The 52,467-nt window shown below is 34.1% G+C and overlaps 1 protein-coding gene, 1 long non-coding RNA gene and 1 pseudogene across 2 annotated transcripts; all 3 read right to left on the reverse strand.

Moving 5' to 3' along the window:
- Positions 1-3,130: 3,130 nt before the first annotated feature.
- Positions 3,131-14,522, reverse strand: LOC131943529 (uncharacterized). Its single transcript, XR_009386903.1, has 3 exons — positions 13,872-14,522; positions 13,244-13,370; positions 3,131-5,184 (listed from the first exon to the last, which is right to left on the reverse strand). It is a non-coding gene; the product is annotated as an uncharacterized LOC131943529 (long non-coding RNA).
- A 28,400-nt stretch (positions 14,523-42,922) lies between these two features.
- On the reverse strand, positions 42,923-43,739 carry LOC131943531 (chromobox protein homolog 1-like). Its single transcript, XM_059303704.1, has one exon. It carries the CDS (start codon positions 43,641-43,643, stop codon positions 43,074-43,076), a length of 570 nt encoding a protein of 189 aa, XP_059159687.1. The 5' UTR covers positions 43,644-43,739; the 3' UTR covers positions 42,923-43,073.
- A 3,205-nt stretch (positions 43,740-46,944) lies between these two features.
- Positions 46,945-52,467, reverse strand: part of LOC131943530 (cleavage and polyadenylation specificity factor subunit 3-like) — a 6,082-nt pseudogene continuing 559 nt past the window's right edge.

Genomic DNA, 52,467 nt, shown 5'->3' on the forward strand with positions numbered 1-52,467 from the left:
GAAGTATTTTATAAGTGGGCCTACTCAGCATATTAGTTTTCTACCTGATTTATAGATTAGCGTTTTAATAATTGTTTTTTATTTTATATTATTATTTTGTAATATATTTTGTGTATTACTTAGTATATTTATTGATTCATTTAATGTTATTTTATGCTATTAGTCTATTATGTATTCTACAATTGTTTTAATTTACTATTTTTAAATCCTAAAACCTTCACTTTTTATTTTTTATTTCATTTCGTCGGACTATACATTGTTTTAAAGATTTTAAGCTATTAAGCTATTGAGCAACGCTTGTAATATATATATATATATATATATATATATATATATATATATATATATATATATATATATATATATAATATTGAATTTTGTCACGATTAAGCGAGGAAATAAATAAATTAAATATGATTATGTAAAAAACACATTATTCATTAAAGATTTAAAGTTACGCCAGTATATATGATTTCATTAAGAATAAGCGTGGCAAACAATTTAATGTTATATTTTTATTTATAAAGCAAAAATAAAACGGAAATATTTTATAAATACTAATTTAAAATAAAAGATTTTAAATGACTTAAATAATAATTTTAAAAAATAGCATAACAAATTCTGGCTACCAAAATGAATATATCACATCATTTCATTATTACAGTATAAATACAATCAATTTGTTACTCCAAAAAACTCGATATCCTTACATATAAACTTTTTTTAGAGCCTTCAAAACTCGTAAACATGCCAGTAAACATAAATATAACTTGTATTATCGAAAACAAAACATTAGAAATATACAGCTAAAGAAGGGATACAGTGTTCAAGCGATTGAATGTTGGGATACCAAACCACACTATTTTGAATAATGTACGTCGGTTCGATTTCAAAGAGGTCCTTGAGTCCATTCAGCTCTAATGGGTACCTGACTGGGCTGTGCATAGTGCTAACCGCACTATTACTCCACATACCGATAGTAGAGAAACAGACAAACTGTTCTTCAGTTACCTGTGGTTCCTGAATGATTGAATCACACACTTCGTTTTTTTGTTATTGCCATTGATCTTTGCTGTTATCTATGTATTACTAACATTTTTCAAAGTTGATCTTGTCTAATAGTTATCTACATTAAGGTTTGTTGATCTTCCTTGTTATGTGTGTAGTACTGTAGTTTGTAATACTTGATCTTGTCTAATCTTTAATTCCATTAAGATTTGTAACTTTTAAAATTATACATCCCATCACATGCAATTTTTGTGTTTTTGGATATTTGGATAGTTATCATTAGTTATTATTAATAGTAACTTAATTTCATTGGATTATATTTCCTTTTTTGAGATGCTATTAGTTTCCCTTTTGCTACATTTAGTTTTAAACTTATGACGAATAACTTGCAAAATAGCAGATAATAAAAAAAAATATTTAAAAATTAATAGATTTAAAAAAAAAAGTTCTTTATGGTGCTCTACGTGCGTTCGTCGTCACTGGGCTTCATAGTATGTCATCTGATACTATTAGTCGAGGTGTGGTTGGCTAATACAGGTTTTTGTTAACTACCAAAGCAGTAAGAATACATACAATCTAGCATAAAATGATGAGGTATATTAGCATCTAATATTCTATTGTGAAAATAACACAATAATCACAGCTAAACATTAAAAATGTTTTATATTTGAAAGACTTGTTAGCAGAACAAGAGCAAAGTAGATGGAAACATGAACAAGCTAAGATTATATAATTTTTTTTTTCAAAATGCGTAAAAGCATAGCTAATTATTACAATTTAATTTATAATTTATAATGATTGGATTTTCCTGCTTTATGACGCATTTTTGCTTACTATTCGCTTTTTTAAGTTAAAAAGTTATTTTAGAATTCAAAACAAAATAAATAATAAAAAAAGAAAATTATTTCATAACTTAAAGTCATTCAATATTTAGTTGTTACAATGATGTAACCCGATATTACAATTCTAGTAAACTAACCGTTAAACCAAATACATCTGACCTACTAAAATATTTCTTAACTGAAGAAATGGAACCAATTATTTTGTAGGAATAGTTGCTAAAGATATAATAATGAAGAAAAAAACTTTTTCTAAACTAGTAAAAGAATTTGACCCTTGATTTGTTTCAAATTTAAAAAAAAAAGGTAAATTTAAAAAAAAAAAAGTATCAATAAAGAATTTTAGCTGTTGTTGAAAATGAGTGAACATTTATAAGGGGCGTAGGAGATGGCAAATATTTAAACTCTTAACAGTTTAAATAAACCTGCTAATAAGCAACACAAAACATTTTAGTTTAAAAGCCCAAATTCAATAACATAAAAATTCACTCTTAACAAATAAAATATACGTTTTATTATATTGGGCCTACAGTTTACAAAAGAAAGACATGTTATTAACCGAGCGATGGCAAAAATATAAGGAAAAAGTTATGTCATTATTTACTGACACTTTGAAGCTTTCCCACCACAGATAAGAGAGAGGGTGGGCAAATGATTTACATAAGCAATTTAAAAAGTTTTTATAACATTAAAATAAGCGTATAAAAATATTCATTTCATTGATCTGACAGTTCAATTTCTCTATATCTTCTAAAAATTTTGGTTACATATTTATAATTTAAAAAAAATGAATAATACAGATATTTTTAATGCAGTTATTTTAGTGTTTTTATAGAAAATATTTTTTTTTAATGTTTCAATGTTTAACAAAAAATCTATTAAAAGTAGAATGCATTTTTTAAATTAAATGTTTAATTTATACTGGTTCAATTGTTTAGATATGTAAAATTTATATTAGTTGTCAAAAATATTGAATTTAAAAATGTATTTAATTTTAATAGTAGTAACGCTTTAAAAATGATATAACATTAATTGTTACAATGTAAATCTAAAATCACTATAGGGAATCAGTAATTACATTCTCGACATATATACAAATATATATTATGGTAGAAGTTAAGCTGACTTATTTCAATAGAAACATTCTGTCTGCCTCACACGTTATACTTCACATGAAGTGAATATTAAACAATTCAAAGCAAAAGTAACTATACAACTTGTACGTCCGTTCAAAGTATACGCATGATTTGGAGACTCTAAACATGGAGTACATAAAGCTGATAAATATTTCATTTTTATTTGTAAACTAGATGTTAATTTGTATGTTTTAATAAAACGGTTTCAATAAAATATTGAATTTAATATGTTACTCCTTGTTTTTTAATATTGACGCACGAATAAATCAATCAAAGTTGATTGCAACAATATAATGTACATGCATATTTCCAATGAGGTCACCAAAAACTACATTCTGAACATTTATAGCGTATATAAATAGATATATTGATACAAAATAGTTATTAGCTTACCGCGTAACTGACATGTGATACCTCACATGAAGAGAATATTAAAAAAAAAAACATTCAAAGCAAAAGTAATTATTCATATTATGCGCCCATTCAATATACACATATGATGTGGTGACTCTAAGCACGGAGTAGATAAAGCTAAAAATTATGTAATTTTTTTTTGTAAACTAGATGTTAATTTGTATGTTCAAATAAAACGGTTTCAAGAAAGTATTGAATTTAAAATGTTACCCCTTGTTTTTTAATCGTGACGCACGAAAAATAAGTCTAGGTTGATGGCTACAATATAATGTAAGTGTTTATTTCAAATAGGATCATCAAAATCTACATTCTGAATATTTATACCGTATATAAATAGATATATTAATAAAAAAATACTTGTTTATTTATTTACTGCCTGCTAGTTGACATGTGATACCTCACATGAAGAGAATATTAAAAAATAAAGTAACATTAGTTGTTAAAATTTAAATAAAAGCTTACTACAGCGAATCAGTAGGTGCATTCTTTACACATATACTGTATATATAATGTTAGAAGACAAACTGATTCAATAAAATAAACATGCTGCCTGCTTTACACGTGATACCTCACATGAAGAGAATATAAAAAAAAACATTCAAAGCAAAAGTATCTTTTCAAATTATGCGTCCATTAAAATAACACGTATCACGTGGTGACTCTAAACACGGAGTAGATAAAGCTAAAAGTTAGGTAATTTTTATTTGTAAACTAGATGTTAATTTGTATGTTCAAATAAAACGGTTTCAAGAAAATATTGAATTTAAAATTTTACCCCTTGTTTTTTAATCGTGACGGCTACAAAATAATGTAAATGCTTATTTCCAATAAGGTCATCAAAACCTACGTTCTGAACATTTATACCGTATATAAATATATATATATATGTATATTAATTTTAAAAAATACTTGTTTATTTATTTATTGGCTGCGTAATTGACATGTGATATCTCACATGAATAAATAGAGAAAATATGTAAAAAATCGAAGCAAAATATTAGCAAGCGTACTATCTATCACACCCAATTTTCATTCACAAAAAAACAGCAAGCTTTCTGAAAATTAGTTTTTGTGCAAAATAAAAATAATTGACTTTACATTAGAACAAAGCTGTTTAGTAAAATATTTGCCTTTTTAGTAATATTTTAAAAAACGGAAAATGTATTAATACTAAATATTAAATTAACCCATTCTCCAAAATTATAAAACAATAGAATAGGTTTTTAAAAGCAAAGTACAGCTAGCAGCCATTGCGAGTTGGGTGAATACTTCATGTTTAGACATTCGAAGAAATTCACCGCTCGAAATAAGTTTACGGACACGTTAGTTTTGATTCATGTATACCAAATTAGTTTCAGTAAGATGAATCGAGACGGAAATTAGTTATTCTTTTAAAATGTAATATTAAAAAAGTAAAAACGTAATTTGAGAAACTATCTAGATAAAACACAGTTCACAAATTTAAAACACATATCTAACTCCTAGGTTTTACAATTTACTACATTTTTTATAACATAATTAAATAATGTAGATTATATTTATTTTTATTTATTTATTTTAACTGAAATTAAAGCTTCATAATACTCATTCTCTTTAGGTTCCTCAGGCTGAAATTCAGAGTTCAGATGCACTTTAAATCGATCAGTATGTAGCGATCCGTCTTTCAATCAGGGTCATCAAGAAAGCGGGTTGGTTATTACACCTTAGAAAAGTACTGCCAGTCCACTTCTTCTGCTACTCTAAGATTTCCTCTACCGTTGTCAAATTACATATTGATTTTATTGACACTGAAATGGGGAAATATCGCTTTGTAAAAATAAATTGAGCTTGTTGGGAGAATAGATTTATACGTAAATGTTGATTGTAATTTTTGATTCAATTTAAGAAGTGTTTAATTTCTAAAAATGTAAAGGGTAGGTCTAGATATAATCGACATTAAACATAAAATAATACAATGATTTGTAGATGCAGTAAAACGTGTATATGATAGGTTGTGTATGCTATCTTTGATATGAAATGGAAATATAAAAGAAATAATTATTGTTTGGAGCCACTGCTTACTGAAACGAATCATAATTACTATAATAATGTTTACCAATATACGTGACTGTGTATAAGTAGTCTGAAAGTTCAAAATAATTTAATTGCTTGGTTATCAAAACAAGAATTGTAATGATAAAAAAAAAACCTTATTACTCTTAAAAACATGTTCTACTAGTTACTGTGTCCGTCGGTAGCCATAGTTATAACACAAAGAACACACAGTGCTTTGTTAATGTAGCCGCATTTCGAAACTGCGATGACCGCTTACAAAGCACCGAATGTTCTTTACATTATTTTTCTACGTAACGAGACAGGATTTTGTTTTTACCAAAAATGAAAATCAAACTAGAGGAAGACTAACATATGAATTAAAAAAAATATTTTAACAGTCTCAGCTTTGGTGGAGAATTTATCAGTTTACACCAGGGGTCTCCAAACTTTTCAGTCCGAGGGCCACATTAACTATCAAATTTCAGTTCGGGGGCCAGTTTCTTCCAGGCATGTCGTGACTTTCAGAGCAAGTTCCTCAGCCAACTTCAACAAACGTTTTTTTCCGTGGACAAAGAGATCTCCGCGGGCCGGATGAGAGGACCTCGCGGGCCGCATCCGGCCCGGGGGCCGTAGTTTGGAGACCCCTGCTTACACTAATGAACGTAAATAATTTATTAAATATATTCTATGTTTGGGAAACGATTAAAATATAAAAGATGAAATGTTTTCCAAATATTTTTTAACAAACGTAACCAGATTATTTTACTGTGCAAATATAACGTCAATATAGAAAGAGTGCATCGCAATAGCTAACAGTCCACTAATGCAAATAAATATAAGTATTATATATATATATATATATATATATATATATATATATATATATATATATATATATATATATATATATATATATATATGATAAAATGTAAATGTTGCATTACTTTATTTACTGTAATGCAGATTAATTGTGCGAAGATGATTTCTGCAAGGTTGTGAGCAATCGTTTGTGTCCATACCCGCTAGAATATTTGTTACTGGTCAGCTTACAGTAACAACATTTAAACGGGTACTGACACACCGATAACATCGTTACTCGTCTTCCTGTTCAGTCTAGTTTCCGATGTGTGTTCACAGTAGCAACAGTTTTGAAAAACTATAGGTTTCTACTTACTTTTTCTTTGCATTAAAAGCTCAAGGACTTGATTACACACACAATGCAATTTTCTGGCATTATAGTTAGTAGCTTTAGATATTCATATAAAAAGCAATGTTGCTGTCAAAAATTGCTTAGATTAATAGTTATTAATTAAATAATCAGGCTAGTATTTTACAAAAATGAAAATGGAACTTATCAAAAAGTGTAGTATGTAATGCTATTAATTAACGATCTGACGTTTGATTTAGTAAGAGCTTGTGCTAAAGTCCATTCCAAGAGAAATCGATGACATCTTGAAGGTGGAATTCTACACAAACACTTAAAAAACTTTTCGAATTTTTTCAAGGTTTAATACTACGTTTTTCCTATGATTGAAACTCGGAAAATCTAAACACAAATTGTATTTTTGTCAGGTCTATGAATCGAATTTCTACACACTAAATTTAAGTTAATCAACAAAAAATTAAAAATAAACGGTTAGAAATAAATAAACATAAAAGTAGGCATTAACAAAATATCAACACAGATTTTACTGACTCACATGAACACAGACTACTAGCTTTTATTTAATTCATTATTAAATATTTTTTCACCGAAAAATATTTCCTACGCTGCATCAAATAATCATAAAACAGATGATGTACTTTAAAAAGATAAGCAATAACGTGCCTTCCTAACGAATCTATCCACAGTTAACGAAGGCCTGTTAAGCTTTCATTTAAAAAGTAACGGCTCGTAGTCCTACCCTATAAAAGTAATGGTTGCTAGTCCTACGCGATAAAAGTAATGGTTGCTAGTCCTACGCTATAAAAGTAATGGTTGCTAGTCCTACGCTATAAAAGTAATGGTTGCTAGTCCTGCGTTGTTTGCGGTTATTTCAACTGTCATAGTTTTTAAAGTTAAAAAGCATTTAGCTAAAAACAGAGTTTGTGTGGGTTGATAGTAGCTGGTAATGGTGTGTGGGGCGTGGCAGTTGTGTAGAGAAGTGTGGGTGGTTGCAGTTTGGGTGTGGATGTGTTGTGGATGTTGGGGATGATTACGTGTTGTGAAGTGGTTGTACGAACATTTTTAACCAATATTTGTCATACTCGGTTTTGTGAACGTTAGTTTATATTTGACTATATTTGACTGCAAATTTTGCTGGAAAACTACAGAACTGAATTCTATTGTCCCAAATACAGACATAGATTTTTAGTATCTCAACTACAAAAAGGAATTTTACTGTCTCAACTACAGACATGTATTTTAAGTATTTCAATAATAAACATGAATGTAAATATCTCAACTACAAACATGAATTTAAGTATCTCGACTACAAACATAAATTTAAGTAGCTAAACAACAAACATGAATTTTAGTATCTCAACTACGAACATGGATTCAATTGTCTCAACTGCAGCCATGGATTCAAGTGTCTCAACTACAGACATGGATTCAAATGTCTCAACTGTCTAGTTACATCTAAACCCATCGCTATCTGCTCACAGCGACCCTGCTTAGACATAATCAGACATTTGGACGTCTTCTCGTTGGTCTGTTGGCTGTGATAGAATAATCATAAACGTCTAAACTTGTCAATATATACACTGGGGATCTATATCTTTACTACATACATTAGGGTTATAAGATATATACCGGGATTAAATAAAATGGAAGCTTTAATATTTTAGGTAATGCAAGAGTGGCGCGATTCCCCAAAAGACAAATATAACCAAATACTGTAGATTACAGGCAAATTTGGGAAGACAGTAACAGAATAATACTATCAGATGTGTCCTATCCAGGTTTGATGCAGTCCCATACCCTACTGAAGTTACACATAGAATGGTTACGTTGAAAGAATATGTTGGAGTTTTGTTGTTAAATGAGTACTCGAACTTCCACAAGTAGGACACGACAACTCACAAAATCACGCAGGTTATTTACATGTTGAAATGAATCCATTTAGTCAGAAAACAAAAAAAAAAATGATATTAAGAAATAATTTGATCATTTTGCCTACAGAAGAACATTGGTCAGTAGTTTACTGAACTATTTATCAACAGTTAAATTATAAAACTTGTAGTTAATATGAAAGAAAGACTTGGCCAATATGTAAGCTTAAACTACCACACAATTTCTCTAAAAAACAAAACAGGTGAACCTATTAACAAATTGGATGCATAACATGTATTCCATGAACGACAAATAGTATGCCCCAAACAGCATCAAAATATACCACCTTATCAATAACAAACGATAACTTTTAACAACAACTTAAATCCAAACGCAAATCCAAAAACATTTCGCTAGTTAAATCAAGAATGCTTCACTTCTTCACCAAGTTGAAATCTGCCCTCCAGGAACTTGCATAATGCTGCTTCCTTGCTCTTTTTACCACGCTTAAGAAGTCGTACTATGCAAGCCCCGAGAAGGAATTCCATGTCGATGCACGATTCACTTTTTATAGTATTTCGAATGAATGAAACTGCAAGTGTTTGAATTGGCAATACGTGCAGAAGATTGATAAGCTGAATAATAAAAATTTAGCTGCAGAAATTATTTCGAATGTCTTTAAACTGTTAAGGAATATAAACATTCCAATAGCAAACACACTCAAGTAGAATAGTACAAACATTTTAACAAAGTTTAAGAATAAAAATTTACAGCGTATTGTAACTTCAGAGTGCTACTAAATGGAATTTACTTAGACACATGCTATAGAAGAAAACAGCAACCTTACATAAAGTTGTACCAAAGGAAAGCACATACAAAAATCATCTTAACCTATATAAATTGAAGAATTAAAGCTGTCAGATTAACAAAAAACTTTATGCTTGTGAATACTTTGAGATCGACGTTAAATGTGGGATTGTTGTAGCTTCGTAGCCAATCTGTAGCTGCGCAAGGAGTAGGACTCGAATGAAATTTGTGGCACACATTCGCAGGTTGTAGTTGAACGTTTCTAACCGATCAACCTGTAAATCTGCACCACAGATTCCATCACACACCACCTGGTTGTAGACTAGGGTGCTGACAATGTCACGATGAGGCAATGCTAGAAGCCCTAGGCTGGCACAAACTGTTTAAGTAGTTACACCTAAACCGCAGGTCCCAGAAACAGTTCGTAAACTTAACATATACAATGTATATTATCCTATTGCGATAATGACTTAGCTGTCTTTTGTATTATCTGTTAAAACAATGTAATTACCTTACTACACACAGAAAATTGAACTTTATATATATGCTCTGTTGCAAAACATAATACGCCTTAATGACTATCAGTTATGACAACTTACAAATATGACAACTTAACTTGCTACACAATACACTATGAACACGATTTCTAATGCTAATGTTTGATTTGATTGATGGGGATCTTCAGATTTCCCTTATATTGTGATGTTGATTAACTTTGTTTCCACAGTTAAAAACCAACTGCACAATAAAACAGAATCCAGAGATGTTGACGCCGTCGATACGATCTTTGAGGCTGTATTCTGCTGAGGTAGTATTGAGCCACAAGCTTAGCTAGACCCCCGCACAGCTAAGTCACGTAGATCAATAAAACCGCAAAGCAGACAAGTCACCTAAATCAAGACAAGTATCTAATCCAGTTACATAAAAGACAAACATACGGTAAAAAAATGCCACGGAATAAAGACACATTTCTTTTTTGTGAAACCAAGTTGTTAATTCATTAGCATTAATACAATCACAAACTTGTTTACCAACTTAGCTAAAAAAAACAAACTAACAAATAGTTTAATCACCTAGGTTTTAAAACGACCAGTCAGTGAAGTCATACCAATGATAAACAAACAGACAGTAGCCTAAGCTTTACCAATTAACTTGAACTTTAGTTTCTTAACTAAAACAACCTTATGAGCAACAGAAAATTGCAAGTTATGTAGCTTAATATTGAAAACACCACACAAGAAAAGTTCCAATAAAATAAAAACAAAATCCATCTCTCGAGTCGTTTATATTCTAAAGTGTCCATTTTGAAGTGCAGTCAAAGCCCATCCTCATAAAGCTAGAACTTGCATATCAAAACAGACACTGAAGAAATCAAGAGCAGCTTTCAAAGACCCAATGAATAGGGGAATTTTCAGCTGGAGATAATGTAAGAAACAAAGACTTTTTTTTTCAAAATACTTGGTAGGAATTCAGAAAAAAAGGCAAATGTAGGTTAATATTTTAATGATATGCTCTGTGAGAAAACCAAGATGTTTCTCCAAATAATTGAAAAATCAGCATTAAGAAACTACAATTTAGGCTCCAAGTATTTTTAAAAAAAATCAACTTTAGCAAATCGCTTTCTGACTGATAAAATCGGATCAAAAAGTAGAATGCACATAAGCGAGTACTTTTTACAATTAGAAGCATTTTTAGAAAACCTAACGTTAAACAACAACAAACACAATGCAATAGGTGAAACGGTTGAAGTTCTCACGTTTGTCAACATTTTCCAAGTAATTGCATTGTCCTACGGACTATACTTGTGATTTAACAGCAAAGACACGTAGACCAATACAAGTACTGGGAAATACAGCTCGGAACTGAACCATCACATTAACTGGGAAATACAGCTCGGAACTGAACCACCACATGAACTGGGAAATACAGCTCGGAAATGAACCACCACATGAACTGGGAAATACAGCTCGGAACTGAACCATCACAGAAGTTGAGATTGTGGGCCGATGTGTCTCACCAGTACTGATAACATCAAGAGCTGGTAATTTGGGCGATAGGACTAATCATTACCGACTAACACATGAACTGGGATATACGTTATGGAGTAGATTAACACACGTGAGCTATAATCGATGACAACTTACAGGCGCGAGTGTTGAAAAAATTGAACTGACTGACAACAATATTCGAGATTTGCAAGCATATATTATTTTGGCATCTAATGGCAAATGACTGAGTACAAAAATTAGACTCTTGAAAAAGAAAAAATTGCTACAGAATGAATTTCTGCTCTGACGAGTATCGCTCCACAGTGTTTAAATAGTGCTGCAGTCAAGGTTATCCTCATATACACTGTAACATGCAACTCTATTTAAAATACAGTGGGCAGACAGCAGAAATTGCTTCACATTTAATACACAGTGGGCATAAGAGTAGAAATGGTTGAAAATTAACATACAGTGTGGAAGAAAGGTACGCATTGTTTGAACTCTAGATCTGATTACTGCGTTAGATAGTAAACACCTATCTAATATAAAGTGGGCATTGTGCACACAGATCAAAGCATTAGAAACAAACAAAGTGAAGATTGATGTTTTTTTTAAAAACGAAATAGAACTCACTAAAGTAAGATACGAGAAACGGTTACTAGGGTATTATATGACAAGGACACATATTTATGCTTAGAGTTCAATAAGGGAAACATTAAATAGTTCGATTTTTATGTAGGGTTTATACGACAAAACAGAAATCGCATTACTAAGTTCGACCGAAGAATAGTGAAATTATCAAAGAAGCAGAAAGAAATAAACCACATAAAGTAGTACGTTTAATTTAGTTTTTTTTAAGTAAGATCTAGGATTTGATCTTTTTCATATTATTATCTTTTGTTTTAAATGAAAAAAAGTACAATTAAACAATTCTAGCAGGTTTCTTTTTTGATTTTAGCTAAGTGAAAAGCAATGTAGGAGATGATGACTTGTATTAAAGTAAATTGGCAATTAGTGAAACCCCTCACAATAATACACTATCAGCAGTGCTGATGTAGTAGAGGCTGGATGAACCATTGCACCGCAGTTTATAAATAGTGTTACAGTTGTCTGCAGGTCGTTGAACTCAGTAACCTGTAACCCTATTTACAACTAAGGGCAGGCAACTGTGTATGGTGGGTGTAGGGTTCGCTTGTTTGAGAGGGCAGTAGGCCTAATGTTAATAGACATCACCTTATCATCACAGCTACCAAAATAAAGACACATGATAGACTCCGAGAACAAAGCATAACAATGTGTATGTATTAAATCTACATTAGAATGGATGAAAAATAATTTAAAATAAAAGACAAAATGAAAATATTCGTTGAAGCATACCATTTCATTATGTTCTAATTTTGCTAATATAAGTGAACTTGTAAAGTAAATATAACGTTTTTTTTACTAGGGGTATAAGTATGTTCTTAAATGAGCTAACTAAATTAAGCTCTCTGTTATAAAAAAAAAACATACATTATGGCAATCAGACTCTTTGACATACAAAAGACATAACATATAATACCTGGTGTTGACGCTCTCATTGTGATGTAAACACTTCCAAGCATTTAAATAGGGTTGCTGTCAAAATAAGGCAATGTTACAAATTGAACAGTAACTCTATTTTTACGCTCTGGAAGTTACTGTCCACTCAAAGATTGGTTGTTGGTTATCCAGTTCACCGACACCAACATAACATAAACAATACGACACATTATACATAGATCATAAAAACAATACAAACAATAGTTCTAGTAGATTAGCCTCAAGTAGCATATTTTAAAAGACTTGAACAAAATATGTGTTTAGCTTACTCATTAGAAATTAGTATACGTTTGAAGCACAGATGTAACGTTGAGCTGCATAATGTACGTTTTGGGGAAATTTAAATACATTAATGCTGAAGCAGAATACAGAGAAAAAAAGGAAAAATTAAAGGATACTTACAATGTTTTGTAAACAATGGATGCCTTGTGTGCTTTATGTTCCTCAGGGTTCAGTTTGCTCATGAAGATTTATTCAAGAAATTCGCTTCCTTGCATACTAGAAGGCATTGCAATTTTTAAGCTACTATCTACAAATGGAAAAGACTTAGATATAGGCTGATTAGGTAAAGTCCAACAGGGAAATCAATGCAACAGTTCAAATTGAAATGAGATTAATTAAGTTTTTTGTAAATATAAATACTTTTTTGTTTTCATTCATCTATTATAAGCGTTTTTGTTTTTCCTACAAGAGTGTTAAACGGCAAGCGATGAAACTCAATATTTGAATCCACCAACAGTTATATGACTAATATTAATAAAAAATTTCCTTTCCTAAACATGGTGGTCCAGATGTAATAGATTTCACCTATTTTTATTTGACCCTGACACATAAAGGGATATATTGATTAGCAATATACCCAACTACAGATAAGAATTAGGTTACCAAAATATATGAGATATTTAGAAGCAAGAACGGCCCCCACCAATCTAATAGTTTTCGAACTCCGACCATATACATGTTTAGTCATTTTTTTGTTCAAACCTACCTAAAATTCTAGTATATTTGATTTAATATAAACGTTACTCACCCAATAATGACGCCGACCTTTGCTAAATAGGGCGCTATGCTTCACTGGTTAAATGATTAAAGTTCCAACTCAATGGTGTATTGAGTAAAGAGAAAATATGCTGCACATTCGATATATTCGATATATATGTTGATGATAACATGTTGCCACTGTATTTGACTGTTACTCTTAGTGGAAGTAGTTAGGGACGGTTTGGTGTAATAGTAACTGCTCTGTCAGGAAACTTGACTGATTGGTGTAGTGGAGGAAACAGTGACAGCTTGGTCTAGCAGTAACTTTTGCTCTGTCAGTAAACTTCACTGACAATCGTAATGAAAGAAATAGTAACGGCTTGGTCTAGCAGTAACTTTCGCTCTGTCAGTAAACTTCACTGACAATCGTAATGAAAGAAATAGTAACGGCTTGGTCTAGCAGTAACTTTTGCTCTATCAGTAAACTTGACTGACAATCGAAGAAGAAGAAGTAGTGATCTAGCAGTAACTCTTGCTAAGTATAACCAGGACTTGAGACGATTGGTACTCTAGCTCGAAACATCAGATAAACGAGGTACTACATGGTAAGATGGATGCCACACGCTGTTGTCTGTTGAGATCTTGAAGGATTGTGGTTAAAACTTAAGCCAGCGAATAGAAGCCTTGACAAGAATCTCCATTTGGTTTTACATAAGACGAAATCCGACAATGCTAAATCAGAAGACTTCTGATTTAGCCATGGGAATTGTTTTTTACTCCAACAAAATGTTGGCATTTTCGACAAAGATGAGTCTCGAGAAAATGCGTTTTTAAAGACATTTGAAAGATGAAATAAAACTGTAGTATGCAATATGTCTAATTTTTTTTTCTATTTTGTCCTTATCATTAAATTTGTTCTCAAAGATAAAATAAAATAAAAAAAAAAGATAAAAAATATATTGTTTAAGATTGTTACAGAATTCACAGTTGAAGTGGTTGAAAATTCACACGTGTAATTAAAAATAGAATTGTGATCATCTCGTTCTAAAGACTGATTAAAAGGATAGCTCTGACTTGCATCACAATAACTGTCTTGTTTTGTAAAACGTACAGATATGTACACTTTTTCGATTTTATTTTTGGAGTGTGATCTACTTCTCAATTCATTCTCATTTATACCAATAGTTTTCAGTAAACTTTCCATTTCTTCCAGTTCTGCAGACAACTCACACACGTTAGGACAAACAAACAAATGTTCATCGATGGAACTAACACACGTATTGAATTTTATATTATAGGAAGACAGGTATCGAGTTGTTTTTTTTTTTTTAAATTTTGAGTTTCAATAAGTCCAATAAATAATTATCTGCATTTCAAACAAATAAAAGACCTATCAATACCTTGCGTTTTATGAAGACAGACGATTATTTGTTTAAAAAATACATAAGACCTTATTGCATATAGTCCATTAAAAAATTGATTGGCGTATAGTTCCATCGATGATGGTATTCACACAACACTGACAGTTCCTACATGAAACTGTGGAACTGTCGCCAGTTTGGTTCGCGGCTGTTTATTCAATATTCACAGCTGTCCTGCCACAAGGCAGGAGGATCCAATATCCACCACCTTTGGACGCGCTGGGTTGGGGATGGTCGCCCCTGGTTTCCCAGATACAGGGACTACTTGCCCCTGCTGTGAGCTTAGTTAAAAATCATATTCAGATACAGGTACGGACCGCCCATTTTCTGAAGGGATTTTACCAGCTTTCATATGTAATATATCACATTTACACGAGATCTTAGGTAATGAAGTCGTAGAAAATGGTCATCACTATTTATCCCATATAGTAGTTAGTCTCTAGACTGTAACATTTAATAACTCCCCCTAGTCATAAATACGTGTGTTTCCTTGATATACATTTGTTTAGATGTTGTAACAAGAAACATCCAAATGGCCCTGGTTTTACAAGAGTTTTCCCTTAGACATATTTACGCATCTTTGAAAATAATCTACCATCTCCCCATCGTCACCGATTGTCTCAATTAGTCAGACCCTGAGTCTTAAATGAACGTTCAATGTACGCCTCATACCTCACACAAATATATAGCAACTTGGTGCTACGTGAAGCTGTCTAAATACTTTCATGTATATCCAACTTCCGACCTTTCCCCTCCCCACTTTCAGTTAAAAAACTTGAAGGGTAAATGCTGGTAATAAGAAAATCTAGTTCAGATACATTCGAACTTTTTTAGGCCTTAATTATTCTATCGGAATAAATTTAGTTATCGAATTGTATTCACAGAAACAAGTCTGATTTTGCTTCAACTAATTAACGAAAAAATCTGAAAAAATACACTCAATTATAATTTGCTATAAGTATAGTTAGAGTCCCATAATGTGCTAAAATTGCATTATACTCAAATAACTAAGAAAAAATAATTCAGCTATATTGTTAACACTGATAGTCTAAACCTTTTTTCATTTCACCTAAAAGATTGATATTGAAAGAATGCGTGTGGTTACACATTAAAAAATATATTGTACAAAGCAAGGTATATTCATCAATAAGCACGTTTTCTATAGATATATAGGAAGTAGCCGGGAAACAGAACTAAACGTGTGTACTTGATGTGATATGACTAACTCAGACTAACACACTCTCCAATGTTGAGGATTTTTCTCTTATTTCAACTCGATGTGTTGCTGTTGCTAGAAAATTTACAGCAACACCAAATCACCGGGTAGAAATACCAGAAAATGGCTTTTGGGTAACTGTTGAACTTCATGGTTAAATTTAGAATTGTTTTTAAACTGCTAATAACAGTGGCTAAAATACAGACTTATTATTAAACAGCTAATAAACATGGTTAAAATCTGCATTAGTTTTTAAATTACTATAGATAATGGTTAAAATCAAACAGATGAACTTTATGCATAAAGTTGTAATATGAGGAGGGGGGTACTTATTATATTTAGCAGAAGCTTATAGACACGAATATATTTAAGGGCATGCTTGTTTTGAGAAAATATAATACATCTTTAAAAATAGATTATTAAGATAGATGATAAATTAAAAATGTGTAAACTAGGTGTAGAATAACTTTGTAATTGGTGTGTTATCGAATTGTGTGTTAAATGAACGTGTACCATTGAGACGTTAAATTTGTGTTATTTACTAGTTAACCGTTATTTATGTTAACAGTTAAAAACACTTTGTGTTAACTAACGGCTAAATAACATCCTGCCTAAATGTTTGTTAACTTACTGTTAATCAAAGCAAATTTGCAATTACGGTCATTTTACAGTGTGTTAACTAACACTTAACCGTATTAGCTAATTGCATACAATGTTCCTGTTAATAAACTGTGTTACCTAGCTGTGTGTTAGCTAATTGTGTGTTAACAAATTGTGTGTTACCTATGTGTTAACTATCTGTGTGTTAACTGTGTGTTAACAAAGTGCTAACTAACCGTGTATTAACCAGTGCTTCTTCCAGACTTATTTCTCCGGGGGGGGGGGGGGCACTTGAAATTTTCGGGCGGGCGGTAGACTTTCTTCGGGGGGGGGGGGCGGACACTGTTAAAAGTATATATTTTCTATATAAATTATATAAATTTCATTTCGTTCGGAGGGGGGGGGGCGGTGGAATTTTTTCAGAAGAGATGCCTGGAAGAAACTCTTTAAACGTCCATCTCCCTACCAATCAACAAACTGGTGTAAAGCTCAACTTGACGTACCAACCAACAAACTAGTGTAAAATTCTAGACATAAATCTCCCTTCCAATCAACAAACTAGTGTAAAGCTATAGACGTCCATCTCCCACCAAATCAACAAACTAGTGTAAAGCTCAACTTAACGCACCAACAAACAAACAAGTGTAAAGCTCAACTAGACGTAAATCTCCCTACCAATCGCACTGGTTAGCGAGGTGTACTCAGCTTTACAGTCGCAGCTCGCCAGCCAGGATGATGGTAGAGAGAATTGGGAGTCATACACACATTTAGACGCAACTACAACAAACTTTGTAAATCTGAATTGTAAAGCGAATTGGGAGTTTTATTTACGGTCAGGAACAGTCAACTTCAAAATACTTCGTAAATCTGGATGTTAAAGAAAAATGTGAGTCGCTTTTACATTCATGTACACTCTATTACAAAATACTTTGTTAATCTGACTGAAACGAAAATTGTGAGTCATGTTATCAGTAATTTACACTCAACTACAAAATGCCTTTTTAAACCTTAATAATTTAAATATACTTTATAAAATACCTTGCTAAGCTAAATTTCAAACAACAATTAGTTAATATTACAAAAACAGCTGTAAATATGAATGGTTGATACAATTGAGATAAATGTATTCTTATTTACATTCATTTACACAATTCTATGTTCATCTGAATGGTAGAGATAATTAATTAAGAATTGTATTTTACATTTGTTTACACATATTTTTTAAACAAGCTTTAAAGGGAAATGTTAATTTTTTGAGTTTATCTTGTAGCTTTTTTTTTGTTAGTTGTAGGGACGTATCACTGCTGTTGTTGTTGACTATTGCAAATATTTGCAATTTTCAAATGGATGTATCCCCTGATGAATTACTTTCTAAAACGTTCCATTGTTTCACATCCAAGCTGATCTATTCACAGTTTGGTTTATGAAAGTCAATGAACGCATTCAGAAAGGTGCATTTCGAAGACTGAATCAATGTGTGCAGATTTTGAACATAGGTCATCTAAAACATGTGTAATCTCATATATGGGTCATCCCAGACATGGGTAATCTCATACATGGGTTATTTATACGGTTTACGTTAACATTGGTCATCACAATAATGTGTCATTTCAAATATGGATCATCTACAAAACACATAATCTCCGAAATGGGTCATCTTAAACCATAGGTCATCTCAAACATGGGCCATTTCAAACATGGGTCATTTTAAACACGGATCGCTTCAAACAAGCGTCATCACAACCATGGGTCATTTTAAATGTGGATCATCTCCAATACCGATAATCTCAAACACGGGTTATCTCAAGCATGGGTCATCTCAAACATGGGTAATTTCAAACATGGGTCATATCAAACAAGGGTCATTTCAAACATGGGCCATCTCAAACATGGTTCTTCTCAAACATGGGTCATCTTAAACACGGGTAATCTCAAACATGGGTCATATCAAACATGGGTCATATCAAACATGGGCCATCTCAAACATGGTTCTTCTCAAACATGGGTCATCTTAAACACGGGTAATCTCAAACATGGGTCATATCAAACATGGGTCATATCAAACATGGGTCATTTCAAACATGGGTCATATCAAACATGGGTCATATCAAACATGGGTCATTTCAAACATGGGTCATCTCAAACTTGGATCTTCTCAAACATGGGTCACATCAAACATGGGTCATCTCAAACATGGGTCACATCAAACATGGGTCATCTCAAACATGGATCACATCAAACATGGATCATCTCAAACATGGGTCACATGAAACATGGGTCCCATCAAACATGGGTCATCTCAAACATGGGTCACATCAAACCTGGATCATCTCAAACATGGGTCACATCAAACATGGGTCATCTCAAACATGGCTCATATCAAACATGGGTCATAACAAACATGGGTCACATCAAACCTGGATCATCTCAAACATGGGTCACATCAAACATGGGTCATCTCAAACATGGCTCATATCAAACATGGGTCATAACAAACATGGGTCACATCAAACCTGGATCATCTCAAACATGGCTCGTATCAAACATGGGTCATAACAAACATGGATCCTCTCAAACATGGATAATCTCAAACATTTGATTACATGAAGATGGCAATCTTATACTTCGTGTACATGTGCGTATTTTACTAGAACCCTAATGCAGACCTGAAGATTACCAAATGTTGCAGACAATCACATTAGAAACGATTGGAAGATTAGACGTTTTTCAAAGAATCTAATGCGTCTAGCAACAGTTTGATATGTATCGCTTTTTACTCCATCGAATATGTTGTATTTCTACCCATCCAAGATGTATTTCTACCCATCGACGATGTTGTATTTCTACCCATCCGTGTTGTATTTCTACCCATCCAAGATGTATTTCTACCCATCCAAGATGTATTTCTACCCATCCAAGATGTTGCATTGCTACCCGTCCAAGCTAGTCCATTCACAGCTTGGGCTGTAATAGTCAATGCACACACTTAGAGGGTTGTCATGGTAGTCGAGGTTGGTAGTTATCCTCATTGTAGTGGGGGTTGGTAGTTATTCTCGTTATAGTGCTCTGGCTCCAAATAACATTTCATCGCCCGTACTTTTACTTTGTTGTTAAATAACATGAATGTAAGAAAAGTACAATGAGGATGTAGGTTCGTCAAAATAAAAATAAAAATTATATAATAACACAAACATCAATATGTAGGTGTACTGGTTAGTCAGGGGTGCGTAAAAACAAGTTAGAAGATAGTAACAGTTTAGACAAACTTGGGTTATGTGTAGATATGTGACGTTGTAATCTTGACGTAAAATGAGTCAACTTTGAGAGTACGGAGTGGCAGAATGTAGTTTTTACGTTTTAGCTTAAGTCATCATCATCTAGTGTAGTCTTACCTAGACGGATGCCAACTGAGCTAAAAGTCAAAACTACATGAAACTTTGGTCTTGACTGGGCTGGGGTCATTATAGGTAAATGTCTGTTAAAGGTATGGCTAACTAATGCCGTGGGAAAAGTTCAATCACAGGTATATAAATACCAACACCCTCAGAAGCACATTTAAAACAGATTTCCTATCAGACATAACGATCCGTAGAGACAAATGAAGTAATTTATGTTTATTAGCCTCGGCATATAATGGGAGGGTGTGATCAGCACTATGCCCAGCCGCCTCCTTTACTTTCCCCAACTTAAGTCATTTCCCATAAGAGCTGGATGGACCCTGGGACGTCCTGCAGTCATGAAACCGGAGTGATATCCGAACTCGAGACATTCTGGTTTATAACCTAACGCTCTACCATTCGAGCACACCTGCAGAGTTTCTTCCAGGCATCTCTTTTTTACCGCCCCCCCCCCCCCCGAACGAAATGAAATTTATATAATTTATATAGAAAATATATACTTTTAACAGTGTCCGCCCCCCCCCCCGAAGAAAGTCTACCGCCCCCCCCCCCCCCCCCCGAAAATTTCAAGTGCCCCCCCCCCCCCGGAGAAAAAAGTCTGGAAGAAACACTGCACACCTGATCGCTTAAAATAGCAGATTCAACTATTAAATAGAGTTAAAATGATAAAACGATTATTTTCAGAAAGCACACCGTCACTACAATTGACTCAGAGAATATCGAATATATAAACCAAAAAAAAAAAAAAAAAAAACAATACAAAAAAAAACCGCTGGAATTATTTGAAATTTAAAGTGTAGAAATACTTCAATAACTAGTACAATTTATGAGAAGTATAACTAGCTAATACCTGTTTTAGCTTGTCTTTCAGTATATACTAAACGTAGCGAGTAAAAGATCTGTCATACAATGCAACAAACAATGGATAAGAAAACAGGATATCTGATTAAGTATTACGCAATGAAAAAAAATATGCGTAGATAGTAATTTTTGAAAATCAAAACGTCTGCGTAGATCTGAAATTATGTAAACTCAAAAACTCTGCGTAGATAAGAAGTTATGTAAACACAAACATTCTCCGAAGATCTGAAGTAAACTCAAAACGTCTGTATAGTTCTGAAGTTATGAGAAAGCAAAGTGTCTGCTTAAATCTGACGCCCTAGAGATCTCCACACAACTAGGTCCACCCGACTTAGGCAAACACTTCGTTCCCTTGTGCATTAGACAGACTTGATCTCAGTGTAGTGTTCTCTAGACATTTCAACACAACGTATACGTCAACTGGTGTGTGGGCAGAGGAAGACCTATTGCAAAATGAATCTATAATCAAATCTAATAATATAGCTCGATCGCTAAAAATACCCAACTGTCGCAAATGCGTCGATAGCAAGTGTCCATAAATAAGCGTATGTCTATATATCTCTACACACACGTTTCTAATTAAATATATACATCGTTTACTTGCACCACTTTATATTTCATAAATCCATGTTTTGTTAGTAACTCTATACTCATTATATTGCTCACATTGCCCACATTGCCGGATCGATCTCGTGCAATTTTACATATTGTCACCAAACAATGTAATTGCCATCAGTTATTTTAAGATGTTTGCTTAAATGAAGTTTCATTTTAATCAAAAGTATTTCAAGTTCTCTAAAACTAATTATTACTTTGTTTTCAAAGTTGGTCTAAATATAAGCAGGTTATTCTATTTTTGAATCATATGTAATCACTCGTCTTTTGGGGTGCGTCGCAAATGTAAAATAATTGAAAATGTGGATAGTTGAAACTGTTACCAACACCCATACCACAATTACTTCGATAGCGATATAAAAAACATCACTCAGCTTCTTCACCCCCTCCCCCATTCATCCCCCCCCACCAAAAAAAGACAATACCACTATTTAGCAATTTGAAATAGAAACATTTTTTTTTTCAAATATTTCTTTTAGAACAAGCTAATGCAAAATAAATTGTTACTTTTTAAATTCTAAAATCATTAAAAACAAAATACGTTTTTTTTAATTCCGAAACCAAACCACCAATTTTTTTTCACAAATAAATATATCACATTTGTAAAACAACCCTTTACCCCAATTCATATTATGCATTTTACAATTTAAGCACTACATGTAGTGGGTAGGGGTGAATGTTTTAACAGTGAATGTTTTAATAACCGTCAATAAAAATAACTGATGAATAATTACGCTAGTTTTTTTTTTTCATTTAGACTTTATCTTGTGAATAATATTGCAGTTATCTTAGTTAATTATTTGTAAAAAAATACATTAGGTGTAATCAATAAATAGTATTCACTAATTACCTCCCATTTTACAACTAGAAACGAAATAAGGGAAAATACAAACAATAATCTACTATGTTGTCAACATATAGGCTATTTAAATATTGTGCATATAATAAAAAAAATACTGGTTATTTTAAACTGAAAAAAAATATCTACCTTGCTAATTTTGTATCAAATAAACTCCTAACAATAGCTATATTGAAATCATTATAAATATATAATTTGCATTTTGATATTGTGTGGAAACTATATTTTATATATATACATTAAACTGTTATTTTTACTATTGTAACTTATCGAGTGTTCTAAGTACGCAACGTATGGTTTTTGAAAGGAATTTTCCTTTATAATCTTAATTTTCTGTACTCCTAGATTTATTTCAGCTCTCCTAAAAGCTTATACCCCCTCAGCCTACCACGCCAATGGAGAAAAAAAAAATCCCTTGAATCATCATTTAACTACACATTTGCATTTTCAGGTTTTAAAAAAAATGTAATTAGAGGTTTTGTATTAGATCCATGTATAAGTAAACCATCTTAAATGAATGAAAGTAGGCTACACGTAACAAAGAAGTATTACTATTGTAAATCTGAATCAGTCCTCACAAGCCGATGATGAAAACTGTAATACTAAAGCGAATATGCAAGGCAAACTGACGCTGTAAATTGCAAGTCTGAGGCGGAAAAAAAATTGATAGAAACTTAATCTTTAAAGTCTAAATATTTTCCAAAAAAAAAAAACAATCGGGGGGGGGGGGGAGTGATAATTAATGCATAGTGTGGGGGTCTATTGTAGATTATATTTAGATACAGGCAAGACATAACCCCCATAACACCCTGCAGAGGAACGGGGCAACTTTTTTTTTTCTTGATTTCTAGCACCGAATAGGGCATTAGGCTATGTACACGTAGAGTCGGCACAGTAAGATACGAGGCTAACTGATGACGTAATAATAGTGATGCACACGGCGACCAACCAGGGGCTTAACTGATTAGCCGGGGGCCCGTTAACACTAAAACACTAGGAGGGGGGCTTACCCCCGAAACATACGAAGTTTTTTTCCGTTGGGGAAGCGGCAGATATCATAAGTAGGGGAAACGAATGACACTCTTTTTAATACTGTTTTGAAACTATTGTTGTTGTTATAAGGGCTCGATGTATTTACTTAAACAGCTCTGGGGCCCTGGGACCTATGGGTCCCGTGGACTTTATCCACCGTCGTTACATGGTTGTTAGCCACTGCGACCAGCCTTCACCATAGACGATGATTTCCCCTAAATTTGCACGGACTTTCAGTTTTAGCTTGTTGTCTCACAGTTAGAACACGAAGCCTATGCAAGTTTCGAGGAAAATATCCTTCAGTTTAAATTATGACTGGCTGTCATAGAATCCTACAGCTGCCCATAACTAAAATTCAGGACTGAATACAGAGAATGGTATCACAACGTTGCTTTTTTTAAAGATTTTTTTTCTCTCCAAAATTAAATTAACTCGATTTATAATTAGAAAATTAAGTACATTTAACTATTTCTCCTACTGTAGTGCAACTTTGCAATTCTGGAAGTGGTACAGTGAAAAAAGGTAATATTAGATATCGCATTAGCTACAAACACTAGCACAGAGGTGGAGGCGTCGCGAGGCGGGGGCAGGGGGGGGGGGTGACTCCAAGACTATTTGTAGGTCCTAATCTTAGGATGGATTAAGTTGCAGGTTTTAATGTCGAAATAAAACAAGTTGCATGTTCTAATGTCGAAATAAAACAAGTTGCAGGTTCTAATGTCGGGATGGGACAAGTTGTATGTCCTAATGTCGGGATGGGACAAGTTGTATGTCCTAATGTCGGGATGGGATAAGTTGCTTGTCCTAATGTCGGGATAGGACAAGTTTCATGTCCTAATGTCGGGATGGGACAAGTTGTATGTCCTAATGTCGGGATGGGACAAGTTTCATGTCCTAATGTCGGGATGGAATAAGTTGCAGGTCGGGATGGGACAAGTTGTATGACCATAATGTCGGGATGGGATAAGTTGTAGGTTCTAAAGTCGGGGTAGAACAAGTTGCAGGGCCTAAAATCTGGATTGAACAAGTTACAGTTTCTATAAAGTGATGTTACTAGCAGTATGTTCTTAAATCAAGATAGAACAAGGTGCATGTTTGAGACGGAACAAGTTCCAGGTGCTCTTGTCTCGGTACAAGTGCAGGTTGTCGTGTTTGGCACAAGTTGCAGGATGTCGTGTTTGACCTCCGCAGTAAATACACGGAGCTTCTCTTTCAGCAAAGTCGGTTTACAGCTGAAACAAAAAGACCCAGTGTATCTACTAGGAGCTGGTCACGTGACTGGTCAAGTTGGCTGCTGGACTGGACATAGTGAATCGTGGATCTTGACATGTTCAGCTATTGACCACTGAATAGGCGACTGGTCAAGTAAAATAAGTGACCGAAAGCGTTTTATTCAAACATCTTTTCCGAGTAAAATAGCGCACTTAAAATTCCGAGGGGATGGGGGAAGGGGGGCACTAGTTAAATTAAGCTTAGGTATATCTTTTTTATATAAATTATTTATGTTTTCTATTTAATTCAGGGGAAATGGGGGTGGGGGGTGAAGCGAAATATTTAAATATTTGATCGGAAAAGGTGAATTTGAGATAAGTAAAATGAAACTTAAGTGACTGAAAGTTGAATAAGTGATAGGTCAAATTTAAGTAATTGTTCAAGTTTAAATGAAGGTTGGGGAAGTTCAATGTGTTAACTGTCGAGTTGTATTAGGAGCATGTCGAGTTGTTTAAGAGACTTGTCAAATAGAATACGTGGTTGTTACAGTTGAATAAGTGACATTTTTAATGTTACTTGTGATAATCAATAACTGACTGTAGAAGTAAAAAGTTTATTTAAGTAAAATAAATACTTATTCACAGAGATATGAAAATCTACACAAAAGTAGCAGATGTACATACATTGTGAAGTAAGATTGTCGGTTTAAAAAAAATTAAATTGGTGAACTAACTTATATACACGATAGGTTAAGAAATTATGCTACTTTTCTATGAATATGAGCTTTTGTTGCTCAAATATGCTCGTACAATACTAGGAATTATTTTAAAAATGTAAGGCATATTCTAACTGTTAACCAAATTCTAAAAATATTTTTTTCCTGGTATGTTCTGTATACAATATATATTACTTCTAATTTATCGGGGTGGGGGGTGGTGTTGGCGAAAATCAGGGGGTGGGGCAATCGCCTGAAAAAATACTGGTTCCATTGACATATATATTTCCAGCGTTTGAGGGGAAGAAAAAAACAAAATGAAACAACAAGACACAATGGTAAGCTGTAAATTTCATTGAACAATATGGGTCCGGTGGGGGATACAATGTAAAGGGTCAGTTTTCTAAACATAAAATATCCCTGCGATGAAAAATTGTTCTGTTATATATTGTCCCCCTTGTTCTGTGGCTACGACAGCGAATCCAGTATAATGAATGGTTAAAAAAATGTACTTACAGTAAGCCGCCGCATGAAACCGAACATTCTCGATGTTTCCATCGCCTGAAACCGAAAATTCTCGATGCTCCACGAATAATAGAAAAATCCAAACTTTCAGAATTTTAAGAAATATCTTGAACATTTCTTAGGTTATAACTTGTCAAACAACACTCAGAAATTTTACGATTGTCCCACATTCGCGAATTTTCCGAAAATAAACGTAATATCTAACCATGGGTTCTATGATTTCAATATATCTAGCGATAATTTTATTTTTCAGTTTAAAATAATTTGATTGCATTTAAAAAATATGATGCGTTGTAATATCCTAAATTTTTAAATAGTAACGTCTTAAAGTAAATTTGCCGGACATAATATTTTTTAATTAATTATAACACGAAGACTAACTTTATCCAACGCAGAGAAATATTTACTTCGATTTTTTTTTCTTAAGATTTTTAAAAACACGTAGGCTTACACTAACTTTATTTTACCCAAATTTTATAATAGGCCCTCTAAGCTATAAATAAAACTTTAAATTATAAAAAGTACGTAAATCAACTTTATCAATCTGTAAAAAAAAAAAAATTAAACTAAACGTTTACGCATTTAAAAAAAGTAGGATTAATATAAATTAAACTACAATTTCTATAACTCATTGTCGAAATATGAAAAAAATATCAAGACTAAATTTCTAAGTCCTAGAACGAAAAGTACGAAAAAACCAGAAAAATTTCTAAGTCCAAAATATCAGAAATTTTGACAGAGTCTCAACACAATTAAATTTGAACATTATTTCTCTCACATCACAAGCACAGCGCCTTTGGTTAAGAACAGAAAATGATAAAATTTACGATTTGTTAGTCTTTTTATACATTAATTTCTCCAAAACTAACTTCGCATGATAAATCAAGCATCAACTTTCATCCAACTGACCAATCGCAAGTCTCAAATATGTTCAAGACACGCCTCTATATGACGTCAATGGGCGGGACAAAAGACGAACGCGTTTTTCCATTCGCTAACGGCTGAGGCTAGCCCGACCCCCGGGTGAAATTATTCCCAGCTGGCGCGACCCAGAGGCGTGAAAGCGTCAGCCGCTGACGTCTTTCTTTTCTTTATCTACAGGAGGTTCAATAAGAAATTTTCTAATTAGTTCAGTGGACAATGGTATCAGATCCGGGCCGTTAGTGAAATAAGTTAATTAAAATTTTTATTGATGGGGCGGGGTTGTCTTTGTGGGTGGGCGCTAGAGATGGGGAAAGTAAGGTTGGGGCAAGTAGGGGCAGGGGCGAAGTCGGAATTTCCCCACCATTCTAGAAGTTTCGGAAAGTAGTGATTGTTAAGTTAAGACCCTGGTTTTAAAAAAATGAAAAACAATTGAACAATGTGTCTTTTTTTTTTTAAATTAATAAAGCAGGATCTAAATATATACATATATAGGCCGATATATATATATATATATATATATATATATATAAATTTTAATCTATAACATGTTATAGTACCCCTCTGGTGAAAGTACATGTTATTGTACTTAAGAATCTCCACAGGTGACCAGGGAATTTTCATAGGGATCCCAAATTCTAGATTAAAATAAAATGTTTATAGTACGCAGATTTTTCTTCCTTGTGGCCCAGCAATACTTTTTCCAGTGAGCCAACCCACATTTTCCCGTGAGCCAACCCACATTTTTCCCGTGAGCCAACCCACATTTTTCCCGTGAGCCAACCCACATTTTTCCCGTGAGCCAACCCACATTTTTCCCTTGAGCCAACCCACATTTTTCCCGTGAGCCAACCCACATTTTTCCCGTGAACCAATCCACATTTTTCCCGTGAACCAATCCACATTTTCCCCGGGAGCCAACCCACATTTTTCCCGTGAGCCAACCCACATTTTTCCGTGGGCCCACCGAATATTTTCCTGTAAATCCAACGTGACCTATTCATTGGGACCTACCGGAAATTTCCACTGAAGACCGGCGGGCCAGTGCACCCCTAGCTATCTCATATCAAATATACAGTGGTTATCTGTACTTTGTAATTTTTTTCATCTATACATATAACATTGTGACGGTGCAGAAGTGGTGAAAATGTGGTCTAAGAGTAAAATGCAGTAATATTTTCCCATTCTGTTACCTAGAATTGAAAACAGTAGCGAAGATTCTACTTAATTATATATCGTCACGCAAATCATTAGGAATCGTCAATTATTTAACCCCCTCCCCTCAACAAACACACGAAGAAAAAACTATAAGCCAATAATTTATTATGAAAAATATATACTGTAATAATTCAACCCCCCACCCATCCCAATGATTCAAGTATCCCCCCCCCATTTACCCCAAAAATAAAATGACTGAAAGAAACATGGGACATAACGTGTATGTTTTCAATATATGAGAAAAAAAAGTAAACTTTATCATGTAATCAACTCATCGTCAAAGATAAGTGAGATGGTTAATTTTTCACTTTTTATATATTAAAAAAAAAAATTCTAACAGGACTTTGTAAACCTGTGAAAAAAATTGTTACCAATGGAAACATATAGACTCTACTAGACATATAGTGGCTGAGCGAATGGTGCGTTGTGTTCATACCTATACAATTTTAGTCAATCTTTACTATGTTCTACATTGTTTTGTGCCTTTTGTTTCCTTTTTTACTTTCTCGTATATACGAAGTATAGAGAAAGTCTTGTAATCGTGCAAAAAAAAAAATCGAGATTTTTGCAAATCTCGACGTTTTGCATCTCACTGATACGGAAAAACATATTTTTGCAATCTTGTCCGTATGTCTGTGTGTCTGTGTGTGTGTGTGTGTGTGTGTGTGTGTCCGTGTGTAAACACGATAACTTGAGTACCGTTACATCTAGGTTGATGAAATTTCATATATAAGTATTTAATCAAAATCGTAGATCCGTATCAACTTTTGAGCGATTTCCGATAACCGGAAGTGGTACTTTTCCTACTTTGAATTTTTCAAAAGCCTATAACTTGAGTACTATTTCAGATAGATAAATGAAATTTCATACGTAAGTAAAAGATCTAATTCTCTACCTTCTATTAAATTTTGAGTAATTTCCGTTGACTGGAAGTAGTACTTTACGCTACTTCCGATTTCTCAAAAAACTAATGTAAATTTTAAAAGTAATAATAATATTGCGCACTATTATGCGCTTTTTTATTTCGCGTTCACTTGGTGTGCAATTAATTTGTCTACGAGATTTTATTCTATTTTTAAAACTTTAAGTCACGGGTTCCCAACCTGGGGGTCGCGACCCCCAAGGGGGTCGCGAAGGGCTTTCTGGGGGGTCGCCAACTGGTATACTAAACCTAAGCAATGAGAAACAAAACTTAAATATTTAGAAGAATATCTTAAATTTGGCTTTAATAACATCACTAGAAATGGAATACAGAAGAAACAATGCATACTGAGCAAAGTTGTTCTCAGTCAGGAAATCTTCAAAACTAAAACCTCATTTTGCGACGAGTCATTCGGAACACACCAAAAAACGATATGAAGTACTTTAGTCGGCGTGAAGCTAGTGGCAAACGTCGGAGACTTAATCGAACAGGATGTTTTCACCAAGGAAACACAACATCATATAAAGTCGCGATAGAAATTGCCAAGCAAAAAAAAAATATTTGAAAAATCACCAAACCATGCATATTGAAGATGGTGAAAATAATTCTTAGGGATTCCAGTGTAGTAAAGATGCAACAAATATCTCTGTTTTATAATACTATTCAGCGGCGTATAGCAGACATGTCCGTAAATGTAAAAAAACACATTTTGAATTAAATCAAGCTTTCACCATTGTTTGTTTTTCAAGTTGATAAATTAACAGACGATAGCTCGTGTTCGCAGTGCTTTGTCTGTGTGAAATATATTCATTCAGATGATAGCAAAGAAGAGTTGCTATTTGGTAAAATAGCATGGAGAAAATAAATACGTTTTTTGAAACTGGATGATTAAAATGGGTTAAAACGACTGTGGGGTTGTACGGATGGTGCGCCATCCATGTTTAGATCAAAATCGGGCTTTCAGAAAACAATAAAAGATTGAGCTCCCTAACGAAGGGGAATCTACTGCATTCTTCACTGGTACGTCCTCGCCAGCAAGACTCTTCCGACTCCATTGCTAGTAAAAGTCGTAAATTATACTAATTCCGGAGCCCATAAAGAACTGCGCAAAGACATTAATAAAGATCACGAGGTTTTTCTTTTCTACACTGGCAGTCAAACGAAGTGTATTAAATCGTGTTTTTGAATCGAAAGATAAAATCAAGTTATTCTCGTAAGTGCAAACGATATAAGACCTTTTGATATACTTTAACGACAAAGAATGGTTGGAGGGAGCAGAGTTTTTGCAATGCTTCACTCCAACCCCCTCCCAGAAGAAAGTCTACCCCCCCCCAGAACAAAATGGAATTTATGTTGGAAATATATATACTTTTAACAGTGTCCCCCTCCCAAGAAAATTTGTGTCCGCCCCTTCACCAAAAATGTAAAAATTTCAGGTGCCCCCCCCCCCCCCCCGGAGAAAAAAAATCTAGAAGAAACACTGGGAGAGAGTATCATACATAAGCTTAATCTGAAGCTTCTGGGAAAATGAACGAATAGAAAATATTATTTTAGTGCTTATTAATTTCCTTACTAATTTCGACTTTTTAATTCTATGGGGGTCGCGGGTCACTTTCTTTTTATAAAAGGGGGTCGCCACTCGAAAAAGGTTGGGAACCACTGCTTTAAGTATTTAAAATGGATTAAAAATCATGTCTATAGCCCGAGTTCCCATCCCCTGTTATTTTATATAAGAATATTCGAGAAAGTTTAGGGGAGATCACTCCCGGTTTATTATCCCTTGTCGACAATATTAAGCTACATATTTAGGTTTTTAACTGATTGAACTTGTGACTTACTAATAATACTTATGTTTCAATAGCCGTTTGTGTGGTACAATTAATTGTACTAAATGCGTTTTAATGTTCCTTTATGTTATGCATTTAAAGAGGATGTAGACATTGCATTTATTTATATTAAATTGATAAATAATTTTAAAGTTACATGTAGATATATACCTATCATCCCACAATAAGGTTATGTATACAATACATAATGATTAGGGTCCAAATTGTGGGCTTTTGTAGGGGCATGTAAAAAGTTCCAGAAATCCCCCCCCCCCCTTTACATGTTATTCCTATCTAAGAACATCCAAGAAACCCTATTGTGTGTTAAAGACGATTTAGTTGTTTTGTATGTCGGTCGCTCTCAAACTTCTTTCAGACAATTTTTTTTTTCCGAAGGGCTCTTGAAACTTCCGGAGCTTTGGATCTATGGTTAAAATATTGTTTCTATATACACATTTTTTTAAATTCATATGTGTGCTGAGAAGGGTGTTCCAGGGTAGTGTCACTTTATACACTGATCTCACATAACTTGTTGATATTTAACTATTCAACTGACGACCTGCTTCAAATATTGTGATGTTTGTTTTCTTCTAAACGCTTACATAATTTTTATTAAAAAAAAAACAATGAGTTCTCTAATGCATTCCACGCCTGGTGTAGTTACCTAGCCTCCATGAACATAAATCGGCCCTGATTACATCTACGTGAACATCTATTGAAAACCCACACTCTCATTCTGGGGACCCCGACAGCTACCTCTCCTCGCCCGACTTCACTACTTCACCACCAAACTCTGCTACTAAACAGAGACATGAAAGGAACCAGATGGTATTTTAATAATAAAAAGAGATACACGAAGACAGAACTGTTTATGATTTTTTTTTTTTTTTTAATTTTCAATAAAATATCATCAAAAACAAGGATCAAATCAGTCTTTGCTTCTTTTGACAAAAGTTGTTTGAGCAAAATTAATAGAAATGCAATATCGAAATTATAATATGCGCATTTAAGAAGGACTCGAAGAAAAACAGCATCTGTCACTAGATCTAGATAAGAATCTATTGTGAAAGTTTTATGAGGTTTTCTTGATAGAAGTTGGTGGAATTAAAAGTGTAAATGTGGTGTAGGGGTTGGTGGTTTAGAAATGTTGGTGGTGGTGGTGTTTGGAGATGTGCTATAATGGTGGTATTTAAGGTGGTGATACTTGGGTGTTTGTGTTCTAGGTTGTAGTTGAGAGTGCTGTATTGTTAAAGGTTGTAGTGTAATGGTGGTGGAATTGAGGGTTATAGTGTAATGGTGGTGTTGAAAGTTGTAGTGTATTGGTGGTGGTGTTGAAGGTTGCAGTGTAATGGTGGTGGTGTTGAAGGTTGTAGTGTAATGGTGGTGTTGAAGGTTGTAGTGTAATGGTGGTGTTGAAGGTTGTAGTGTATTGGTGGTGGTATTGAGGGTTATAGTGTAATGGTGGTGTAGAAGCTTGTAGTGTAATGGTGGTGTAGAAGGTTGCAGTGTAATGGTGGTGTTGAAGGTTTTAGTGTAATGGTGGTGTTGAAGGTTGTAGTGTAATGGTAGTGTTGAAGGTTGTAGTGTAATGGTAGTGTTGAAGGTTGTAGTGTAATGGTGGTATTGAAGGTTGTAGTGTAATGGTGGTGTAGAAGGTTGTAGTGTAATGGTAGTGTTGAAGGTTGTAGTGTAATGGTAGTGTTGAAGGTTGTAGTGTAATGGTGGTATTGAAGGTTGTAGTGTAATGGTGGTGTTGAAGGTTGTAGTGTAATGGTAGTGTTGAAGGTTGTAGTGTAATGGTGGTATTGAAGGTTGTAGTGTAATGGTGGTGTTAAAGGTTGTAGTGTAATGGTAGTGTTGAAGGTTGTAGTGTAATGGTGGTATTGAAGGTTGTAGTGTAATGGGGGTGTTAAAGGTTGTAGTGTAATTGTGGTGGTGTTGAAGGTTGTAGAGTAATGGCGGTGGTGTTGAAGGTTGTAGTGTAATGGTGGTGGTGTTGAAGTTTGCAGTGTAATTGTGGTGGTGTTGAAGGTTGTAGTGTAATGGCGGTGGTGTTGAAGGTTGTAGTGTAATGGTGGTGGTGTTGAAGTTTGCAGTGTAACGGTGGTGTTGAAGGTTGTAGTGTAATGGTGGTGTTGAAGGTTGTAGTGTAATGGTGGTGTTGAAGGTTGTAGTGTAATGGTGGTGTTGAAGTTTGCAGTGTAATGGTGGTGTTGTTGAAGGTTGTGGTGTGATAGTGGTGTTATTGAAGGTTGTGGGGTAATGATGGAGGTGTTGAGGGTTGCAGTGTTATGGTGGTGGTGTTGAAGATTGTAGTGTATTGGTGGTGGTGTTGAAGTGTGTAATGTAATTGTGGTGTTGAAGGTTGTGGTGTAATGGTATAAGATAGTTCTGTTTAAATTGTAGTAGTGTACAATTGCTGGGTGATTTTGTAATCTAAAAGTGGTGGTGTTAAATGTTGCAGTGTGGGGGTGGCTGTGCTTGAAGTTGTGGTGGTGGTGTATAATATATTGCTGTAGTGGTTTTGCTATATTGGGGGGGGGGGGGCCGATGTTGATATTTTGGTGTAGTGGTGGAGTTGGTGTTAGTGTTTATCGTCGTGTGGGTTTTTTTTTTAAATATTATATATCTTAGTGAGTAGATATGTTGCATTTAATTAAAAACAACCATGGTTGTGCACATGACAAAGCTTCGAGAACTTGTAATGCCAATGTTTCAACCTATTTTTCAGAACTTTTTATACAAATTAGTTTCAATAACCCTTAAATAGCTTCCCATTGTGCGCTATTAAATTAATTTTTCATTATACATTACACAATGTTGGTCATAATCATGGGCATGGTTAAAAAAACACACCATAATACGATTGCACATTGGAAATCAGAGCACACTGCTTTGAAAATCCGGCGCATTATACTCATAATCAGTGGCGTAGCGAGGTCGGGTGTCACCCGGTGCGCCACTTGATGAAAAAAAATATATCGATATATCGATATATATATATATATATATATATATATATATATATATATATATATACATATATATATATATATAAATATATATATAGGCCTATATATATATCGATATATCGATATATCGATATATCGATATATTTTTTCAGAGCACACTGCTTTGAAAATCCGGCGCATTATACTCATAATCAGTGGCGTAGCGAGGTCGGGTGTCACCCGGTGCGCCACTTGATGAAAAAAATATATCGATATATCGATATATCGATATATATATATATATATATATATATATATATATATATATATATATATATATATATATATATATATATATATATATATATATATATATTCTATATACACTTGTAAGTATGTGTATACGCATGTGCATATGTATTAAAAAAAAATTCTGTTGGATTTATTTAACTCCCCCCCCCCCTCCATACGTGGATCAACATATAGCTTATTACGATTCTCAACCAAACCCTTTTCCTCAGGCATATGTATTGCAACGTTGAGTTGATGTAACTCTCCCCTCCCCCCCCCCCCCCCATTCGTCAACCCCACGGTGATTGCATTAAACTGTGCTCAGATAATACTAACGATGTGTACCTATATTCGATTATAAATTCAGCTGAATGTTGCATGTTTTCCTTATCATTACCAGGTTTACGTCATGGTGTCACACCCCCCCCCCCCCCTCTCTACCCGTGTCGGTATTTGTCAACTTTGCTCTTAAAAGACTATTTAATTCACTCTAATTAATCATTTAATTAAGTGAAATTATAATTTTTTTGTATATATTTTGCTTTTTTTTTGCCTTTGACAAATTGAGGTTGGTGGATGTCGGTCGAGAGGGTTAGTCATTGAGACAACACCTAAATACACATGTATATGAATTAGTGACTAATCAGGTAGTCAACAGTATTGTTTACTGGGGGTCAGAAGCTGTTACGTCAAAAGAAACGGTTACTGTGGTCATTGAAGGGCTCGCTTTGATAAAGGGTCTGTTTCCTTTTTAACTCAAGTGAGAGCTGTTTTTTTTTTATATAGATAGAAAAGAGAACACACATAATAAATACAACTAAAATGTGCCAAGAATAAAAACAAAACAAAAAAAACTAAACAGACGTTTTCGTTCTCAATTAAATAGAACAGTTTTATTTTAGGTAAGCAAACAATGTTAACAAATTACTTGAACCTTGAACTTTTTTACTATAGGCAAACGTAAAATATGAGAAGTGGTGGCGTATATATGAGAAGTGGTGGTGTATGTATGAGAAGTGGTTGTGTATAATTATATGAGAAGTGGTGTTGTATGTATGAGAAGCGGTGGTGTATGTACGACAAGTGGTGGTGTGTGTATGAGAAGTGGTGGTGTATGTATGAGAAGTGGTGGTGTATATATGAGAAGTGGTGTTGTATGTATGAGAAGTGGTGGTGTATGTACGACAAGTGGTGGTGTATATATGAGAAGTGCTGGTGTATGTATGAGAAGTGGTGGTGTATATATAAGAAGTGGTGGTGTATATATGAGAAGTGGTGGTGTATATATAAGAAGTGGTGGTGTATGTATGAGAAGTGGTGATGTATGTATGAGAAGTGGTGGTGTATGTATGAGAAGTGGTGGTGTATATATGAGAAGTGGTGGTGTATATATGAGAAGTGGTGGTGTATATATGAGAAGTGGTGGTGTATGTATGAGAAGTGGTGGTGTATATATGAGAAGTGGTGGTGTATACATGAGAAGTGGTGGTGTATATATGATAAGTGGTTTGTGTATGTACGAGAAGTGGTGGTGCGTGTATGAGAAGTGGTGGTCTATGTATGAGAAGTGGTGGTGTATGTATGAGAAGTGGTGGTGTATGTATGAGAAGTGGTGGTGTATGTATGAGAAGTGGTCGTGTATGTATGAGAAGTGGTGGTGTATACATGAGAAGTGGTGGTGTATATATGAGAAGTGGTGGTGTATATATGAGAAGTGGTGGTGTATATATGAGAAGTGGTGGTGAATAAAGAAGGGGAGGAGGGCGTTATCTATTTTTCACGTCTAGTTTTATACTTTTATTCTCACCCCATACGCCCCGTCCACTCCCCCCCCCCCCCTATATTATCCCAAAATAATTAACCCTAACTTTTACCGCCTGTACTATACCGCCGCAAAAATGCAATAGAATATAACCCTCTGTTGACGATATTGGTAGTTTATAGATATATTGATTTGTTTAGCGTAAGTTAGGTGTGGGTGGGGGGGGGGGTAATTATGGGGACAATCATTGGTAGTTAATTGACAGGGGTAATTATTCCGAGCGTAATGATGTAGGATGTATGGAGCAATGTTTCTTCCGGACTTTTTCTCCGGGGGGGGGGGGGGGGGTTAGGGGGGACACTTGAAATTTTTTGCGGACGGACTAAAATTTCCTGGGTGGGGGCGGACAGTGTTAAAAGTATATATTTTCTATATGAATTCCATTTCAGGGGGGGGGGGGCATTCCTAAAATTTCCTGGGTGGGGGCGGACACTGTTAAAAGTATATATTTTCTATATAAATTCCATTTCGGGGGGGGGGGTGCATTCCTAAAAAGAAAATCCTAAAGATTGTTTACCTCTGAATTACGTGTAGGATTCTAATGACCTATACATTCATACACAATTTACGAAACTAAATTCATGACTTACAGATGTGTAGTCTACGGGAAAAATGCCATTGAATCTTACTGATTATTTCTAGATGTGACTGCATATTGTATTTTTAGTGTATATTAAAATAGTTTTATCTTGCTGAAAAATGAACATAGTAATGAAGAAGAAACTAACAACATAAGCTGTACGAAATTGTAAATTACAGTCCTTTAATATAATCGTGTTGCGATTAAACATTCACGTGGACATGTGCAGTAATTAATATATGTTTGAATTAGCGTAAAATAAAAGTGTTTTCATGTTGTTTGTTAAATAATTTAAACATCACATGTTTTCGAATTTAAAGGCGATTTTTAGAACGTTTCTATAGAACGTTTCTAAAAATTATACATTTTTTCGTTAAGAAAATTTAAAAAAATGTTTTAGTTTTTTTTTCAAACCAAGATTAAAGCCTGAATGGATAATTATAGACCTTGACGTATATCAGGCGGTTTAGAATATTTTTTATCGCCATGGTAAATTATTTGCAGTAAGTTATTAATTTTAAATAAAAGTTTAGAGTAAAACTGTTCTTTTAAAAGAGATTTTTATTTGACTGCACTCGCAAAATACAATAAATTTAATTCTTACTATTTTACAAGAAAAGTTATTTTATTTTGGCTGTATTTAATTAACATGGAAAGTATTAAAATGTATTGTAACAAATGGGATATACCTCTAAAAATGAGATACATAATTAGAAAAATTGTGAAATATAGAATACATCTAGGCTACCTAACTGCAGGCTAAACTTGTGTTAACAGGCTATCATTGTTGTCTGTTTTATAGAAGAAGTACTTCTAGTGGAAATGTTGAACTTTGTTAGTAGAGTGAAAACATATGTACATAACCATGAACCTACGATGAACTTCTATCTGAAAAAATACAACATGAGTTAATTGAATTAAGTGAAAATATGCTCTTTACTATATAGATAAACAAACATATATATATATATATGTATATACATATATATATATATATATATATATATATATATATATATATATATACTGCCAATATCATATCACTTTATCGACAATGATGATGTTATTTTTGCAGACGCTGTAATTGCACGTTTACACTAAATACGTTGTTAGCTGGTATTTGAAACAATGATCTATACATGATCTATGTCGGTGCTGACAATTTTTGTTGTAAACTATAGCATCAATCTGAGACTTTAATTTAAGAGGAGCGTTCTTGCAGGCTGAATGATAAAGCTTTTCGTATGATGGCAGGGCAGGTGTATGAGTTAAACCTTTACAGCATTTCACGACGCATGATTAGATAATTTTAGACGCGCATTAAAAGTAGATCGATCTCGACGGTATAATAACAAAAACTCCTTTATTTAATTTTTTATAGTAAAATGTACATAATTTAGTCATGGTATCAATAGTTGGTCCTTTTTTTTACACCAATTATCATAAAGCTATAGTGCTTAAAAATATAACTTTCCAATACTTTATCCTAAGTTATATTTAAATCAGTATTTGAAGCTAAATATGATGTTTGTTAAAATTTAAGACAATTTTTTCTCCACATGGTTTCTTTGAAACACAACTGATAATAGTTTTACAAAGTTATATTTATTGAGAAAATTGTGTGTAGAAAGAAGCCTACTTCTCATTCATTATTTTTTACCTTACATACTATTATGCTATTTTTTCTGTTTATTTACTATATAGGTAAAAGGTATTTGGTTATTTAAGAAAAAAGATCGCAGGTACATTATTGAAATTGTTTTTTCCCTGTAAAAAGTTTAGACTTAATTTTTATTTGGGTACCATGGAAGAGATAAATCAAAGTTTATCTAACTCTGTAACCAAAGAACTCAATTTTCAAGTTCCTGATATTTCTGAGGAAGTTCACTTCATCTTTGACGTTGCCATCAACTGTTTCCTAATCCACATCATGTGTTTTTTTTTTGGAATTCTGGGAAATTCTCTAACGATTATCATCATGATTAAAAACGGGTTCAAGAACCCGACTGACATTGTACTTACAGGGCTGGCGGTGTCTGATTTATTCTATTCAGTCACCCAGTCCTTGTTTCAAGTTTCTTCTTTTTTGTTTAAGTTTGATGTATACACTGCGTACACATACTACGCATATATGTACGTGTATGTCTACTTCTGGAACCAAAACTCTATGTTGATTAGTGTCGAACTTGTGACCATCATCGCCTTAGAACGGATGTTGGCAGTGTGGTTTCCATTTCACGTCTCCAGAATTATCTCCCCGTCTCGTATGAGTTCCCTGGTTGTGTTTGTGTTTGTTTTTATGTCGATTCTTAGTGCACCATTTGTCGCTTCTGTACAGTACGGGGAGACAACGATTGACAACACAAACAGAACAGTTGGCGTTATATTGTATACAGATTACCACGCAAAAAATGAACATCTTGTAAATATTTACCGTAATTATTTCATGCTGTTCGTAATCTGCATTTTCCCTGTTGTAATAATAACGATATCTTCGTTATTAATTATTTTAAAATTATTAACTTCATCAAAAAAGTTTACAAAGCTAATCCGCACTAATTCGTCGAAAAGATTAAGAGATTTAAGATCAGTGAAAATGACCTTACTCATCTGTTTAAGCTTGATGGTTCTGGTCATTGTGCCGGTCAACACTCTGGACATTTACTTGACCATCGTACGCCAATTTCCGTTTGGCGCTAGAGCCCTATCACTAGTAACATACCTTTTAGAGATAATTGAACAGCTCAACGCATCTAGCAATTGTATTATTTATGTTACTGTGAATCCAAAATTTAGAAAAACGTATCATGAGCTTCTCGGTTTAGTCAAAAGAGAACGATCGCTGGAGAAAAAAAAATTAAACATGCATAAGTTCATGGATAAATGTTAAGAAAATGTGGTTGAATATCAAATGTATACAATTGTTCAACATTTTACTTTATTAAACAATTACTGAGAGAGTTTAAAAGAAAGTAAAAAAGAAATAACAATAGTCGAACGGATGTCAACGGAAATTAAATAATTAGACCACGTTCATTATACCTTCAATTCTATGGAATTATACAACACTACTCCATGTAACAAAGCATGTGTTTGCAATGTTTAATGATAGTTTGCATTTGAGCAATTTTACTTGTTTGTAAAACATGTGTTTCTTATTTAAAGTAATGTATCCGAATTTGGCCGTGTGTATTTGTATGTGACCGGATGGCATTGAAAATTATACCCTCTTCTGTAATATTTTCCAAAGCACCAAAAACTTCATGGGCTCGTAAAAGAGATGTGCTATATATATAATGTACTAAAATTTCCTATAACTTCCTATAATTTAACAGTTTGTATATTTATTTGTTTGTCAATATCAGCTTATCTACAATTGGCCTACGTGAAGAACTTTAAAATACGTACTTACACAGGGAAACAATTTCTAATTCTATCTATCTATATGTTACGGTCAAAGCCCGAAGTGCGGCCAAAGCGCGGATTGGCCGGCTCTCTTGGCCAAATCCCGAAGAACTTAGCACTAAGATCGTATTTCGTACATTGGCCGGCCAATGCGCGCACTGGCCGGGATGTCCTGGCCAATGTTCTATCTAGACTAAGTTGTGATCGCGTTTTCATTATTCTGGGTGCGGTTTCATTGTGAGTAACGTATTGTTCGGCTTTTGTTTGCATAGCATTCTATATGAAATGCGACATGGATCAAAGGACCGTCAGATCAAGAGACAGACATACCAGATGACTGTCTAAAGAAAAAAAATGTAAATCCATGTTAGTTTCCATATATGCTAACCCGTAAGTCTCAAGTTAATAAATAACACTTTCTGTTTACATTGCTAAGTCTCAAGTTCGAGTCCGGGTTTAAGTAAGTAGACCGTCCCTGAGTCCACCCAACTCTGATGGGTACCTAACTCCTGTTAGGGAAAGTAAAGGCGGCTGGGCATTGCTGACCACACTATCTCTTCATATGCCGAGGTCACAGAAACATGTGAGCTCTACTTCACTTGCTTCATAGACCGTCAGGTTTGAAAGGGAAACTTTCCACTTGGTGCGCAATTCTTTTTTTTTCCGAGATTCTATTCTATTATAAAAAGTTTAATGTTAAAAATGATCTGTGAAAAACGTAAACACACAGAGAGACGCTATCACTGTGGACGTACGCGCAGTGTTTTCTGGGTCGAGGTAGCATAGACGCGCAGCAGTATGGCCGACGCCGGCCAATAAAAAGACGTGGTTTAGCTTCTAACAACAGATTGTCCAATCAGAGAGAAGTAGTACATAGTTGTGCATGCTCGGGATGCGTGATAGAAGGCCTTTTTTAGGTCAATGCTTATTTTTAGAACTGAGTGACACCGGAAAATCCTTATAGAGCAAATAAAGAGCAATCCGGCGATACCAAACACGATACTATAGCATCGTGTAAAACGAAACCATTAACTCAACAAATTAGCGTATTTTGGTCAACTTTTAATAAAAAACAAATACCCCTACCCCCTTCTTGACATATTTTCATGTTCAAAACATTATTTTATATAAAAAATAACATCACCAAATGATTTATAAGGTAATAATCTATAAGAATATGTAATAATCGATTTTTGTATTTTTTATGAATTAACTATCATATTCGTGACCCGTGGGTCCCCTTAAGTAATTAAAAATGGATAACAAATATTGTCTATGTCCTGAGTTGCCATCCCTCGTAATTTTATATTAGAATATTCGAGAAAGTTTAGGGGAGATCACTCCCGGTTTATTTCCTTCTCATACTTCTTTTGTATTTGTTTTGGCGCAAAACCAGGTCTTGTGTCTCCACACATTTGCAAGACCTTATCTGATATATAATCATCCGCACTAGACATTTTGTTGAATATTTTTTTTTTCCCTTTTGTTTATGGGGTGCAAATTTTAGATTAGTCAGTGTGATAAATCCATCATTTTGTTGAATATTTTTTTTTTTTTTTTTTTGTTGGTCATGAATTTTATTTGTTGACAATACAATAAAAATTTCAAATGATGAACTAATGCTAGAGACAGTCTAACTTTTAGAAACTGAGAAAGTTTTTTTACATTCTAAACCTTACAACAGATGAAGACCTTTTAAAATATATAAAAGTATTCTGCGCTGGAAAAATGAACCCCGATGATTATGTACAATGAGTTTATCCTAAACAAGTAATTTTCTGCCTAGACTTCAATATCTCTATTCAATTTAAAATTGTGTACATCAAAGTACAAAAAGAACCTGAAAATAATAATTTGATTTCTAGCTGGATTTTAAAAAATGACATGTTTGAGTGAAGTGTTTACAGAAAAAGTGTAACCCATCAACAAAGTTACGCAAGGGGAACAGAAATGCCCAATTCACTCAACTACCACCAGGACAATGATAAGCATGTCCCTGCCAGTAAAAATGTATACCAATTTCCATTCAACTACATACAAATACATAGAAAATGTGTAGCTGGTACTTGTTAAAACATAAAAATACTGAGATACTCAGATGGCTGTTATGAACAGAACATTTATGACAGCTGAGTATCACAACGTGTAAATGATGTAAGACAACTGCAAATAGTAAAATTACCATATTCTCCTTCACACACAGCAACAGATCTAAAAATAAGCATGCAAAGATTTGGGCCAAATGACACTACTACTTTTAAAAGGAAAGAATTTAAAAAAAAAACTATTTAAAACCAAGAACCTGAACATTTTCATAATAACTGAACTGATCACAACAGCATATTATGCCACTCATATCATTGGTTTACTTCTATACAGACATATAAAGCCTTACTTGATGTCTTTTCTAGACAAGAATCTAAAACTGAATATGCGACTCCTTAAACTAACACGCTGTTCATTCCATATGAAGCATTTTTACATTTGACCCATTTATGCAGAAATAACTCATGTCACATAGTAATGGAGCTTCTAAAACCTTTGATGAAAATCAATCATTACATAAAAGAAAGTGTAAAAGAAAAACCAAGTCATTTTTTCAAACAACCAAGACAGGCAAAAATAAACAAGTTGTACAATTAAAGAATATGCAGTTTGTTTTTTAGAGTCAATTCTATAACAGGTCATAAAATTACTATAACAGATTAGATTCAGCGTACTAGATTTTTTTATTTTAGGTAACAGATCATTTGAAGGACTGCTTGATCCAAAATAAAGTAAAGAAAAATGACTGGGTTTTCCATCATGTATTTTTAAACTCACAGTAAACAAAGACATACAAATAAACAATCTTTTTAAACTCAATCTCCCTTCTTATCATCATCATCATTATCATTGTGTGTGTGCCAGGTAAGTCTTTCCTCATAAAATGCTATTACAATTTGTGGACATTTCACATTAGCTTGTCGTGCAGGAATCAAATCAGCCTCATCACTGTCTTTCCATTTCATTAAAAACATGAGTTCACCACTGCTGTCTGTTGCACCAATAATTCTCTCAGGGGCTAAACCTCTGTCAAAACCTCGAGGCTTGTTATCAGATTCATCTTTTTTCTTCTTTTTTGCATCATCTTTTGCTCCATTCGAAGTTGATTTCCGTTTGGCACCTTTTTCTGAATCTTTTTTCTTTTTCTTCTCTTCAAATGCTGCAATCAGATCTGGGCAGTCTAAGTTCTCTTCAGGTTCCCATGTGTTCTCTGAATCTGGATATCCTTTCCATTTTAACAAGTATTCCTTTTTTCCACCACGCATTCTTGAATCAACAACTTTTTCCACTGTAAATTCTTCTTCTTCACCTTCTTCCTCTTCCTCAACTGGATCATCCTTAGATTTTTCAGCCTGGGTGAAGAGAGGCCCCAACTTACCAGACATTTTTTAAATCAATGTATGGGGGGTCGAGCAGAATGACTTGAGGTGCCCTTTTCTCGCAATAAGCAGAGAGGGTGCGCTATGCTTCTTTCAACGTTTACGCATTTTGTTGAATATGTGCTTTAAATCTGTCAGGAAGCAATTGCTTCATTATACTGATGCATTTAATACATTTTTAAATTATGTACTAAATGGTTCTTCAACAACGCTTAGGTTTTTATAAAAATACTATACATTTAAGTGATAATTTTGTTAAACAATATTTAAAGCATTAATGTTCATAATATACATACTTTATTTTAACACTTTATTTTGTTTTCTTGTATAGTCTTTATTAAGCAAATAATTTATTTCTGATAATGTTTGGAAAAAAAAATATTTTAGAAAATGTTTTAAAAATTATTTCCCTTTGCCACTTTGTACTAACAATAGGATTAAACAAACTTTTTAATAATTTTCGTCTTATTGACTATAACTATTAAAAAAAAACAACCACAGTGTCATTTCTAATTAGTGAACATTTAAATTAAAATGTAATTCAATTTCAAAACAACTAATTTATGTTTCTTTGTTTCCCAGGAGCCGACCCTTGAGGGGGGGGGGGGGAAGGGTAAACGAGATAGAAAAAATTAAAAAGCTCATTTTTAACTGCATGGCTGAGTCATACAAAGTTACTAAAATGGACTACCGCTAAATCTGCTTTGCTATCCTGACTGAATGAACTATTTTCTACGAGGCATAATAATAAAAACGATTAAAGTGTTAGGCAATTAAACTAAATGAAAAAAGTAGATTTTCCAATTATAATTTGCTGTATTTCGTTTTGGTGTCACCAACCTTTGAATGATGTCACCAGGTGCTGTTCGCACACCTGACCCCGCTTTGTGACTCATCTGCATACATCATCGGTTCTTTTTTTTAAGCGAGAGTGATCTCCCTAAAATGTTCTAGAATATTCTTATAACACTACGGGGAGCGGCAACTCAGGATATAGATAATATTTTTAATACATTTTAAATTACTTAAACTTTTTGTAATAGAATAGAATCTCGTAGAAAACAGTAATGCGCACAAAGTGAACATCAACCCCTTCCCTCCGTCACACATCGTCACAAAAAGCCAGACCCACCCCCTAAAATGACGTCACTCTTCAACCTAAAACCCCGCTCAAAATTGCAGTTGAATTTTTCTTAAAATACGATATTTTTTTTCCAAAATCTTGTCTGAACTCTGTCAACATAGAGTGTTTTAATCAATTCCTATTACAATTTATTAAAACAGTATTTCCAAAGCGCGAAATAACGTTAAAAATTCGTCTCTAACATATAATGCAAAAATATGACATACCACCATCCTAACCCCTCACCCTCTACCTTATCACACACCGTCACAAAATTACTCCTTACGAGTGTGACGTCATTTATGGACGACCCCATAAAAGTGCAAAACATTAGAACTATCTAAATACATATGCAATTTTTAGAAATCGAAAATAGGACTGTACTAAAAATAGGAAATACTACTTCCGGTCAATTGAAATCACTTAAAATTTGACCGAAGGCAGAGAATAAGATCGTTTACTTATATGTCAAATCGTAGGGTAAGCCGGGGTAATTCCACACACGGGGTAATTCCACACACTATATACTGAATACTCTCCATTTTAAATGGGAGTAAAGTTTAATAAAAAGTTATAATTCCCTGTTTCTAAGAGGTCATTTCTTATACTTTCTGATACTGTTAGAGAAGCGTTCATCTACAATCAGAGCAAGAATTTTAATTTTATCTGTATCGATCTTCAAACATCCTTACGTAAGTACAACCCCTGCACTTTTAAAACATAGTTTATTTTGTCTTATTTTTAATTGTTGTCAATTATTTATTGATTTTATGAAAGCTTAATCATTTTTGTTAATAGTAACAGTTAATGATGCTAGATTCAGCCTTTAATTTAGAACTGGAAAGCATATTTTTTTCAATAGTAGGTGTGGGGCAATCCCACACACATGATGTGGGGCAATTCCATACACTATAGTTTGGAATGACCCATGTTGCTTTTTATACTCTTTAAAGTGTTTAGCTGTTGTTTTAAACCATTTAAACTGGTTGTGGCTAATTCTGTAATTCACAACTCATGATTTAATCTTAAAAAATAATTAAATAGTACTAGATCTAGTACTATTTATTTTTAAAAAGACTGCTATTAAAGTTAAGTAAATTGCCACAGACTTCTATTATTTGTTTATCTATTATTATTTTTACTTTACCTATATTATTTATTATAATTTATGCAATATTTAGAGATAAACATCCTCATACACACATTAGCAATTAGACTTTCTAACATTTAATTTTGTTTTTATTTCAGAATGGTCCACACTTATAAACGAAAAACTTCGGCCTATGACAGATGAGAGCAGAATTCAGGAGGAAGAAATTGAGGCTTTCTTTTCATCCAGTGATGAAGAGTGGTTGCCCCCATTCAAAATTGTTTCCAATGAGAACAATGTTTTTTTTACAAATTTTTAAATACATGAATTTTTAAATTCTCATAATGTGTGTGGAATTGCCCCACTTGCCATGTTTGTGCAATAAAAGTGAAATATTTAAAAATTATATTTTATTTTGTGAATTATCTCTATATTTGTTTGCCATCATATAAGTAATGCATGTCTAATTATACCCTCAATATTGGATTGTGGTAGTGTTAATTTTAGATTTTTTTTACACATTGTTTTAGAAAAGTAGTGTATGGAATTACCCCGGGTTACCCTATTTATCTATCTGAAACAGTACTTAAATTATAGACTTTTGGTTTGTCCATTCGGGCATTTGTCGCATTCGGGCAAGTGCCCATTCGGGCTTTTGTCGCATTCGGGCAAGTGTCCATTCGGGCTTTTGTCGCATTCGGGCAAGTGTCCATTCGGGCATTTGTCGCATTCGGGCGAGAGTCCGTTCGGGAAATCGGCCTTCGGGCAAACGGGAATTTGTCATAGACCCCTTTAACGGTACTCAAGTTAGCATTTTCACAGACAGACACACATACATACACACAGGCATAATACAAAATTGCAATACTATGTTTTTCCGACCTAGAGAGGTGTTGAACGTCGCGGTTTCTGAAATACTCGATTTCGATTTATTTTTTCAAGATTACAATACTTTCTCTATACTTCGTATATGTCAGTATATGAAAAAGTAAAATATCATAATTGTATCATATACATTATTTTTGTTTTATTTTGATTTAATATGGCAAAGAAAATGGTACAGAATCAAACATTTACAACAACATAATGTTAAATTAAAATCCGATGGCGTTGATGGTTTGGTGTAACCTTGTCACTGTGGTGTGTAGCACTTGATGGAGTGTCTCGTCAGAACATTTCACCTCCATATACATAATGGCAGCCTTATCAGTGGCGTAGCGAGGTCGGGTGTAACCCGGTGCGGCACTCACTGGTGTCACACCCCTAGGGTCGTACCGACCCTTCCCGGGGACAAACTTTCAAATTTTCTATTTGCACCCCCCCTCTAACTTTCGATTTGCACCCCCCCCCTCAAGTTTTCGATTTGCACCTCCCCCCTCTCAAGTTTTTCTCTATACATTTTGCTATTTTTTGCCATGGTGTCACCCCCCTAAATGGTGTCACCCGGTGCGGTCCGCACCCCCCGCCCCCCCCCCCTCACTATGCCCCTGAGCCTTATCATCTACTGTGACTGTCAAACGATCTCTCTTAAATACTTTACTGGTGCATACAGGGCCAAACATTTCAGCTAAAGTTTCTAACAAACATTCCTGAAAGTGGGCTCTGTCTACTGTTAGTAAATGAGGTACATTTTGAACGGGGGTGGGATCTTGCTCAGATCGCACCAGGTCAGCAATGACTGCATCTGCATACATGTCATAGACAGTGTTGGCTGTCCATTCAATATATGCCACACCAGGTTCTAGGGACGCCTGGATTGAGTTGAATACTTTCAGAATGGTGTTGGCATACTCTTGATAACCTCAATGTCGCCAGCTAGTTGATTAAGACAGTAGGTTAATAAACTTGGAGACTGTGCTCATTGCTAGATATGTGTAGCTTTGTACATCTTTAGGGGAAACAATGTGATGATTTAAGTTTCGTTTGACTAGAATTCCAGATATTAGGTGTCTTTGTTTTGGTGGCTCTGCTGCAAACTCTTCCACTTTGCTATTTTCTCTCCTCTGAAATGTAACTCAATGGGAACTGTATTACGTGGATTGTGCACCTCCATCTTATACTCTGTGTCATCTTCATACTCCCTCAACAATGCTGATCTTAATCTGGACATTTCGCTGACTTCACCGTGAACCAAGACTAGATGAGCTGGTTTAAGCTCTCGACAGAGGCATAGCGACCCTTCCCGGCGCCAAGGTACAAGCTTTCAATTTGGCGCCCCCCACGGGAGCAAATTTTGAATTTGCACCCCACCCCACCTCAACTTTTCCATTTACACCCTCCCCCACTCAAACTTTCGATTTGCCACCCCCACCCCCCCCCCCCCCCATCAAACTGCAAAAATGCAGCTAAATTGACATTTTAATTTGTTTTTACAACCCATTTTGTCGCCCCCCTAAGATCGGCGCCCGGGGAACATATGTACCCCCCTGCCCCCCATCGCTACGCCTCTGGCTCTCGAAAGAATCCTGACGTTTGCTTGTAGTCAGCGTGGGCAGAAAATGAGATGTTATCAACAGAACACTTGAGTGGCAACTTCTGACCACTCTGTGTTACTATTTCATTGGGTTCAGTCAGGATGTGCTGGCAAAGAAAAATGTACTAATGCTAAAGCTAGCACACAGATCATTACATTCTATATGTTCCAATGAGCAGAAAAATAAAATAATGCTGATAACTGTGCTGCCTTATATAAGAGGTTTAATAAGTAAACAGTTGGTCACCATGGTAACACAACCTACCTTAGCTAATGTCCCTTCAACACAGTATCCAGCAATGATGCAGCTATTTCTTTTATCAGAGCACCAGCTTTCAAAACGTTCTCGTGACAAATCACTCTGCATCATACCTGGACTAGCCAGTACAACTGATGGGTCGATGTCTTCAAACTGTTACAAATCCTTCAGATTGATGATATGCTTGAGCACAAATGGATTACTAATGGTTATCTGTCGCCGAATTTTCTCATTCATGGCATTGATGTACGTCTTATAAACACCCTTGCATTTTTTGGCCAACTGAGAAGCGTAGTATATAGGGATGTCATGCAGCTCTGGGTGGTTGCTCCAATATTCATCCAGAATGAGCAGCAGTTCTTGTGCTCAGCCCAAGGCAAATGCAGGAATTAAGTACCGCCCACCCCTGTTGATAATGCCATGATCTAAGCTAGTAAAGCGATGTTCTTGCTCTTCTCTGTTTTCATGGATGTGTGTTCCGTATGTTGATTCAAGGATAAAAATATCAGGTTTTACATTAGGCATTTCTGCACACATTAAAAGGCTGTCTGCTTGTCTAGAGTAGTCTCTAGTATACACAATCTTTTAAAGGTGTCTAATCTGAACAATACCACTTACTTCTGCCGGTAACTGACTTTCCGATTTTCCGTTTGTCACCCCCCCCCCCACACGTAAGAAAAAAAATTATATATATATAGGGCCCATATATATATATATATATATATATATATATATATATATATATATATATATATATATATATAATTTTTTAAGCAGTTCAAATTTTTTTTATACTTTTATTTAAAATTGGAAATAATTACATCAGCATATACAAATGAGTGTAATATAATTCGAATGTTTACAAAAATTACTATTACATGAAGAAAATGGTGAACTTTATTAAAAAAAAGGTGTGTCGATCAACAATTCAAATGAAGGTAATTAGAAACAAAGAAATACAAAAATGTTTTTTACCATACTAGTCTTAAATATCTTTTAGTTTTATTGAGAATTTTTTAGTTTTATTGATGACATATTGACAAAATAAACGCACTTCTTAACAGCTATCTTTCCAATACCCAATTAAATTGAAGCTTAAAACTTCTACAAAAGATGTAATCCATTAGTTTCCGGGTTTCTTTTTTAAATTAAGAAAGTATGAATATTTTTTGTGAGCAAATATTATATTTAACTGATAACGGCTCACGAAAACATAAACATTTCAATATAATTTGTTATAACTAACAATGCTGCTCTTTATTACGTAGGTGTTTTTTAAAATAAATATTTATTTTTAATAATTGTAGAAACAGTGTATAAGTTATTTCCCCTTAACATTTTTATTTAAATATGGGAAACATGGACCATACAATTATTACGTATTGCTAATACATTTTTGTAAATGTTACGTTAATGAATGGGTTCTTTAATCTGTTTTTAAATATTAAACAATACTTACTAATTTGTATTAAAATATAATTAATATCTTTATGTTTGTATGAAAAATAAATATATTGCTATTTCTGCATTTGCAAGGAATGGTTCTTTGGGTTACTTTGGATTACTTTTTGTTGTAGAAAGTAGGCATCTTTCCATTAAAAGAAGTTAATGATTTCGATAAATATGACATTGTAAAACAAAGCTTAGCTGACTTTGTTATAGATGCATACTAGAGAATACGACTGCTAACTTGAAAGTCTCGATTTCAAATCCGGGTTCGAGTTCGTGCAACGTCCTTGATAGACACCTGACTCATGTTATGGGAAGCAAATGCGGCTGTGCATAGTTCTGACCATACTATCCTTTTCCTGGTTGATGTCACAGAAACAGGTGAACTCTAGTTCATTTATCACATGCGCCGTCTGGTTCAAAAGGAAACTTATCTTACCTATTTAACTGACTTAGTTACAAAACTAAGGAATTCTCATTTTCTTGTTATTTTTTGGATAAGACGTGAAAAAACTATTCCAATTACCGACCTTTTTTTGAAACCTCCCCCTAGTACCTGCGCTATAACTTACCCCCCCCCCCCCACATCCCCAGTTAGCCATAAAGCAGCGACCCTCTGACCGGCCACGTGACACGCAGTGAACATATGAATGGGGGGGGGGGGGTAGTTGATTATCTTTTCACATGACTCACGAATGTGGATCTGTCTGTCGTTGCACCCCTTGTGGGGTCCTCAACGGGACGGAGTGGTCTAGCGGTAGAGAGCTGGACTGCTAACCCGTAAGTCTCGAGTTCGAATCCGGGTTCAAGTCAGTAGACCGTCCCTGAGTCCACCCAACTCTGATGGGTACCTAACTCACGTTAGTGAAAGTAAAGGCGGCTGGGCAAAGTGCTGACCACACTATCTCTTCATATGCCGAGGTCACAGAAACAAGTGAACTCTACTTCACTTGCCCCATAGACCGTCAGGTTTGAAAGGGAAACTTTACTTTACTTTACACGAATGTGGATCTGTCTGTCGTTGCACCCCTTGTGGGGTCCTCAACGGACGTCCATGGCCCTCATATTGGCACACTCTGGGTTTTGCATTTTTTCTTTGTTTATTTGTTTCCCCTGTAGAATATTTTTTTTACTTTATTTCTTTTGTTTCCATTGTTGCATTTATTTTTACTTTATTTTATTTGTTTCCGTTGTAGAATTTTTTTTTTTACTTTATTTCATTTGTTTCGACTGTAGCATATTTTTTCTGAATTTATTTCATTTGTTTCCACTGTATCATTTTTTTTTTACTTTATTTCATTTGTTTCCATTGTAGCATTTTTAAAAACAATTTATCAAGTATTATGTTGATATGAGTAAGCATTTTAAGTAGAATAAATTTAATATGTACTTGCACATTGAGTTATAACGTAGTCGCTGTAACCTCATGATACAACTTGTTTCTAGATCTATTATGTTTGCTAAATTTATTCCCGGTACTGACGTAGCTCAGACCCTCCTACCGGTTGAATTGCAGCTATTTCACTGATTATAATCAGTATACAGCCTATTCGGTACACACTATTATACATACCGTTGACACAGAGGAATTGCTCCAACATTACTGATGTCAAAATCAACAGAGTTTTGAACCAGAAACTGTGCTTGGAGTTCTGGAAAATTCTAAACGAGTGTCATGTTGGCGAAAAAAACGGTTCACTAACCCAACAGATATGATACTGAAGAGGCTGGCAATGTCTGATTCTACTCTGTTACTAAGTTTTTGTTTCAACAAGTTTCTGTTATTTCTAGATTTTATACACAAACGGATTTTACTGAGCAAATACGATATCACATTTTTGGTGTGCTGATTTTAATCCTATTTTCACATCTATTTTTATAACATCTGCAAAGAAAAAAATGTAGAGTATTAAAATTAATTTAAAAATAATTCCATACAGTATTAGATCTAGTTGAATGTCTTTTGTGGATGACCACTGCCCAGTTGATAATTTGAGTAGAATATTACACTTTGTATCAGATATTCTGTTCATTTCAATAACATGTGTATAACCATCTTTTCAAAAATGCATTGGTTATTTTATTTTATTTAACCTTCATTGTTTATCAAAGTAGAGCTATAAAAATATTCGCTAATTAAAAAAAAATATATTTCAAGAGTAAATAAATTAAGTTAACGAAAGCAGTTTGATTTTCTTGTCTGCTGTAGTAATTTAATTGTTATTTCCCCTAACTAATGTTACATGAATTAAGGGGACGTAGCCGGAGATTATTGTTATAATTTAGCAAATCACAATGGCTTCCCTTGGGAGAGGAAAGCAAACTATATATATATATATATATATATATATATATATATATATATATACATATATATATATATATATATTGGCCTATATATATATATATATATATATATATATATATATATATATA

The sequence above is a fragment of the Physella acuta genome, unplaced genomic scaffold (assembly GCF_028476545.2).
Source record: "Physella acuta isolate Inbredline_101_S28 unplaced genomic scaffold, ASM2847654v3 ptg000459l, whole genome shotgun sequence".
NCBI classification, from domain to species: Eukaryota; Metazoa; Mollusca; class Gastropoda; family Physidae; genus Physella; species Physella acuta.

Excerpts from the sequence above, each read along its gene's own strand:
- LOC131943531 (XM_059303704.1), bottom strand. The coding sequence starts at position 43,643 with ATGTCTGGTAAGTTGGGGCCTCTCTTCACCCAGGCTGAAAAATCTAAG.